Below are 72,089 nucleotides of genomic sequence, written 5' to 3' on the forward strand. Positions count from 1 at the left end.
CCGGAGAACATCCTGGAGTCAGCCTTGGGGGTGACCCTCACAGTAAGATATCATTCCTTAGTGAATTTCTTCTTTTCATTTTGCCCAAGCATGCATCTAACTTGTCCCTTTATTTTGTAGTCGGCCCTGACTCAGCACCGCAGTATGGCCCGAGCTAGGGCTAGGAATGATGAACTCTAGACTGAGCTCCAAGCCGCCAAGACCGCCCTGGCTGTTGTTCAAGAAGGCGAGCAGGCCACCAAGGCTGCCTTTGTAGCTGCTCAAAAGGGCGAGTATGATGCCAAGTTCGCCCTTGCATTGTCTCAAGAAAGCGAGCAGGCCGCAAAGATAGCCTTGGCAGCCCTTCAGGTTGAGGTTGTTGAGGCCAAAGAAAAGCATGTAGAGGCAGAGGCTGTGGTTAAAGAAGAGAATGCGACCTCACTGTCTACCATGAAAGACATGTTGTATCATTGCTGGGCATTTAACCAGGACGGAAACTTCTCTTTCATGGCTCCTGAGCTATGGGATCCATACCTCGAGAAATTCAAAGCCCGAATCTTACAAGAGCCGTCGGAGACAGGGGATGCTTCCACTGCGGGCGAGCAGGAGATTGAGGAGGTCACGTCCTCAGAACACCCTGGAGGGGCTTGATGAAGCCTTCTTTATTTCTCTTTTCTTTCCCCCTTTTTTTTATGTGTTTGTAAACAATTTCCCTTGGGCTTAGTTCGAGGTTTTTCTCCTCGGGACAGCTTGAATTTTAATTCATATATCTAACTTTTAATCTATTTGTCTTTTCCTTGACTATCCCTCATGTTTATGCTTTCTTATACTTGCACATTTGGGATTTTAGGAATCGATCATTAGATCGGGATAGATATTTCGAATTTGGTTTTTTCCAAATTTAATGTGTTGATTTATATCGTACCTGTTATGTGTCAGGCCTTGGACCCGGTTATATTCAGGAGTTTAAATTTTCAAACTTAGTTCGCGTTAGGTTTATTGACATCTCAAGCTTTTAGGAAAGCCATCGAATATTCAATTTTTGTTAACTTCTGAGTTGTGGGCCTAGTTGTATCCATGGTTTTAAGTAATTTGAGCTTAGTTCGTGCTAGGTTTATTGATACCTCGTGCTCTTAAAAAGCCGTCGGATAATCAATTTTCCAAGCTTCTAAGTTTCCGACCTGGTTATATCGAGGATATTTTTGTACCTGGTTGTATCCAAGATTTTAAATTTTAAATCTGCAACCTTGCTCTGATTCACCTCAGGTTATATGCCCCCCAAGTAACCAGAATGTGAAGACTTTCTTGGTTTATTTTACAAATATTAATACACGAACTAATTTATAAATTACCTTATAAAGGGAAAATATTTAAAACCATACGAACAGAAAAAACTATATAACAATCTGTCATTATTTAATTAAATGACTTTTATAACTAAGCCTTACATAGATGGTTGGTAATACTATTGATAATACTTTTTTAAGTGCATTGCGTTCCAGATCCGTGGGACTGTTTCTCCACTAAGCCGAGCTAACTTGAAAGTTGCATACCACGATCTGATAGGGTCCTTCCCAGTTCGGACCTAAAGCGATGTCTTTAGGTTCCTTGTTCGCCAAAAAGACCCTTCAGAGAACTAGATCGCCCAAACCAAAACTACGTCTTTTGACCTTGGAATTAAAATAACGAATGATTTTTTGTTGGTAATGTGCGAGTTGTAGTTATGAATCCTCTCATTTCTCATCAATCAGGTTGAGAGACGCGTTAAGCAACTCATCATTCCGCTCCTGGCTGAATGTCCTTAGCCTGTGCTTGGCTACCTTTGCTTCAACGGGAAGGACGACCTCACTTCCAAAAGTCAAGGAGAAAGGAGTGTGTCCTGTGGAAGTCCTATGGGAAGATCGGTATGCCCAAAGTACTTGCGGGAGCTGCTTGGGCCATACTCCTTTGGCCTCATCTAACATTTTCTTAAGGCTCGCCTTTAGAGTCTTATTCATAGCCTCGACCTGTCCATTGGCCTGTGGATATGCAACTGAAGAAAAACTTTTAATAACTCCGTGCTTTTCATAGAAATCGGTGAAGAGATCACTGTCAAACTGGGTTCCATTATTTGACACGATCTTTTTAGGGAGCCCAAATCGGCATACAATGTTTTTCACCACAAATTCTAGGACTCTCTTTGAAGTGATGGTTGCCAAAGGCTCGGCTTCTACCCACTTCGTAAAATAATCAATTGCCACCGCCGCATAGCGAACTACTCTCTTTCCCATAGGCAAGGATCCTATTAAGTCAATGCCCCATACTGCAAATGGCCACGGGGATGAGATCATTGTCAGCTCGACTGGAGTAGCTCGGGTGACTGTGGCGAATTTGTCGCATTTATGAACATGGGAGATGGAATCTTTTATTAAAGTGGGCCAAAAATAACCCTGCCTTAATATTTTCAAGGCTAGGTTTTGCTCCCCAGCATGATCTCCACAAAAGCCTTCATGCACCTCTTGCAGAATGGTTTTAGCCTCTTCAGGCATAAAACACCGTAGAAGAGGGAGTGAATGACTACGTCGATATAACGTTCATCTATTATCACATATCTCGGAGCTTGATAGAGTATCTTTCTCGCATCCTTTCTTTCTTCAGGTAGCCTTCCTGCTGTAAGGTACTCCATTATGGGGGTCATTCAGGTCGGCCTTGTGTCAATCATCTCGACCTCTATCACTTTTTATGCCACTCTTAGACTCTCCAAAAATTCCACTGGTACTACGTTCAAAGTCTTAGCTTCCTTGGTGGTGGCAAGCCTTGCCAAAGTGTCAGCATTAGTGTTCTGCTCGCGAAGGATCTGTTCGACGGTATCATACTCAAATTCTGATAGCCCTCTCTTCACCTTAGCTAGGTAAGCTGCCATCTTGGCACCACACGCTTGATATTCCCCCAACATTTGATTGACCATGAGCTGGGAATCGCTATAACACTGGACGGACCTTGTTTTCAATTCCTTTGCCACTCTAAGCCCGGATAACAAAGCCTCATACTCAGGTTCGTTGTTTGATGCTTCGAATCCAAATCTCAGCGTTGTATGGAATTGATGCCCCTCTGGAGAGATCAATATGATCCTAGATCCGGATCCATTCTCATTAGATGAGCCGTCCACAAATATTCTCCATAACTCCTGCACCGACTCCTTCAAAAGCTCCTCTTGAAATCCGGTGCATTAAACCACAAAATTAGCAAGGGCCTGAATTTTGATCGAGGTCCGTGGTGTGTACAGTATCTCGAATTGGCTAAGTTCTACTGCCCATTTTAAAAGATGTCCCGATGCTTCAGGTGTTTGCAAAACCTGCCTTAGAGGTTGGTCGGTCATGACGTGGATTGAATGGGACTGGAAGTATGGTCTAAGCTTCTTGGAAGCTAATATCAAGTAGAATGCTATCTTTTCTATCAGCGGATACCGTGATTCAGCCCCAAGAAGTCTTTTGCTTATATAGTACCTAGTTTTTGAGCACGATCTTCTTCCCAAACTAACACGGCGCTGACTGAATTTTCTGTCACGACCAAATATAGGAACAGGGGCTCTCCAGATTAGGCTTAGACAATACTTGGGGTTCGATCAAATGTGTCTTTAGGGCGAGGAATGCCAGCTCGCACTCCTCAGTCCATTCAAATTTCTTATTTCCATTGAGCAAGTTGTAAAAGGGCAAACATTTTTCAGTGGACTTTGAAATAAATTGGTTTAACGCTGCCACTTTTCTAATCAAGCTCTGAACTTCTTTACGCGAGCTGGGCGAAGGCATCTCATGACTTGATTTTTTCTGGGTTCGCCTCTATCCCCATTGTATTGACTATGAATCCCAGAAACTTTCCCGACACTACTCCAAAAGTACATTTATGGGGATTTAGCCTCATATTGTATTTCCTAAAGATTTCAAAACATTCTTTTAGATCGAAAACATGGTTATCGGCAGTCTTGGATTTGACTAGCATATTGTTGACATACACTTCCATATTTTTCCAGATCTGATCAACCAACATTCTGTTAACTAACCGTTGGTAGGTAGCCCGGACATTCTTCAGCCCGAAGGGCATAACTTTATAATAGTATACATTCGTCGGAGTCATAAAGCTAGTATGCTTCTGGTCCGCATGATTCATCGCGATCTGGTTATATCCAGAGTACGCATCCATAAAAGACATGAGTTCGTGTCCCGCGGTGGCGTCTACCAACTGATCAATTCTCGGCAATGGGAAACAATCCTTAGGACAAGCTTTGTTCAGGTCGGAGAAATAAATGCAAGTTTGCCACTTTCCATTCGGCTTTGGTACCAGGACAGGATTCGCAACCCAGATCGGATATTTTGCTTCACGAATGAAATCACACTTTAATAACCGAGCTACTTCTTCTTCCAATGCTTTAACTCAAACTGTTCCGAAATGTCTCTATTTTTGGGATTTCGCAGGCACGCTTTTATCAAAGTTTAGGGTGTGCATGATCACACTCAGGCTTATTCCCACCATGTCTTCATGACACCAGGTGAAAACATCTAGATTCCCTTGCAAAAATTTAACCAACTCCTTTTTCCTATCATCGCCAAGGTTTTTTCCATTCTTAACGACTCTTGAAGCATCTGCGGGATCTATTTTTACCTCCTCGAGCTCCTTAATAGCTTGGAGCTCTGACCTATCCTCGCCTATTCATGGATTGATGTCATCATTTGGGGTGACGTCTTTATCGTTTGTTCCTTGAGGTTCTTCCGTCCCGGAGGCAACTTCAACTTCCGGGGACTCCTCACCTCCATCACTTATGGCCATTGCTTGCTGCCCGGGTTGTGATTTTCCCTTCATGGAAATGCTATAGCATTCCCTGGCAGCGAGCTGATCGCCTCTAATAGTGCATATTCCTGCGGATGAAGGGAATTTGATTGCCAGGTGGTGGATAAAGGTTATGGCTTCAAACGCCATCAACACAGGTCAGCCCAAAATTGCATCGTATGCGGCTGGACAATCGATGACCACGAACTCGAGAAGCTTGGAGATAGTTCATGGACCTTCACCCAATGTTACCACTAACTAGATTGTTCCAATAGCTACCGACCCTTCACTAGAAAACCCATATAGAATCATGGAGGTGGCCTTTAGCTCGGTTACAGACAATCCTATTTTTTCTAAGGTGGACCTAATGAGTAGATTCACGGAACTTCCATTATCTACTAGCGTCCTCCTAACTCTCCGGTTGGCGAGCTGAATGGTTATCACTAGAGGATCATTATGTGCAAACTGGACATGGCTGGCATCTTCCTCTGTAAAACTGATTGGTTGTTTCTCCAATCGCTACTGCTTTGACAACCGTTGCTCCGGGACAAACTCGACTTCGTTATGGGATTTTAGCTTGTTGATATACCTCTTCTGGGCACCTTTGCTCGTTCCTGCCAGATGAGGTCCTCCCAAAATGGTGGCTATATCTCCTCTTGTTATCGGAGGAGGATTGTCCTGATTCACTTGAGCTCCGGTCTGATTCACTGGAATTTCCGGAGCTGAAAGAGCGTTTTGTCCAACAAGCTGACTGGAAGTTGCCCGATTCTGGGTGCACTAAGCCAAAGGTCCTGCCCTGATGAGAGTCTCGATCTCATCCTTTAGGTGTCTACAGTCATCAATATTATGACCGATATCATTGTGGAATCGACAGAATTTTGAAGAATCTCTCTTCGCCCTTTGATTCTTTAACGATTCTGGTTTCTTCTGTGGAAGGCGAACATAATTTGCCAAGAAGATGCGTTCTCTAGTACCTGTGAGACCGGTATACACAGACTTGTTTTTCTTTGTTCCATTCTGGTCGCCCTCACCATTTCCCTTTCTCTTATTATTTCCCCCTTGGTTATTCTGGGCAACGGTTTGAGCCATAGCTGCTACATCCGTTACCACTCCAACGGGCTGGACAGGGACTTGGCTAGTTCCTGCGATGGAAGCTCGCGCCTCTTCTAAGTTGACCCACCTTTGAGCTTGGTTCAAGAACTCATCAACAGTACTAACTCCTTTCCTCTGTAGCTCCTGCCATAGGTCGCCTCCAACAAGGATTCCCATTCTCATTTCCATGAGCTTAGAACTCTCGTCGGCATCTCTAGCTCGCGCAACAACATTGGCAAACCTACTTAGGTATGCTTTCAATGGTTCACTGGGCTGTTGCTTTACGTTTGCTAGAGAGTTAGCTTTAATCCTAGCTGCTTGAAAAGCCCTGAATGCTCTCTTGAAATCAGCGGGAAAGCTCTTCCACGAGTTGATTGAATGCCTCTTGTACTGTTTGAACCATTGCCTAGCTGGCCCAATCAGAGTCGAGGGAATATTAAGCATCTTAGCTCGGGCCCGACGTTGTGGGCCATCATCATGGTGTTGAACATCCCCAAGTGGTCAGACGGATCTCCATCTCCATCAAACTTTGACAAATGTGGCATCTTGAAACCATGCGGATATGCAGTCGTCGCAATATTCGGGGCCAAAAGGTCGAGCTCATCCTATGAATCACACTCATCTTTCTCTTTTTCCGATAGGAGCTTTTCATCAGATCCTCCATCTGGGCTAACCTTTTGAGGGTTTGGACCCTGTTTCCTTGGTTATTCTGGGGCTGTACAACAGCTCCCGTCCTATCATATGCGTTCGGCGGGTTGTTGTCCCTCCAAGTTCGGACTTGGTTTTGTGGGACATTTCCATTATCACGTACCTCAGAAGGACCTCCCCCTTGACGAGTGTAACTAATTCCTTCATTTCGAGCTGAATTTCTTCTCTGCGAGTTTAAACGATCTCGCAGATCAGGCTGTGGATCGAATCGGGGACTTTGAGCCGAACTCTGGTGATTTCTCAGATCGCCTTCGGACCTGCCACTTCGATGGCTCTCAGTCCAATAACTTCCATTAGCGAAGCTCACTGCTCGCGGTTAAGGCTAAGGATTCAGACTATTGACATGGGTCCGCGGGACATAAGTAGGGGCAGACAGAGGAGGATTTCTCCTGTTGTCCCCATAAGCAGGAATTTCCCGCATAGACGGAGGAGGATTTCTCCTGTTGTTTCCATGAACAGGAATGTCCTGTGCAGAACGAGGCGGTGTCAGATGTCTTATGGGTGATGGGGGATGCCTGACTGGCGAGGCAATTCTTGTCTCATCAGGGCGAACTAAATTAGCCAGTGGTCGCTCCGCCCCGCCATTTCTAGCTCTTTGCGCCTGGCGATCTGATCGTGACGCATGAGGGTTGGTTGGAACATTTTGCCTCTGTGAGCTTGCTCCGGCTCCTCCTCGTGGGTTGCCATGGGTATTCCCATGCACATGCGGCGGTGGTACCAAACTTGGGATCGCGGTTCTAACCGATCGACTGACCTACCGATGACCCCTGGAAGGGCCACTAGGCTGAGCATTTTGGCGATCTCGCGCTGTGGGCATAGAACTTGGGGTGGCAGTTCTGATTGACCGACTTGGTTTGGATCGGTTATTCCTGTGGGACTTATGAGACCACCTTTGCCTCTTTCCGACATTAACGTCGGTTGCAAGAGGGGGTAACCGGGCCAAAACCTCCTCAATTTGCCTGTTTGCCTTAGCAAGATGGCTCCTTAACTGCATGTTTTCCAGTTCTACTACAGTTAAGTAGTTTGGGTTTGGATTCGGCGGCAATGACGCCGAACTCCCAGTATCGTTGTGGCCCACTGGTTGCTTTCCCGGTAGTTGCTGAACTTCAGGACCGTGCTCATTTGAAACAACGGTATGGTGGGCCCCCTGCCAACCAGGCTGTTCCATCTCATTGTCGTGCATCAAGCGAGTGACCACCAAGATGAGATTTGATTGGGATTTTGATGAAAGAACTAATTTTCCTCCCAATGAAAGCACCAAACTGTTGACGCGGTTTTTCGCCAATAGTGAATTAAGAAAATTACAAGGTTGAATTAGTGCTTGATGGTAAACCGAAATAAGAAAATAACTCTCAAGAACACTGGTCTTTTTACGTGGTTCAGTGGTTAAAATCCACCTAGTCCACGAGTCTATATTATTACTGCTTTTCTCTCTCTATTTTGACAGAGTTTCGGTATTACAGAATAATCGTCCCATTTCCTGTCCAATATTCTCAGTATTTATAGAGGAATTCCTTGGACAGATTTGGGTAACCTTGTGAGTCAATCACGGATTTGCGTATTTATTACATTTATTATGGAATATTCCCATTTATACTAGGATATGATATGATCATGAAATAAACAGACTCCTAATATCTGGGGCATTAACTATCACAGGCTGGCCATAAACTATCGTATAAAGTATCCGGGTCTTCGGGGATCCGCAGACATGCAATAAAATTCAATTCACCTCGAGCTGAACAGACCACCGATCTCGTATCATGGAGGCCATGCCTTATAAATACTATAAGCTCGCGCTTATCAATTTATGCATCCCTAGCTCGTACAACCATCATGAAAATCGTGCTGTCTATATGGAAAGTACATGGACTCCTTGGCTATTTCTTCCATGCATTTATTTGCCAGCTGCATACGATCTGAGGGAAAGACCCGTGCTGAAATTAGGATACACAGTTCGCAATATCTTCAGGGTGTAGAGACTAAATTTAATCGTCCGGAAAGAAATGTGGATATTGTTATTCCTAAAAGATAGTTGTCAGTTTTTGAATCACAATGTCATCCAAGTAGCAAAAAGAAAATCATATCCCTTGACTATCTTCATCGAAAAGAAGCGGAGTGATTGTACTCAACAATTGCCCTGAAATCCAACTATATATGGAGTAAGTAGCTCAACATATATATGAATTCATTAAATTTAATTCATAGCAAACTGTTATCTTACCTTAATCCTTGTGCTATACAGTGAATGCCTTTGAGAAAATTCAAACATAAATCTTCAAAAAGATTTCCCTAGCTGGTTTAAATTGAAGGTAAATTATAGAAACTGTAGAATTCTTACGAAATTCGTATCGAATAATACCCATCTCATTGTGTTTTCTTTTTTTGTGTCATACTCTATAGATTGGTCGTCTGCGACAAGTACAATAATTTAGTGTACTGATGAATTATTTGCTTTAGCAAACGGGTCCAATCAGAATGCATACTCCTACACTGCTTGCATTGTTAACAGTGTGAAGTTTTTGGTACATAGTCGTGACGAAAGACGTACTACTCAAAATAGTGGAATTTCGGTGCCAGGAACCGATGATTTCACTTTCTATGGCCAACTTGAGGAGATTTTAGAGTTATGCTATTCCCATGATTACTCGGTAGTATTGTTTTGATGCAAATGGTTCAACATCGATGCAAGCAAGGGTCGAAATGTGACTGAGAATAACATAACTAATATCATGATTAATTCTGAATGGTACAAGAATGAGCAGCTTATTCTCGCCACTCATGCAAAACAAGTTTTCTACTTGGAAGATCCTTAAAGAAACAAAAATTGGAAGGTAGTAGAAGTCAATCATCGAAAGATCTGGGATCATCCAAGTATCGATGATGATAACGAGGTTGATGTCGTGCATGATAGTACTTCATCTAATTTTGTACTCATTGTGAAATTTAGAGAGTTGGAGATTATGCATTTGGATCGACTTAGTCACACCAGCATAATTGGGGAAACGTCTCGATCTGTTTCGGATGTGGATGACGATTTCATCAATGATGATGGTGATGATGAAATTAGTGAAGATGATTTAGAAAGTACAGATGATGATGTAGGAATAGACAATGATGAGGAATAATATTTTTTTATGCATATTCTTATTGTATGTTTAATGTGTATGTTTTAATTTCAAGACTTTTCAATCAATATATGACTTTTCTCAACAATGTTTGTTTTTCAATAGTTTCAAATTCATTACCGAAATTATTTAAGTTATGTAATTAACCTCCAACTATAACTGATTTTAAGTTAATAATTATTTAAACTACAAAGATATGTCTGTTGTTGTTGCTCGTTTTCATGGCGGTGATGGAGCGGGTGATCCTCCTCCAGATCCTACGCAAGTTCCTACTTCTCGCGAGACAGGTAATATACTATAATTAGTCTATGTTTTATCAATAAATGACAAATTTTTATTATTTTATTCAATTTAATTTTATTGTTTAATTAACAAATGCAGCGGTTGCCACAAAAAGAAGAGCTCGGTCTCGATCCACAAATTTGCAGCAGCTCTTCAATGACAATAAATGTCTGTTGGTTCTACAATTTGATCTGAAGGAGGGAACCTACAAAGAAGTTGGTGATTTTGGCACATTGTTCACGAGACTTATTGGTAACCTTATTAGTCACCATTTATATTATGAATCGTGGTAGAGTGTTTCAGATGAGCACAAGATAGGATTGATGCAAAAGATTGAGGTAAATTTATCAACTTATTCACATGTAATGTTTTTTTAATAATTTAAAAATTCTAACAATTTTTTTTAAGGAAATTTTCATTCTTCCCCGAGCTCTCCCTGAGTGGCGATTGATAGAGACTGGGATTGAGCGAGAGTTTTAGGATTGCTACAAGGATAGAAAAGGTCGCAAGAAAAAACACTTCGATGAACATGGAGGGTATGATGATATCGAGACATCCAGAAAGAATCCACCGAAGGACATGGTAATCGTGAAAATATGATACGCAAGTATACGTAATCGATTCAAGTAATATAGATAGTAAATAAAGTATCGTTCCCACAATGACTATCAACCAATTACCAATAAATACTTTTAAATTTCAATTTGACTGTCGAAAATAGAGTGATTTTTAAACTAAGACTTAAAATTAATTATTCATAAACATTAAATTGAAAGACTTGAAGAAGAAATAAAAAATATGAAAGTGCAGAAAAACTAATCTCAAAATCAAATTTTATCTCTAAACTTGTAATTAAAATCTGACCTAACCCTAATTTAAACATATAGTCTAAATTTATAGTCAAGAAAACACGAATTCCTCTTCTTTTTTTTTACAGGCAGGCCACGACTTGGCCTTTCCTAGGTCGCGGTCCGTGTCATTTTTAAGGCCCTTCAAATTCTGATTTAGGTCTTCAGGCGCCGCGACTCTCTAAACCCCAGTTGCGGCCCATGTGTTGATGCCTACCTGGGTTCGCCTCTGACTTCCACTAGCGCCATGACTTATAAGAGCAAGTCGTGGCTCTAATTTCCTTCAGCAACCTTGAGCTTCTGAATTGACTAGAGTTTTAAGCCTATGTCGTGACTCTAATTCCATTATTTTCAAATTTAAGCCTTTCAACATCCTTTTTTCATCAAAAACGTATTATAACTCGTTCTTAGTGCCATTTTGATTAAAACGACCACTAAAAGCTCATTTTTTTCACCATTTCCTCTTCTTTTCACATTTATCTCATGATTCAACGCACCAACCTGCAACAAAGGCAAAAAAAAAGCGTAATCTTGCACAAAACAAACATAAATACTCAAGATTACCAAAAAAACACATCCTAAAACAACACTAAAATGGAGTTATCAAACTCCCCCAAACTTACTCTTTATTCGCCCTCGAGCAAAGGACTCAAAACAAACCTAGACTCTAACAACAAAGACAATGTCGGACAACACCCACAATATGAATTATACCAACAAAAACACTTATGCCTCAAAATCATGAATGCTAATCATATAATTCTCAAAAACTACTCAATAGTTTATGCAATCTAGAATTTCGATCAAAACACTCCATCAACACACTTTAGTATACTAACATTTTGGATTACCAAGTCATGATCATTAAATAAATGTATTTGAAATCAATTATGCTAACCAAATTCTTTCCAATCAATCCATTCAAACCAATTAATTCTGTAAGCTCACTTACTTGCTATTCTCCACTAATATAAATCATGATAGGCATAAGATTCAATAGGATTTGTATAAGCTTGTAATGATGGCTTGGGTAAAGGTAGATGAGAAAATAAATTTTAAGATCACTCTACTATAAGCACACAACCAAAAATCACCGACTTTACTCCCATAGTTAATATAATCCCATAATTCCCTTTCTTGATTTTATTTAGAGAGATATAAAATATATTTTTTTCTTAGATGATAACTACACTCCCCACAAACTTGATTCTTTTATATATTCATATTGGGAGTGTAGTTTTTATTGAATCTTTTTTTTTTAATATATATACTCTCTCTAATCATTTGCACTTTTCATTTTCTAATCCCACTATATTCACAAATGAACCCCATTACACATCAATCCCCATAACTTTTTTCAATCATGTGCTCATAGTATATTAGGAATGGATATATAACCAAGTTTCAAGTATTAGGATTAAATGGTGGCTTAGAACAAAAAGATATAATGTTAGGCTCAAAAAGGGTAAACAAATGATCAATTAATTTCAGGTTGGCACGAAAAGCTCAAACGGTCCAAATGATAGCCTAAATCATATTCCTAAGCATACATGATATATTATTTCGCCTCAAATAACATATAAGAAGTTCTAGAATTATAGAAAATAATTTTCACTTTCCATTCATCAATCCACTAACCAATTTCAGCAAGCATAATCAATATCAAAAACATCAATTTAAACATCATGACAAGATATTCAACAAATGTTGTCTATACTAAAATGAATTAACAGAGTGTTCAATCAAGGACGCAGATTTTTTTCAAATTTCATTTTCTTTGGAATATACGCATGACATTCACTTTGTTCTCATTGACACTTGTTGTCAACCATCATTCATGTTGGTACTAAACACACACTAAAGCAAAACTCTACACCAAACACTAACACAAACTAAACGAACAACACAAACAAAATGAATGGAAAAATAAGCTCCCTCCCCCAAACATAAGCTAAACATGGTCCCCAATGTTTAAAAATAATTAAAGAAAGAAAACTTACCTGGTGCGAATCACGTCAAAAGGGTGGTTGTTGCGTAAATTTAAGCAATTAAAATGTGCAAGTATACACAGTCGGCAACGAGTAATATAGTAGTAAGTGAGTATCGTCTTTACAGGGATTTCAAATTAAGCAAATGCAAAACCAACTAAATAACAATTTAAAAGTAAAAGAAAAAGGAATTATGAGAATGAATGTAATATGGATCTGAAATTAAATGGTTGCAATTAATTCTAATTAAAATTTAGCTAAGATGTCAGCAAAATTTAATTCGAGAAAAGTGTCTATGGACTAATGGATCTGAATGGCTATTTCCCCCTATGTTGATCTGCCCAGTTGTTATAGCAATCGTTCAGCAATTATGCACAGAGTTAACAGATTTCTAAATAAGCCAGTGAGATTTTTCCAAAACCCATTGAAGTAATTCCACAACGTAATTCAATACATTCCTATATTAAACCAGGTTGTAAAACAAGCAATTACACACCAAATCTCAGGTTATACAAGGTAGCAAAATATTCCTATTTCACTCACTAAGAACTACCTAAACATGGTATTCCTCTTGTATCATTCAAGTTAACTCCACTAGATAGATTCTTTCCAAAATAAGATCTAGCTAAGCAAATTGTTAGTCATGGCCAGTAATTAACAATCATTTAACATTCATCTCACTTGAATGAACAAAGGAAAATTACTAAACTCATGCATTTCATTAATAAGTCATAACATAGGGTTCACAGCCATCCAAATCTCAAAATGATTAGTTCATGTCTAAACTGAAAATTACAATCCCATGTAAAAATAGTTCATCCATGGTAACAACAGTTCACAGATTAATCTAAATAAGAGTATACACTACAAAGGAGGGAATGTAGAAGAAAGAGAGAATAGTAAAGTCTTGTGCTAAAACCCTCTTCCTTCCTAGCCGTGAGCTTCTTTGATCTTTCCCTTCTGTGTATCTCTCCGTTTTTCTCTTTTTTTTTTCTCTGTACTCTTCTTGCTGAAAATGATAGTCATCCACGTACTGTGTCCTCTACCCTTCTATTTCGACTGTACTCTTCTTCTTAGGGTACTTTCCTTTTCACCTTACCCTAATTAGAAAGCCCATTTCCATCTTTGGTCCATTACTCTTTGCCACCTCAGCCAGCTGACTTAATTCTTTAAATGGGTGCCACATAGGCGCTGAGATCAGTAAATAAATGCATCTGGCTTTTGTCCACGTTAGTCTTCATTTTCCAGATTTGCTAACATTTTGGTCTACAGCATTCAAGCAACAATTCCAACTTTCTGTCCCCTTTTTCTTTTGATTCCCTTGGCGAGTTTAAGGTTCCTTTCCTAGATAACAAAACACACATATTTACATAAATATTTACAATTACTACCAACAAATCACAATACTCTTGAATTGGCACACTAATTATAAAATAAAGGTAAAAACTAAACAAACTTACAATTAACAACACCCTCATCACTCTTTTCAACCAAAAACAAGTTCAAAGTTCATAAAAATAACTCTAAATCATAGAGTTATCAGTGGTGGATCGGGAAAAGGATGCCAAGGTGGTGGATAAGGAAAATAATGTCTGTCCTCCTCCTGATTTGACCACCGGTAAACCAACTCATTTTTGTCTGGGTGCCTAAGCTCGATGATAATCATGAAGCTCCCCCAAATAATTATGAGTGTGTTGGTTTTGTCGGATGATATAATCCAATCTGGCCAATTGCAGATTTGGTGGAGCCTCAAGCGCCATAAATTGAGGATAAGCTCCTCTCCTCCTTAGCGACCCTTGATTCTTCTGGTTGAGCATTGGTATGGACGTGTTCATCGGCTACATCTTCTTCTTCAACTCTCATAGGTCGGGGCTATGGTGCAGGTGGCTCCAAAGATGGGGCATTGAATTTAAACACAGAAGCACGATAAATGGGCTCCATTTCCTTCCTATAAATATCACTAGGATACTTAGGTACCTCCCTCACCATACATAAGTCAGTAATCATCGATCCACGCCCCAAACCAACAGTGGTAGTCATTCGACATACATCTCAGATACTAGTTCGGATAACTCGTACAATATCTACAAAGAGTCCCGTCATGATAGCATAGACACGAAGACACCGATCAGTTCCCACTTCAGATAAGTGAGTGTTGGGCATAAGCCTTGCACTCACATAGAGAGTCCAGGCTTTGCCACCTGATTCATTTGAAACCGTCTGAAATGCTTTGGTTCTCCATTTTGCATTACAAAAGTAGCACTGGGAATGCCTAACGTTTCCGCCACTTCAACCCAATCAATCTCATTTTGATAAGCTAGTTGATAATATTCATCCTCCTCTTCCGAAAACATCGGTAGTCGATATAGTGCATCAATAATATCAATATTACATTCCACCAAAATCCCTCGCACAAAAACCTTCCTATTAACTGCTCCTGGAAAATTGACATAAAATTCGTAGACCATAGAACAATTGGCCTTTGACATTTTATGATCCACAAAAATTTTCCAACAGCGACGTTTAATTTCAGCCTGAATTATGTCATAAGTTTCCTGGAGATAAGCTTCATCTTGATATTCCATGCCTCGTTCTTGAATTATTTGACGTTGAGATAACCTTTGATAACGATCAAATGAATCTTTATAATGAAACAAGTAGGATCATGTTCCTGAGGAGGTGGTGGTGGTGGCAGGGTTTGTTGTGGTTGGGGAGGTTGGGTGCGGGAAGTGGAAGGGCAATTAGTATTTTTAGTAGAAGCAGCCCTAGCAGCTTGTTTTCATGGTCCCATAATCACACAATGCACAAAATATTGTAACAAAAATTCGGCAGCACTTTCGCTAATTTATCTTATTTCCCCAATTGAATAACACCCCAATAATCCCAACTCAAAGCACACAAAATGTACTAACAATGTATTCCAAAATTCCAAATCAATCTCTTGTCACAGAATTACTTCAATCAAAATCTTCAAGATCATTAAAAAGGAAAAACTTACGTGCTTTTGAGTCTTTGAGATTGCCCAATCTTCAATGTCACAAATAGAACAATTTAGGGTTAGATTAAAAGAAAGAAAGAAGGAAAATATGTATGTAGGAAGGAATGGGTGTGGCTTTATGGTTGTTTTAAGAAGAAGGGAAATATAAAAAGGAGAGAGATTTTGCAAAAAAAAATAAAAAATTGTGTTGGAAGAAAGAAAAAAGTGAAATGAGGGCTGTAGGCTGAGAAAAAATGAATTTAAACAAGTTTCCCCTTTCTGACGGAAGCGCACCGCGACCCAGCCATAGCAAGTCGCGACCCGCCTCAATTTTTTTCTTTCAATTTTCATATGCATGCGCCGCAACCCAGCCGAATCAAGTCGCGACCTGCTTCTGCTACAAAACCCCAAATGCTCTCTGACTTGTCTTGGGGCCGCGACTTATAAGCTCAAGTCGCGACTTGACCTTTAGAGTAATTTCAAAATAGCGTTTTCATGAATTGCACGATTTTTACGTACATTTTTACTAAAAATAATAAAAAAAATCTTTACAAATCCAAAAATAAATTAAATAAAACTGTTCAAATAATTAAGAATTAAAACAAAAACAACACAAAAACTAAAATAAAGTATAGGAATGCCTCCTATAGCGTTGTCATTAACGTCATTTAGGTGGACACTGTATACCCAATTCAAAGGGGTTCCAAAAGCAACACAGACTTGCATTTTTCCACCGGTCCTTTCAAATAGTGCTTTAATCTCTGACCATTCACTTTAAAGTGTCTCTTCTTCTCCCTATGAATCTGCACTGCTCCATAAGGCAATGAAACAACAACTGTGAATGGACCCGACCATTTCGACTTTAATTTTCCTGGAAAAAGCTTCAATTGAGAATTAAATAATAGCTTCTTGGCTCCCAGTTGGAAATCCTTTCTAATTATTCGTTTATCATGAAAATCCTTAGACTTTTCTTTATAAATCTTTGCATTCTCATAAGCTTCATTTCGAAATTCATTGAGCTCATTCAAATCTAGAAGCCTATTCTGTCCTGTCATAAATAGATCAACGTTTAGCTTTTTTACCGCCCCATAAGCTTGGTGCTCAAGTTCCACTGGTAGATGACATGCCTTTCCAAACACCAGTCGATATGGAGACATACCAATCGGTGTCTTGAAGGTTGTGCGATATGCCCACAGTGAATCATCAAGCTTTTTCGACCAATCTTTCCTTGATGTGTTTATAGTCTTCTCCAAAATACTTTTAATCTCCTCGTTTGACACTTCTGCTTGACCATTAGCAAGTGGATGATTGAACAAGGCCATTCTATGATGAATTCCATAACGAGCGCATATAGCTGTAAATGACTTGTTACAGAAATGACTTCCTCTGTCACTAATAATTTCACTTGGAGTACCGAATCAGGTAAAAATATTTTTATGAAGGAATTTAAGTACCTCCTTACCATCATAAGTAGGAGTTGCTGCAGCTTCCACCCATTTAGAAACATAATCTACTGCCAGCAAAATATACTTGTTATTACAAGATGATGGGAAAGGCCCCATAAAATCTATTCCCCAAACATCAAACAACTCAACTTCCAAAATTCCAGTCATTGGCATTTGATCTCTTCTTGATATATTACCGGTCTGTTGGAAACGATCACAACTCTTAACAAATGCACTAGCATCTTTAAATAAAGTATGCCAATAAAACCCACATTGTAAAACTTTTGCTGCTGTCCTCGTTCCTCCATAGTGACCACCACAATGTAAAGTGTGACAATGAGTAAGTATGGAAATCATCTCCTCTTCTAGGACACATCTTCTAATTACTTGATCAGCACAATGACGAAAGAGAATGAGCTCATCCCAATAATAATGCTTGACTTCCGAATAGAACTTTTTGAGTCGTTGCCTTGACATGTCTGGAGGCACAACTTTAGCTACCAAATAATTGATATAATCCACAAACCAAGGTAGCTTTTCTTCACTTTCAATCGAAAATAACTGTTCATCAGGAAAGTTTTCATCAATTTGTTACTCTTTGTCATTATGCTCTTCTCCTTTTTCCAATCTAGAGAAATGATCTGCAACTAGATTTTCTGCCCCCTTTTTGTCACGAATTTCCATATCAAACTCTTGCAATGATAGGACCCATCGAATCAAGTGAGGTTTAGCATCCTTCTTGATAATAAGGTACTTAATAGCGGAATGATCTGTATAAAAAATCACCTTATTACCAATTAAATATGGCATGAACTTGTCAAATGCAAAGAAAATTGCAAGTAATTCCTTCTCAGTAGTTGCATAATTTATTTGAGCGTCATTCAAGGTTCGACTAGCATAATAAATCGTTCGGAATACCTTGTCAACTCGCTGTCCCAAAACCACTCCTACTGCATAATCACTAGCATCGCACATTAATTCAAAAGGAAGTTCCCTATTCGATGATACCACAATCGGAGTAGACACCAATTTCTCCTTCAACATTTTAAACGCCCTTAAATAGTCAGCATCAAAGTCAAACACCACACCATTCATAAGTAGAGTAGATAAGGGCTTTGAAGATTTTGAAACTTCCTTTATAAACCTCCTGTAAAATCCATCATGGCCCAAAAAATAAAAACCCCCTTAATAGACACCGGTGGAGGTAAATTTTCTATTGTCGATATCTTGGCCCTATCTACCTCAATACCATGGCTTGAAATCTTATGGACCAAGGTTATGCCTTCTGTCACCATAAAGTGACATTTCTCCCAGTTTAATATTAAATCTGACTCCTCACATATATTCAAAACCCTTTTCAAATTAGACAAACATCCATCAAAAGAGGGCCCAAACACTGAAAAGTAATCCATAAAGATCTCTATACCTTTTTCCACCATGCTTGAAAAGATAGACATCATACATCTCTGAAAGGTTGCTGGAGCATTACATAAACCAAATGGCATTCTGTGAAATGCAAATGTTCCATAAGGGCACGTGAAGGTGGTCTTTTCTTGATCCTCTGGTGCTATAGGAATTTGATGGTATTCCGAATATCCATCCAAGAAACAGTAATAAGGATGGCCTGCCAATCTGTCTAACATCTGATCTACAAAATGCAAAGGGAAATGGTCTTTCCTGGTGGCCTTATTCAGTTTACGGTAGTCTATACAAATTCTCCACCCCGTCACCATGCGAGTTGGAATTAGTTCATTATTATTGTTTTTAACCATCGTCATGCCATCCTTCTTTGGAACTACCTGAACAGGACTAACCCAAGCACTGACATATATTGGGTAAATTACCCCTGCATCGAACCATTTAAGAATTTCCTTCCTTACCACCTCTTTCATTGAAGGATTGAGCCTCCTTTGAGCATCGATACTAGGCTTACTATCCTCCTCCATTAATAAACGGTGCATCACCGTTGAAGGGCTTATACCCTTGATGTCTGCCAAGGTCCACCCAATTTCTAGCTTATGTGCCCTCAACACCCTAAGTATCTTCTCTTCTTCAATTTGAGACAATGAAGCTGAAATAATAATTGGGAGAGTGTCATTCTTACCCAAATAAACATACTTAAGATGATCCGGTAAAGTTTTTAACTCAAGAACTGATGGCTTCTCTATAGATGGGAGACGTCTCTCAGACACTTGCCCCAATTCCTCATATTCCTTTTTATAAATTTTCCCTGATGAGTTTAGCCACTTAACATATGCACTAGCTTCAGTACCATTACACTCTTCAGGACTTGCAACCAAACTCAACTCAAGTGGATCCTCAATAGACTTAACCCCTTTACCTTGTTCCTCCAATACACTAACACTAAAACAACTGTCATTAGCTGAAGGACATTTCAAGGCTTTAAAAACATTAAAAACGACCTCATCACCTTGTACTCTGAGCCTTAACTCACCCTTCTGGAGATCTATCAATGTTTTCCCCGTGGCTAAAAATGGTCGTCCCAATATAATAGGCATGTCCTCATCTTTCTCCATATCTAATACAATGAAATCTGCTGGGAAACTGAACTTATCTACCTTCACTAGAACGTCCTCTATAATACCTCGGGGGTGTGTTAATGAACGGTCAGCCAGTTGAAGAGTAACAGGAGTGGGTCTAGCTTCCCCTAAACCAAGTCTTTTAAATATGGACAACGACATTAAATTAATGCTTGCACCCATATCACATAAAGCCCTCTCACAATGAAAATTCCCAATGGTGCAAGGTATAGTGAAACTGCCCAGATCTCTTAACTTTTGAGGAATATTCTTTTGAATAATTGCACTACACTCTTCAGTTAATGCCACAATTTCATAATCCTCCATTTTTCTCTTATTAGACAATATCTCTTTCATAAACTTCACATAACTAGACATTTGTTCTAGAGCCTCTACAAAAGGAATGTTAATGTGAAGTTTCTTAAATATCTCAAGAAATTTGGAGAATTATTTATCAAGATTGGCCTTTCGGAACCATTGAGGATACGAAATCTTTGGTCTAGTATAGGTGTATTTCAGTTTCTCTATCTTTGAAAGGTCTGTAGTAACCTCTTCTTGTGCTGGACTAGTAAAATGTTGTTCCTCTGTCTTCTTTCTCTTGTCATCCACTGTAGTTCCATCATACTTAGTCCCAATCCTCAAAGTTACAGCTTGACATTGCTCTTTAGGATTTACCTATCTGGAACTAGGAAAATTCCCTTGCTATCTACTACAAAGTAGTTTAACCAACTGACCCATTTGTGTCTCCAAATTCCTGATTGAAGACCTTGTCTCTGTCATGAATTGATTTAATTGGTCTGGCTGAGCTGTTGGTGAGTTCATTGGAGGATGTGGTGGTGGATGAGATGGGCATGGGTTTGGATATCATAATAGGCCTAGAATGTAGTCCATAAGTCGATTGATGAGGTGGATACTATGGTTGTAAACCTTGGTTATTTTTCCAAGACAGGTTAGGGTGATTTTTCCACGCATGAGTATATGAATTTGAGTAAGTGTTGGCTGCAGGTCTTGAAAAGTTACCAATAACCTGTGCCTGTTCCAAAGGCATACTATTTACGTCTGTTGAGAAACTAGCTGTGCTCGGGCATTGTTCATAAGAATGCATTCCCCCACAAATCTCACAACTCATGACATTCTGCACTTGCATTGCTTGTGCGGCAAGGTTATTCTGCTGCAATTGCTTGGTTAGAGATGCCACTTGAGTGGTCAATAAAGCAATAGGATCGACCTCTAAGACTCCTGCCACCTTATTATTCTCACACTCAGTAGGCCAATTATAGTGTTATTCATGGAAATCTCTTCCAGTAATTCATAAGCTTCATTAGTGCTTTTTCTCATAAACGCTCCTCCCGATGCTGCATCAATTATTGTCCTTGTATTTCCCCCCAGGCCATTGTAAAATGTATGCACAAGCAGCAACTTCTCTATTCCATGGTGTGGGAACTTCCTTTGCAACTCTTTAAAACGTTCCCTCGCATCATATAAAGACTCCCCATCCAACTGATGGAAGTTATTAATCTCTCCTCTATATCGGGCTGACATCGCAGAAGGAAAGTATTTACCAAGGAATTTCTAAGCCAAGTCTTCCCAAGTAACTATAGAGTTGGCTTGTAATGAATTCAACCAACTCTTAGCTCTGTCTCTTAACGAAAATGAGAATAATCTTAATCTGACATCATCGTTACTCACCCCATTCATTTTGAATGTCGCACACAGCTCTAAAAAATTGGTGATATGGAGATTTGGATCCTCGTTTGGTAATCCCCACTACTAGAAAACTATACTTAGGCAACACACGAGAGACAACAGTTTTCATAGAACAGTCGTCTTGTGTCAAAAATAGACATGACACGACATTATCTCTTGAACTGTTGTGTCATGCAAATTAAAACTTGCATGAGACAATAGTTTTAGTGAGACTGTCATAACATGTCTACTTTTAACATGAGACAACATTTCTACGAAAACTGTCGTCTCATCCAAATACAATTTTTTTTAATCAAGTATTCATAAATTTGTATTTTGTTAATATAATTTAATATATTAAATAAATATATTCATAAAAAATGTTAAATTAATAATTTGAAACATAGAATAGCTATTAGTTATATAAATAAATTATTCAAATAATTTTCTATTTTTTAATAATTTATAATATTAATTGCAAATTCAATTGGTTATTATATTTTTATGTCCAATTTGTCATAAGGTAGGTCAACAAAACGTATATATAGTATTTAGGAATTGTTAGTGATAATAGTATAAGTAAAATTATTTTTTATTTTAATTGAAAATTTATATAAATTAAAATATTTGAAATATTTATCATCACAAAAACAAATTATTTCTAGTCACAATACATTTTGCGACTAAAAAATATAAACATTGTAACTAAAAAAACTTCATCAAAATTATGTTATTACTAAAAAAATCTATGACGAAGAGTATTAGTAACACAAACTGTAATTTATTGTGATTAAAAATATATTTAGTCATAATAAATTCTATCATTATATTATAAGTTTTAAGAGAATTTTTAGAGTTGTGATATGTAAAATTATTTTTTATAATAGGAGTGCAAAATTGTAACATCCCACAAATTCTACATTAAGAATTTTACGGAAAAAAATAATATTTTATTGAAAAAATAATTTAATTGGGGAAGTTATGAAAATTAAATCACTTTTGATTTAATTATATATTGGGATGATAAATAGATTTTTATGTCCCAAGTTGTGCATTATTTTGTGGAATAATTAATAAATGATATTAAAATTTAAAAATAAAAAATAATTAGAATTTAAAGAGTTTTATTTTTTTTAATTCATATTATTTATTGAGAAATAAATAATAAGAACTCTTTTTAATTTTTTTTAAATAGAGTTTATTATGATTTGAATATTTTACATTTTAAATTGTGAGATTTAAAATAAAAAAATGATTGCTCAATTATTATATCATTTATGATATAAAATGTTTTAATTTCAATAAAAATATTATTTTATTAACTAATTATGATAAATTGGTTTAAAATGTCATCTAATTATTTTTTGGGATTTAAAAATGATTTAGATAAATATTTTTTGTGACAGATTTAGATAAATATTTGTTTAACTTAAAAAAAATACTCTAGTAATTAAGTGCTAAATTAACAAAATAGAGTAATTAATAAAATAATTGATAAATAAATGAATTAATATATTAAATATCAGATTTTATTTAATTGAATAAGAAAAAGGAGTTAAAAATTATAATACTAGAATCCTAAAATTGTATTAGCCCCTTCTCTCTCCTCTTCTTCCCAGCCCGATACCACCACTCTTTCTTTTCTTCTCTCGCATCTCAGTCGGCCAGACCAAATGAGCCATCTCCAGCAACCACCCAATGACACGCACCCCATCACAAGCTTCCTTGGCCCCCAAAACCCCCAACCCGTGAAGCTTGCCTCCCCACTCGTCGGCATCCGTCGCAACTGGCCCCCCGAAGTTCTGTCGCCGATGTGAGTTTGGAGGATTTTTCTGGCCTCCACCGTCTTCGAAACAAGAATTCAAGGGAATGGTTGGGTTTGTGAGCTCAAGATAAGCAAAACCCCTATGGAAATTGGACTGAAATGTCGCTGGAGGTGCTCACCAATGTCAAGAACGACTTTCTTCTTCTTCTTGTAAGTTCTTTCTTTTGTTTCCTTTTCTTCTTTAGTATATATTACTGTCACTGAATCTTGTGGAGCCAGAATTGCATATATTAACTCTTTTTAAAGCTACAAATCTAGGACCCTATTTATTTTGATATATATATATTCAGCTTGAGAAAGAATGTGAGATATTTGGTTTTGGCTTATTATTTTAGACAAATTTATGCTTACTAGCCATTTGGGTATTCTCTTCTTTCTCTGCGTAGTAGCTCTATTTTTTTTCTCATTCTCTATCTATATTTCTATATGTATACATTGTGAATCCTTCTCAATAATTTGTGAAATAAGGGATATCTGACTTCACCTGTGCTGGCCTCTTCGCTCCTAATAGCTTCTTCTTCAAAACCAGGGCACTTCTGAGAGAATTGCTTCCTTTTATGAGCTTTGATGTGTATATTATTTGGTGTAAAGTATATATAGAAGCATTGGCTTATGCTTAGAGGGCATATCTATTTGTTATATTCATTGATTTCAGATCTATTCCATGGATATACATACACGGTATGCTCTCTCGTCAACCCTTATTGGTGGTGTAATGGGTGCACATGCTCAATTATGGGAGGTATATTTGCTATATTTAATCTTCTATGCTCTTCTCCTTTTGTAGCATTCCCTTTCATAATGTGTTTGAGTAGTTATCTTGATGCTCATAATATTATTTTTCTGTGTTTTGTCTGTTGCACATAAATTGTTTGTTAAAATGCCTTAGTGAAATGGATTGTAGTGTGCAATCTTATATTTTCATATACTGATGACTTGTATAGCTATAACCAGGTTAATAGAAACAAAATGATACTAGTTTTACACGTACAATTGATTTTTTCATTATCATTGTACTAATTTTTTTTATCTTGTAGTCATTCTTTCATGTATATGATATGGGATTTGATCTAGTTAGCGCTGCACATTTAATATTAATGAAGCATTTATATTGAAAAGGGAATTTAAATACATGTGCTCCTATTTTGTTTTCTTCTCAATATTGAAGTGTTATTTTAGAACTTTACATTTTTAGGCAGAGACATCAAAACTTAGTTCTATATTTTTATTTGGAAGGAATTGAAATTTGGTAACTGTAGATAAAATTGGCTTGTGGAAGAGGAAAGAATCATATTAAAAATATCTCTACTTTAGTCATGTATCTTTTCAAGATTAAGCAAACCAGATAACAACTTTGCTCAAGTAGTTGTTTGAATCAAAGCTGAGCTACCACTTATTTACTTTGTTGAATTATGACTTGTCAAGTTTATATTAATTACTATTATGGAGGAAAAGAAAATATACATTTCAGTTGCATTTTTGTGTTGTATATTTGTTGAAACTAGGCATTGATTGCCATTTGTTAGCAAATGCATACGACAAATTCATGCCCATCAAGAACATTCTAACTTATGATTGCTTTGGTTCTTAAATTTTGTTCAATTTTCATTTGCCTTCCATATTAAAGGTATATAGTGGTCTGTCTAGTTGTTGTGGCATTCCTCAGCTATCAAGGAAGCTGAATCAGGTTGGTTAACTCCTTTCTTTGCATCATTAATACTGCTTGATTCCTATAAATGGATTAAGTAAATTTCAAGTTTTACGTGCTTTTGTGTCTCATTTCAGTACAATTCACTTACTCCTATTTTCTTTTTAATTGTTGCCAATGATGTTCACATGCCAGATTTTGGAACAACATATTAGAATGGCTCTCCCAAGTTTGAAGTCTGAGCTGAACTCAGAAATGAATGCTATTGTTAAAGAACTTCAGACATACGGAAATGTTGTAGAGGCTAATGTAAGTTGTACTGTAATCATATGAATTATATTCTGTTATGCTATTGGGTGATAAGACTAGGTGTTTCTGGCTTTCTGCATATGGTTGGCATGTCATATTTGTTTGGATCTTGAATAATGCTTGCTTTTAAATATGCAATTGTAATATGGAATTATACATGTCTAAATTCTGAAAACTATCATTTGAACTTCAAATTGAGAAACATTGGCAAATTTTTTTTCTTAGATGCGTGTAAAAGTTTGTCCATCATCTATTTGTTGATTATTATTTATTTGTTTGCTCCTGAAAACTCGTTGCTTTGCTTGTCTCACTACCGTGACAATTATTTATTTGAGTTTATATTGCTACCTTGTCCTGTATATCAACCAGGTGGAAAAAGGAGTAGTTTTGTTGAACATTTTGTCAAAATATTGTGAAGGTGAATTTCAATATCCCGTTATCTTGCTCAAAATTTAGGTTTTTTTTTGTTAAGTCATTTTTGTAATCTGTAGAATTTGCACTGGACTCCAAGTACGATCTTTTATGTTATTTTTTAAATGAAAAACTTAATGATTTGGTGGTCTCTATTAGTTCATTACTATTTTTCACTGGACTCTTTTAGTCATTTCTGATCCTGTTTTATTCATTTAACAGATTTTTATGCTATGGTGGATGGAAGTAGTCAGGAAATATCAACTAAAAAATTGTCAGGTGGAGCCAGGATCCATTATATATTTCAGTCAATTTTTGTAAAGAGCTTGGAGGTACACCTTCAACTTTAAAACAACTTTGTCTTTTGTTTTTATGTTGCTTGTTATATATGCTGCATACATTTTAATTTTAGAACTAATAAGTTTGAACCACAATCTCATTAAGGTAGTCATTGTTTCTTTTACTTCAGTTAATGGGCCCCTGCCATGAAAGCATCTCTTATTATGTTTATGGTACTGATTTATATGGTGCGAAGATAAATTATTAAAAATAAGGTGTTACTGTATTAACAAGCAGTTTGGCTATAAGTAATTGCAGGAAGTCGATCCTTGTGAGGGTCTAAATGATGATGATATTCGGATAGCTATTCAAAATGCTGCTGGTGCTAGAAATGCATTAATCGTTCCAGAGGTGAGATGATGATAATGGCATATGCTGTATTGTTGTCCCTATCATGCATCATCCTTTATGAAAAATATGTTGGGATGGTAACTTCTTAGTTTTTCCGCCTTCCAAAGACATGGAGGACAAAAAATAACTTCCTACTTTTTCCACATCTCAGGTCCCATTTAGAGTTTTGGTTAGAAGGCAGATTGCTCAGTTGTTGGACCCTAGTCTTCAGTGTGTCTGTTATGTTTATGATGAACTGATGAAGGTGAGATACTTTTTATAATGTAATGCTATCGAAGATTTAGATATGAACATGAAGCTAATTTTTTTGTTACAGATTAGTCGTGCTTGTGAAGTAACTGACTTGCAAAGGTTTCCAAAATTGAGAAGGCGCATGGATGAAATTGTGGTAAAGTTTTTACGTGAAGGTGTAAAGCCTGCTGAGAGAATGATAGGACATCTTATAGAGATGGAGGTAGTTCTCTCATTTCATAGGCAATCTAGTGTATATTTTAGTATTGAGATTAAGATGTTTTGGTGTTACTATTTTTCTAAAAAATTTAGAACTATTAGAAAGAAAGTTGATGGTTCCTTTGGTTTTTGCGCATTACATAAGTAACAATTCTTCATTGGTTTCATTCTGATTTATCTATTTGGAACATGTCATAGATGCAGGATTCTTAATATTGTATATCATTACAGATCCAACTGCTTTTCTGGTTTTAAGCTGATTGACCAACCCTTTTTTTTCAGATGGATTATATAAATTCTTCGCATCCAAATTTCCTAGGTGGCAGCAAAGCTGTTGAGCTTGCTTTGGAGCAATTGAGATCACAACAGGTTCCCCTGCCCTACCACTTTAGTGAAAATTATATAATTTTCATAGCTTATCAAATAAGTTTCCTTTGGCCACAAATGGGGGGGATTAGTTGAATTCTGAAGACTGGTCTTATTACAATAACAAAGAGAGGTTTACAGGCTTTGTTAAAAAAATCTCACATTATCAAAACAAACAATTTTTATCTGAACCCCAAACTGTGTCATATCATATTGTTGTGGAAGGTGAGAGATATTACCTCACATGAGAATTATCTTTCATTAGAAATAACCAAGTCATTTGGAAACAATCATCAATAAAAGAAATGAACCAATTTGCCTCAGATATGTAGAGAGTATAGACACGAGATGCACCCCACTTAGCGTGAATCTGATCGAAATGACAAGAATATTTTCTATTGCTGAATGGAAAGGAAGCTCTGTTTTTTTTTTTTTTTGGCAACTTCACAATGTAAGGCATTAGATTTACATTTTTAAAAAGTACAGTTTTTTTTTTAAGATGATGGAATTAGATTTGATCAGTGTGTGATGAGAGCTTTTATGAAAGGAGAGATAGAGGTCAGATAGAGATAGTTGGTCGACATTGTCACTACAAGTCTCAAAATAGTAGGGTTCATCATTGTCCTTAGCACATTTTATCACCTTCTGTAATATGGTCCAGAAACACACAATAAAAAAAGAAAATGACAACTCAAGTTTTTGGTGAGTTGATGAATAGATAATAGATTGATAGATTATCTTGGGACATGTAACATTGTTTTCAAGGGTAGAGAAGGGGTTAGGGATACTGTGCCCTTCCAGCTATGGAGGCTATTGGACATATGTGTAGAAATAATTTGAGGTTGTTTTCAACCTTGATATTTTGGTTTCTTGGACATATGTGTAGAAATAATTTGAGGTTGGTCATGAGATCATTAGCTCTGGAATCAATCACTCAAGCATAAGAGACATTTGTTTGAGATGCTCAAGACATGGATATATGATACTCACCTCAGTGAGGAAGGAAGCAAGAGGCACGAGGTTTCTTTAAAGATCAAATCAAGTTCTTGAGCTTTTCAACCTCTTCCTTGGGACTAGCAATCTCTGATATAACGATTCAAAGTCATAGTCTCTTGTTGTGTGTATGTGTGTCTGTGTGTTTTTTTTTCAATAGGATTTGCTGAATCTGGTATCTGTATTAGCTGCAAGGTTCTTGTTTCCGTGTTTATCCCTTGTTGTAAGGGATTTTCTGAATCTTATAATGAGATTCAATAGCAGAATTGTTCCCCTTATACTATCTTTGGGAGTCAGCTCTAAAAATTCATCTCTAGATTTGAATTGATATAATTTTTTTAATAAGGATGTTTGCTGCATGCTTAACAGCTTTTTGACACACTTAATTTTATTTCTACAACACTTGTTTCTACTTGTATTGTTTTTGTTTTTCTGGCACGATGTGATTAGTCAGAATTGAACGTTAATCTCATCTAACTCTGAAATATGTTGAGCTCTTTGAACTCATACCAGAAGATTTAGGCTGATTGCATCTTGAATACCCCAATTATACATTAACTTTTTAAATTTGACTAGATAATCAAAAGCTGCACTGAATACATTTTACTGTGCTTTATATGTATCAGGGCATTGCAGATGTTGAAAAGCCAATAGAGAAAAGCCAGAATTCTCGAGCTGTTATTCCTAGGTCTCTTATGAATGGAGCTTTACTAACCCAGGTGCGTTCTCCAACTCTGTAGAAAATGGAAACGACCTAGAAACTGGCAATGATAGAGAAAAGAGGGAAACAAAGGAGTGGTATTGTAATACTGTCTGGCTGGGTCTTATTTTCTAGTTGCTATTTGTGAATCACTGTATAGCCACTTTTACCCTATGTTTGGAACTTGAATTGTAGCAGGAAAATAAATTTTTTGTTTGGATTCAAAAAACAATTAGAGAATATTTTTTATAGGAAAAGTGAGAATGGAATTGATGTAATTTATAGTGTTGAAAACTTTTGTTAATCTATTAGAAAAGAGAAAAATTGCAAAAAAAAAGCTATAAAACTTTAGGAAAACTTTTCTCTCTTTCTTTTTACTAGACTTCTCCCTCACAAAATTTTTCCTTGCCAGAATCCAAGTTCTGAACAAAGTCTTAAAATTCAATTATATCTTAATATTTAATCAAATTTAAGAATTTTAGTTTGGTTGGAAGGGAGAAGGAAATACGGAATTAGGCATCGTTAACAGTTCTAAGATTGAATTATGTTAGCTCCCGAGTTTTCTTTTTATAAAAAATAATGACTTTATCTATTTATTTTAAACAATTTTGATGTGAGATTTAAATGGATGAATGAAGTATACATTTATTTATATGTCTCATAAAGTCATTAAGTATAAACTATCTAAAACTTATCTTAAAATATTCAGGGTCAACTATCTGTTTGACGTTTGTCATATAGAATGGATGGAGTTTAATGCTGAAGTGCTCTTAACTTTTTTCAAATGTAGTAATCCTGCCTATTTTGTTTGAAGATATGCTCTGAAGATTGTGAATTTTTGTTTGGCAGGGAAGTCGGTCTTCAGTGAACAATGAGAAACCTACATCATCTGGTAAATTCTAATGTTCCATCAACAAGAACTCCAGTGTCACTAGTTAAATGAGCTTTAAATTTCGTATGTTGCAATATAGGAGTAAACACATCAACAAGGACTTGGGGTATTTCATCTATATTTGGGACTAGGGGATCGTCTGGAGGGAATCCATCTAACAGCAGAACCTTAGGCGAGCCTGATGATTCTGGTCAGATGCCTTCTACAATCCAATTGATAGAGGTAACTATATATGCCTTACAACAGTTAATTTTGTATATGTGATTTGTTACTAGTCTTATATCTGTATCATTTTCTAACAGCAGTCATTTTCCTTCTTATTGTCTTATTTGGTATCAGCCCCCATCCATGTTAAGGCCACTTGAAGCTACAGAGAATGAAACACTCGAAATTTTTGTAACCAAATTACTCATCCAATCATACTATGACATTGTCAGAAAGAATATTCAAGATCTAGTGCCAAAAGCTATAATGCATTTTCTGGTAAGCGTAATTCCCTCCTTTGTCTTCTTTCGTATCTTACCCTTCATTGACACTATTTGGTTTGTGCTTGATGTGCTTTAGGTGAACCACTCAAAACGGAAACTTCAGAGCACCTTTATACAAAAACTTTACAGGTACCTAAACGGATGAGTCATAGCTAGAGTAACTTTTGAAATCATAATTAAAAAATATATTAATTGTAGTTTTTAGTTATCCTTACATAGTTATTACAAGTGTATATTTTGTTCTTGTAATTTTTAAATCTGGAACATACGGAGTTTTATTGATTATTTTGTTTGCCTATTGATTCTGTCTGAACCATGTTGTAATTACACAAGAAATTATGAATGAATATAGTAGTTGAAAATAAAGAAATGAAAAAATTCCCATATTCTACATGGGACGTCGGTCTCCACAAAATTGTTGTCTTATGTATTACAGGGACGATGCTTGTACATAAATTGTCATCTCATGTATTGCAGAAAGATGACGCTTGAGTAGGAACTGTCGTCTCATTTACTGCAGTGGATGATGCTTGCACAGAAACTGTTGTCTCATGTACCACAAGAGACAACGTTTGTATAGGAACCATCGTCTCATGTATGGTAGGAGATGATGCTTTTATTTAAACCGTCGTTTCATGCATTACATGGCATGACATTGCATGGGACGACGGTACTAGAACCGACGTAGAGAGTCCATACGACGATTTAAAACCATCGTCTCATGTCAATTTTGTAGTAGTGCCCCCAAATTGTACACAATCCTGTACCATCTAGATGATCGAGGGTTTGATCTCAAAATTATTCGCCTCAACAATAGTAGGATGAATACTTGAATGTATCCCTGTAACAGTAGGGAGTACATAGTTTCTCAATGGTGAAACGACTTCAGCTGCATTACCCATATTTGCATTGTTGTTCACACCGTTATTAGCGTTCTCAGCCATGATAAAATCCAACCTTTTCTTTATCTTTTGGTTTTGTCTGCATGTTCTCTCAATTTCAAGATCTATCGGAATGAGTTCCTTTTGTCTACTTCACCACATATACCAATAATTCCTGAAACACAATACAATCTCGATCCGAATGAGTGTAAAATATAAAAGCCAAATTAGAACAAAAATAATTAATTTTGATATTGGAAATTAAGTCCCCGGAAATGGCGCCAAAAACTTGATCGTGAAAATATGATACGCAAGTATACATAATCGATTCAAGTAATATAGATAGTAAATAAAGTATCGTTCCCACAATGACTATCAACCAATTACCAATAAATGCTTTTAAATTTCTATTTGGCTGTCGAAAATAGAGTGGTTTTTAAACTAAGACTTAAAATTAAAATAAACTTTGCAAGAATAAAGATTGATTCAATAATTAAAAACCTAGGGTGTTAATTTCATTAACTTTTCATTCTATTAATTTTATTAATCAGTTCTAAATTTCTTTCTTCCTATTCTATTAGCAGGTTAATAAAAATCGATTCCTATTCTTTTTCAATATATAAGATCTTAACCTATATGTATGTTTTCTACATCTCTGTGATTAACTTAAACATACAGCAGACATTAAGCATATAAACTTAATTATTACACAAGCCATACAGGTACTTTCGTCCAATATGTAACCTATGTCTATATAAAGATAGCATATTCAATTCTCATCTTTCGAATTTTGAATCAAAATCATAACTCAAGCAAATATTGATCAGGTATTTACTGGCATTAAACAAACATTATATAGATTAGAATAAAGAAGAAGAATCAATAGAACATCATAATAAGATTAAATAGAAATCCAAGTGATTACATTAAACCCTAGATAGAAGTGTTTTGTTCATATCAAACATGACTAAAACAACAAAATAATTATTCAAAGACTTGAAGAAGAAATAAAAAATATGAAAGTGCAGAAAAACTAATCTCAGAATCAAATTTTATCTCTAAACTCGTAATTAAAATTTGACCTAACCCTAATTAAAACATAAAGTCTGAATTTATACTCAAGAAAACACGAATTCCTTTTTTTTTTATAGGCGGGTCGCGACTTGGCCTTTCCTAGGTCACGACCCGTGTCATTTTTAAGGCCCTTCAAATTCTGATTTAGGTCTTCAGGCACCGCGACTCTCTAAACCCCAGTCGCGGCTCGTGTGTTGATGCCTACTTGGATTCGCCTCTGACTTCCACTACTGCCACGCTTATAAGAGCAAGTCACAGCTCTAATTTCCTTCAGCAACCTTGAGCTTTTGACTTGACTAGAGTCGCGGACCTTAAGCCCATGCTGCTACTCTAATTCCATTATTTTCAAATTTAAGCCTTTCAACATCCTTCCTTCATAAAAAACGTATTATAACTCGTCCTTAGCGCCATTTTGATTAAAACGACCGCTGAAAGCTCTTTTTTTTCACCATTTCCTCTTCTTTTCACATTTATCTCATGATTCAACGTACCAACCTACAACAAAGACAAAATCAAGCGTAATCTTGCACAAAACAAGCATAAATACTCAAGATTACCACAAAAACACATCCTAAAAACAATGAGAGTTGGCAGAAGTTAGTTGACCTTTTTACCACTCCACAGTTCATGGCACGCTCAAAGGAAAATGCTGCCAATAGAGCAAAACAGAAGTATCCAAGTCTCTATGGATCGACCTCTTATACTTCTGCTCGATTTAAGAAGGTAAATAAAAATATATAAATAATTTGAAATATTTTAAGTTATCTTAATAATAATTTAAATATTTAACTGATATTTTGTTAAATTTTGTTTTCTAAAGATGAATCTTCAGACTAAGGAACTATCCAATATTATCGATACGTTCCATGACATGCACAATCATCTGATACGTGGATGGGTGAACACAAATACTAATGATGCATATGCAAGTAACTTTCTAAGTTTTGTATATATGTATATTATTCAATTATATTATGTATTAATTGTCTTGTTTCTAAAACGCAGGATGCCTTGCAGCAAGAGGTCCAGACACAATCCCAATCCCAATCTCAATCCCAATCTGAATCTTTAGCAGAAAGTGCCACTATCAATGAGACACAAGTCGTCTTAAAGATACTTGGTCAATGTCGTGGCCACAACCGAGGTATTGGACGCAAGTTGAAGGGCACTAGTACCTTTCCCTCAGGCGCCACCAGATCCTCTTCACAATCAGAGGCATCACTATTTTCGTCCACCACAGTGGACCCTCCAATGGTACCAGCTGAGGCTTTCCAGCCAATGGTTCAACACTTCACTCAAGCCATTATGACCTAGAACAACAACTTCAACCAAATGCAATAGTTTTTGCAAGATACAAATCTGAACATCCAAGCTCCACAATTTCATTCTGTCAACTTGGACATGAATATGATACAGTCCATGATGGTGAACTTTCAACCACAACAACCACAACAGCCACAATCACCACAACAACAACCATCACAACCACCACCACAACCACCACAACAGTCCGATGATGATGATGACTTTGGAATTGATTTAGATGACATTTAGTGTGATTATATTATTATTTTGTGTTGTTTTTATTTTATTTTGGAGACTATACTACTTATGTTTTGTTTTTTTACATTTTGGAGACTATGGATATTGTTAAATTTGTTTTATTATTTAATTAATAAATTGATTTTATTATTTAATTAAATAAATTGGTTTTATTTATTTAATTAATATTTAATATTTTATTAAATAAATTTTAATTAATATAATTAATTAATTTTTTAAAAAAATTATATACCTACAGCGACATGTCGTCACAGTAGGATGCTTGCTGAACAAGAAAATTTTAGATTTCGTGACCCTACTGCGACAACATGTTGTTGCTGAAGGCATATAAACCCACACTCTCTAGCGACGATATGTTGTCGCTGTAGATGTGGACAGTCGACAGACCTACAGCGGCGTCGCTATAGGAGTTTTTGAGATTCAAATTTTGTAACCACATACAGCGACGACATGTCGTCGCAATATCCCAGTCCACCGAAAAAATGGATTTCCTACTGCGACTCACATGTAGTCGCTGTAGTAAAATACAATTGCGACGACTGCATTTTGTCGTCGCTGTAGGTCACTACACATACGAACCTACAACAAGTTGTTTTGGCGATGACATGTCGTCGATCTATACCTACAGCGACGACAACAGCTTTTGTTGTCGCTGTAGAGGCTTTTCTTGTAGTGATTGCTATGGGTACATGGTGCCCAACAACATATGATGTGTCATAGCTAAATGCAATTTAATTTCAGTTCTTATATATTCTATTTTAACTTAAAATATTTGAGACTAAATATTAAATTGCATCAATTATTGTAACATCTTGTAGTGTATTGGGCACCATGCATATGGGTAATAACAATATTTGTAGAGACTCAGAAAAAGAAAAAGAAAAAGTATTATTTAAATTATTTTTTTGTGGGTGGGACCCACTTGAGTAAATGAGTCAGTACTCATTTTTTTCTTCTTTTCTTTCCTTCTTCTTTTCCCTTCTCTCTCCCCGAAACCCCTTCTTCTTCTCCCTTTTTCTTTTCTTTTCTTTCCTTTGTTTTCTCTCCAAACCAATCACGACCACAACCAGTTGGACCACCGTCGGAGTGCCATTTCTGACACGCGCCGGAGCTGCAGCTTCCCTGACCGGCGATGACGGAAACCCCAAAGTTTGGTGGCCATCGGAGCAAGGACGCGCCTATACAGCCACTCCGAAGTTTCGCCGTCGAAACTTTGAGGTGACTTTCCGGCGAACTCCGACCACCGTTCGGCGAGTGGGTGGTACCGTTGGAATCAACGTCGTGAGAGGATCGTCGCCCACTAAGTCATTCCGGTCAACTCACCATTTTTCTCCGGCGAGATTTTGGGTATCTTCGCCCCTTTGGAAGCATTTTCCGGCGACATCGGAGGTCATTTGGGCGAAGGAGTTGTACTTTCGTGATGTACTCATCGGGATGATCGTTTTGATATATGCCATGCATATATTCGTTGACGTTTCCGGTACCGCCACCAACCGCTATTGTGCACCGCTTGGGTGAGGTTCCGAAACTTGAAATTTTAAATATGGTCATATTATATGTCATTGGACACGATTTTGAATAAGGAATGCTATGATGATAATCGTTTTCTCATTTGGTGCACGTAGGAAAAACGTGATATTAAAATCAGACTAAATCATTCTAAGATCATCGATAAGCTTAGGAGCGTTGCTTTGGGCTCGGATTAAATTCTAATGAGGTATCTAAAGAGGTAGGGACTCAACTAGACTATTGGACTTATTTTACTCGTATTAAATTGCATTCAACATATTCCAATTTTGATATTTATAAAATGTTTGAAAAATTGAAAACTTAACCTGCATGTTTTCTGATCTGTTCTGAGGGCACCGAGTGCCAAATATATATTTTGTTCACTTATTTATGCAGGTTATGATTTTTGGGTTTATTCAAATGTAGCTGTTATGCTGCCCAATTTTCTAAAATATAAAGGGAATATGTTTCTTTCTTTTCATGTTTACCTGCATTTGGTTATACTGATGAGAACCATAGTGATCATGATTGGTGCACGTTGTTGTTTCACGACCTAGTCTCTGTGTCATCATAGGTAGATCAGGTGTCCACTCACCTGTAGGTGTAAAGACCTAGCATCTGTATACAGGAAGTGTTCTGAGCCTCCCCATTGTGGTGGTTATCAGGTCCGGCTACCCGGTTTAGGATGTCGGATTTTCTATGGTGGATAACGGGAACTAGGGGTCTAGTGGACGGTGTGATGTGCACTTGTAGCTATGCTCTTATGATTATTTGTGGTTTCTCTATTTTGGTTTATACATGATGATATATGTTTTGCTTTCAAAGCTAACTATGCAGGGGTTTTATTAAACTTTTGGGTCCATGATATTAGTTGTTTTCCTACTGGGCTTTATAAGCTCACCCCTATCTCTCCCATTCCAGGAGCCTAGTGACGCGAACGTGGAAATGATGAATTATCGATGGAGCCAATGTGTTTAGCCTATTTCTATTTCGGGTCATTGTCTTATCTTTTGAGCATTATATATGTATTCGACTTCGAATCTAATGATCGGTATATCTGAATGAGCTATGAAATAGTTAGGGATGAGGAATGGTGGATGCTAAGTATTATTTTGAGTGTTTATGACTTATTAAATTTAACTATTTGGTGATTACATAACTGTGAGAATATTATTGTTTTATGTATAATGATAAATGATCATACTTTTATTACTAATATTTTTCTATCTAATTATAGGAGTTATTTCATTATTTTAACTTATAATTATAGTATGATTTAATATAAAATAAATGATCATTTATAAATACTATTTTTCAACGAGGGTCAAAGTTTGACCTTTGACCACTCAAGTTATGGATATTACAAATCTGTCACGGCCTAGGGCTCGGGTCGTGACAATATTCATAATAATAAATAAGTATTTAAGCAAACTATATACCCTATATTTAAATTGAAATTTTATTACTTTTCCTGTGATACTTTTCCACAATAGCACCATTATAAATTTAATTAGTTTTTTAATTAATATAATATGTTTCCCTTTTTAATCAGCTTTCTATTTCAAATACTTAACGATTGAGTTATATTTGGCTTCAACATTTTATTGAAAGAAACCACACACATTATTATATATAGTTGTGTTTAGTTTTTGTGATCTACATATCCATATATAGTTTTGTAGTGCATCTTTAATTGATAGATATTACAATGTTTTGGATCGTATGGAGAATTTAAACACACTACTGATTAATGGCAATTAGACATATAGTAGTGCTATTTCAATGCCTAATCTAAACATAGAGTAGTTTGTTTAGAATGCAACCGTTGTCTAGAAGTGGTTCACCACTTTCTCCGCCTAACACATCTCCAGCCCAACAATTCGTATATTGATCATCATACGTACATGTATGTGTAGTCTTGTCCTGATCTAAAATCTTATATAAACAAAGCATTGTCCTTACCATTGAAGACCTCCCCAACAATAAACATAGTTGATATATGCATGCATGCATCTGCTGCCATATATAAGTGATCCTAATCAGGTTATTTTTATAATAACCTGTTGGATCGAACTGGGGTTGGCTAGCTAGGTCCCGCTTGTGGATTCAAAATCCATACCTGCGACCTAATTAGTCTTCCTCATTCACCAGAGCGCGGGGGTAAATATTCCATATATATATATATATTATATAAATATATAAAAACAACAATATGGTTAACACAATGAAATTCTATGTTTTGTTCATTTTCTTAACTTTTGCTACGATATTGGTTCAATCTAAAATCGCCGAGTACGACGATTATTGGAAAAGAAGAGCTGAGCAATCCCAGAAATATGCCATTGAAGCTTACGCTCCAAATCCAGAGGAAGTCACTGACCAATTGAACTCCCATGTCGAGCAGTGAGTCCCCCACGCCCCTATCCATATATACATATATATATATATATTGTTCTGTATTAATTTTTCATATTTCTATATATATTATTAACTTATCATATTAGATGATGTATCACAAAAATATAAAGATAGACATGACATGACACCAGGGCTAAAACTTGAGATCATGCATGTAAAATATATCTACACATACACGATTACTCAATATATATATATATATGTATCATAATTTATGAGTATATAATTGATCCAAAATATTTTACTCATGATAAACTTTCTCTATATGCATGCATGCGCAGGTCTCTAACGTCGAACAGTACGAGAAGAGAATTGAGAGGAAGGAGGAACAGGAAGACAGGTCCATGCAGGGCCACAAACCCAATAGACAGGTGTTGGAGATGTGACCCCAACTGGGCCAGTAACCGTAAGAAGCTTGCCGACTGTGTCCTCGGCTTCGGGCGCGACACAGTGGGTGGTAAGTACGGTTCGTACTACATAGTGACCGACCCTTCAGACAACAATCTCGTCGACCCCTTACCCGGTACACTCCGCCACGCCGTCACTCAAAAACAACCTCTTTGGATCATCTTTGCTCGGAGCATGATCATCAGGCTCTCCGAGGAGCTTATCATGACCGGAGACAAGACCATCGACGCTCGAGGAGCCAATGTCCGCATTGCCTTCGGTGCTGGCATTACTATCCAGTTCGTCAAGAACGTTATTATCCATAACCTTCACATACACGACATCGTTGCCAGTAATGGCGGCAACATCCGGGACTCGTTCGACCACGTAGGTTTTAGGACCAAGAGTGACGGCGATGGTATATCCATCTTTGGCTCCACAAACATTTGGATTGATCACGTGTCCATGTCTAATTGTCAAGATGGCCTCATCGACGCCATCATGGGCTCCACCGCCATCACCATCTCCAACTGCCACTTCACCCATCACAACGAGGTGATTATTTTGAATTTTAAAAGTGATTAATTGAGAATAATTATCTAAATCCATGACTCACTCGATCGTGTTGCTGTTGATTTTATTGATTAGGTGATGTTGTTCGGGGCGAGTGACAGTTACTCGGCGGACCAAATGATGCAAGTGACGGTTGCTTTCAACCATTTTGGGCAAGGATTGGTGCAAAGAATGCCGAGGTGCAGATGGGGATTCTTCCACGTGGTGAATAATGACTACACCCACTGGCTCATGTACGCCATTGGAGGTAGCCAGCACCCTACTATTATCAGTCAGGGAAATAGGTTCATTGCTCCCCCTAATGAGAATGCAAAACAGGTACGTACTCATTTCATATATATATATGTGTGTATAATATGACACATGCATGTATATATATATGTATATGCATGGAAACTTTATGATTCTAAACAATCATGAATTGTTGTAAACGTTTTGGATCATTTTTTATGTTTGGTTAATTTGTATATATGGTGATTTAGGTGACCAAGAGGGACTACGCAGACGAGAGCGAATGGAAGAAATGGCAATGGAAATCTCAGGGGGACCTAATGATGAATGGGGCTTTCTTTGTTGAGTCAGGAGGTCACTTCAATAAAAAACGGTTCACGAGGCACGAAATGATTAAGTACAAGCCTGGCACCTTTGTCACCAGACTTACTCGCAATGCTGGAACCCTCGTTTGCCGCTTCAGCAAACCATGCTAACATGCACATCAAATCAATTTAATCATATATCCTGTCGCTCAAATCTTCGCTTTTGATACATAGGTATGAAACAAGAAAAGGGTTTAGCAATGGTGAATTTCTTGATAAATTGTGGCCTGTATATTCATTTGTAAGCACTTTTATATTTTGTGTTTTTTTTAGTGTTTTTTGTTTTTAAATTTTATTTTTGGGTTCTTTGGCTTGTTTGGGGAAGAGGGAAAAGGGAAAGGAAAAAAGGGTAACTTTGGTGTCGGATATATATCACGAGAAAAGAATATGATGGAAAGGAAACAAGAAAGAAAAATTTCAGAAAACCAACTGTTTCTGTAATATGTGTTTCATTATAATGCGTTTCTTTAATCTTCTATATGTGTGTGTGTGTTTGTAAGGATACATATTATGGGTAGTCTCCACGTTATTATATATACCAATTTTAAACAAGGAGTGTATAAATAATTATTCGTGCATTCTTCAGTATTCTTTCAAGTTATACATTGCCACAAGAAAAAAGAAAAAAGAAAAAAGAATTATACATAACCAAACTCTCGTCATAGCAGGACAAATCACACAGAACGATATATGTGACTTTTGAGTTTAAAAATGATACTTTTAACGCTCCCAACATTTTAAAACCTCTAATACTTGTTAACTTTAAAATCTCAATACTTCATAACTTTGGAATAATATAACAGAATAATATTAAAACGGTATATTCCCTTGTAAATAACATTGTTATATAATTAGCTTCCCGGTCGAATAAAACTCTTTTTTTTTTCGCTGAAGAATAAAACTCATTAATAGAACTGCCTAATAGGATAATCAAAATTGACATACTTCTAAATAAGTGAAGCTCTTATTGGACGAAGAGTTCTATGGTTTGAGCTAGACGCTGGTAAATAATTGCGTTCCATGTTGTCGTGCAGGTGCACACAGGACAGGTTCCTTAGTTTAAAATTTTCCCACAAAACAAACACAACTCAAGTGTTGTGGTAACTATCTAAGAAAAGTTAAATTTAGTTTGTCCTGTTCTGTGCTTATTTGTCTACTTTGATCCTCCTTAAATATTACAGCACAGTTATAACAGTTTTATATTTGCTTTTCTCTGGTTATATATTGACATGTTACTAATATTTTAGGTTTTAAATTGAGATGGAATTTGAGATTAAGTCCACATTAAAAAAAAAACCTTTTGTCACAAAAATCATCAAATAGTTTAAGTTGTACCACTATTAAATACTAAAGTAAAAAATTTCATGTCAAGGTCATTACCGTTAAGTTTTGTTGCAGCCATAGGGTAGGTGTCGTTTTCAACTCTATCCAATCCAAGCATTCACATAATCGTTTTCTTAGTAAACAATAAATAAATGAAATTAAAATAAATACATATACATTAAAAAAATAAAGGAATTTAAAAAAAATGAATTTTTAAAATCTTAATTTTATTTTTTTACCTAAATTAAAACCAATCACCTCTAAGTGGTTGGTTGGGGTCTTGAGCTTGGTAACCCACATATGGGGGTTGATCAAAACCCCCAACCCCATGTGTAAATAATTATATATATATATAAATTTAATATTGTGTACGTATAATTTTTGTACTATATTGTATTTGTGATTGACTTTCTTTATGTTTGTTGTTCCCCTGTATTTATTAGTCTCCTTTTTTGGGAGTTGTTTAGTATTACTTTCTTCTCAGAGATGTAATATAAGAAGAGAAAAAAATTAAATGTGCAGTCACCAGAAGTACCTCTATTGGTGGGCAGTGCGCGAATTGGAGATTTTTTTTTTGTGGAATTGGGGTTCAACATATTATGTTCTATACTAAATTGTAATATATCTGATTGTAATCTAAAAAAACCTAAATTAAAAATACAATTTTAAATTGTTACAACTGATTATAAATTCAAATAATATTGGAAAAATACATTCAAATATCACTTACATAAATATCTTGGAATATGTTATAATATCTCACGAAACCCGGATCTTCAGGTTTAAATAAATTGTCCTTCAAGCAGGTCCATCTTCGAGCAACTTCATTTGATATTGCCAGCTATCAGTTTCCAACCCACAACAAGAATAAATGCTATTTAGCGGCAGGAAGGTACACCGCTAATAAGGCTTGGCTCCGTCGCTAATTAGTATTAGCGGCGGGATCTCGCCGCTAATACTCCGCCGCGAATTATTGGTCGCTAATAAAGATTATTAATGGCGGACTAACACACCTGCCGCTAATAACACATTATTACTGGTGAACAATAGCGACAGAACCCGCCGCTAATACCTGTGTTAGAGGCAACATTATTAGCCGCGAGGTCCGCCGCTAATAATATTTATATTATATATTTTAATAAATAATTTAAAATTAATTAATATTTATTAAATTTAAATATTTTTAAAAATAATTCATAATAAAGTTTAACAAAATAACCAATTAATTAATTTAAGCATAACTACCATTAAAATTAATAGATAATTTAATATTTATCAAACTAGCTAATATCGCTATTGTCATTAAAAATTAATACATTTTTAATTTAATCAAAATACTTAAATTATTAACTAAATAAAATCATTAAGGTTAAAATTGTAATTATCCTCATCTTCAACATTTTGCTGTGGTTGTGGCGGTGGCGGTGGAAGTGGCGTTGAGGGCGGCGACTGTGTTTATGGCGGTGAAGGAATATAAGGCAGTTGTGAAGATCGTCCAAGTGTGAGGTCCCCAAACTGATCCCGAGGCTGTGGCTGTATCAGGGTGGATAAGAAAAGTTGTTGCGACCCACCCCCAAAATCACCATATCTAACATATGGCTGTTGCGACGAACCTCCATCCTCCCCATACCTAACATTAGGTAGCGGATGCTGCATCGATCCTCCTTGAAAATCGGTAAAGTTAAGATATAGTGGAGGAAACTGGGAACAGCGTCCAAACATGTACTGATTTTGATACTGCGAAGGTTGTTGCGACAATACATGTGGCAGATACTGTGGAGGAGGCTGGTACTGCTGCTGTGGCGGGGTATGAAGGTCAGGATGGGCGGTGTTACTATGAGAAGACGTACCACCTTCAGATTGTGATGGCAAATACCTCTGCAGAAAACTGTCAAACTGTGGGCCATACAGATTACTGGGTTGCTGAGGTACCACCTTCTGAATCGTCTCACGCATTGCCTTCATCATCAGAGCTAGTCATATCTTCATTAGGCGTAGGAGCAGTATGTGCTTGGGACTGACTTTGATTTGTAGAGCTAGAGGTTGTCTTTCTCGCTTTCCTTTTCACCCTATAACCCACTGCTCTTTAGTAGTTAGATCTCTCCCCAAGTACTTTACCTAGTATCTCGTATTGATCGACCGGGGACGAATCGATGCCAGATACATTATTAGACCCCTGACTCTGCTGTTGAGACTTCCTATCAAGCTGTGACCTCTGAGGCTCCGCTGCCTTTTTTTCCTCTATAAAGAAAACATTAGAAACAAAAATTAGAAACATTAGAAACAAGAAAACAATAATATTCACTTTCATAATCTTGTTGAGCTGCCTCGTTGACAAAAGTTTTTGTCGATTTTTTCATATGAACATCCCTCCAAGTATCAACAACATGCGCATTTGGGTTCTCCTATACAAATGTAAATAAGATGTTTTAGAATGTGTTATTTTATAAAATTAAATTAACATCTTCACTTACATATTCGTGACGCTTACCTGCCAACGATTTTATGCCTTGTGTTGTTACATACTTCATTTGTTTTCTGTTTGCTTGGTTTTTAGCGGAGGGAGCCAAAAATCTTTCGCTAAAAAATAACTCACAAATATTCTTCCATGTCTCCTTAGTGCAATGGTCAGGTGGCTTAGAGAGGACATTCTCCCAATCTTCAAGTCCATCGTAATGATTTTTGAAGTGTTTATGTCTGATGTTCTTTCTCTCGCGATATCTTTCGTCCATCTCCTTATAGATAGTTGCTAGGACTAACTCATGTTGTGGATGACCGTCTATATTATAGTAATAATGCATTAAGAAATCTTTTTAGATGACTTTGTAAATAATTTAAAACATAAGATTTGTAATTTTTTACCCTCATACGATCAAGCACTTGATCCTTAAACAATTGAGGTAAATCAGCAAAATCCAAGTGATGTCCCGGATAGAAAATTATAACTTGAGTGCTCAACATGCGAATAAAAGCTTGGTCCTCCTGCCCAACCACTTTGTTCGTCACAGGATCAAGCTCTAGATCCAATGGTTTATCGAATTTTTTCCTTCGTTCTTCAAGAAAATTATTACTAGCAAGGTCACGACCTTTTTTTCTCGTCGACGGGGCTTCAAAATTTATTAACAATAACCAATATTAGTATTGTTGTTATATTTCTCTAACAATATAATTTCCAAAAATAATTTTGATATAAAGTATTTAACCTGACTCGCAGGATGACGGTACCCTATAAGGATCTGGCGGGTCTCGACCACCACCATCTCCGCCGTGATAGGTTGCTATATCAGCTAACATTATACTTCAATTTAAAATTTATTAGTTAGTAATTAGCATAAAATTAAATTAGAGGTATACTAGTTAATATCACATTCAATTTGTAGACATAACAATTACAAAAAAACTTTATTATATTTCAGTATATAATTCCGTTACAAAAATAGAAAAACTAAATAGAGTAATCCCTATCATTTCCATCAGTAATCGGAGACAAATTTTCATCTTCACAAAGCTCAACTAGCAATTCATCCTCTACATCTGCGACTTCCTCATGTTTTGGCATATGACCTTCGTCGTCACCCTCTTCATTAGCCCCAACATATGCAATGGGTTGACCTGCTTGCATAATCAACTCTCCGAGGTCTACAGTCAACACAAAATTTGATGAGCTTGTTTCATGTACAATATCAATAACATCATTAACCTCATCAGAATTGTCCTCAATGTCCCAAATTTGTCGATGATTCACATCTTCTACAACTTTCCAATCACGACCTCTAAGTAGATCATCGAGATAGAAAACTTGCTTAGCTTGGCTAGCAAGTATATACGACTCATCTTTATACCATTCACCATTGACATTTATACTGGTGATATTATTTTCAATGATTGTTTTCTTCCTTCTTGGATTTGTATTAAACCATTTGCATCGAAATAATGCCACTGAATATGCACCAGTGAAAGATAGTGTCACTACTTCTTCAAGCCTGCCGTAATAATTAAAACCTTCTGTTCCAGCAACAGACACTCCACTATTCTACGTGGCACGCTTTTTATCCTAGTCATGTGCAATAAATCGAACACCATGGACTATACAACCTTAGTAATAGGTTGCCAAATGATTTGACCCAGATACTAAAGCTAGCAATTCATCACCATTTTCCAAAGACCCAAGCTTGTGCAAGTCATATATCTAAATACATAAAAATGTATTAGATTCACAAAAGATATCATTAATAAAATGAAAGTTCAAAGCGACCTTCTTATGAAACCACAAACAAATTTTTTTCCTATGCAAACGATCATGATCACCATCAGGGTATTTTTGTCTAATCTCTTGTAGGTGTTCGCTGTTAATTAGAATAGTGTTACGATTCTTGATAATAAAAAACTTATAGTAACCACACATGTTCTAATTTAAAAGGAAATAAACTTACTCTAAATAAGGATCAATTTCAGGAGGATTCTCAAGAAAGAACCACTCAGCTATTTCACGAGTGTTATGATTGAGAGACTTCAAAGTTCCCTTTGTGAGTGGACGACATTGAGATTGGAAAACTGTAAGGTTTCGTGGGATATATGTCGCATCTTCATTTCGATTAAGACGATTAAATCTTGTTTCAATATCTTTGAAATACATTGAACAAAAGGTCAAAGCCTTGTATTCAACATAGCCTTCGGCGATCGACCCTTCAGGGTGAGCTTTATTTCCCACGTAATTCTTCAAATTTTTCATGTACCTTTCAAAAGGATACATCCACCTCATAAATACCAGGCCACCCAATATAGCTTCTTCTGGAAAATGTAAGACAAATGAATCATTATGCCAAAAAAAGCTGGAGGAAAAATCAACTCCATCTTGCATAATATCTGAATAAAGTCATTTAGTGCTTCCTTCATATCTTTAACATTTAAAGTCCTCGAACATATTTTCCTGAAGAAATTGCACAATTTTGTAACAGTGGTTGATATCGCCCAATAACTCCTAAGCGGTCGCAGTAGTAATCGGGCTATGTCGTATCCACAGAGAGGTAAAATACAAGTAAAAAGAAATATTAGTAAATCAGAAATAATAAAATTTGAAATGATGTAACTTTGAAAAAGAATATAAACGTTAAATAAACAAAATCGAGGAATTAGAATCAGAAAGAAAATATGGAAGGCATAAGTTTCATTCATGCAAACATATATATATTTTAATAAAATTGATTCATTATACTCAACTATAATTCTACACCATTAATTATAGTTGGAAAATATATATAATAAAGCTCACCTTAAATTATGTTATTTAATTAAATTATACTAACTTCTAATTTTAAAAACCTATCATATTATATACCTTAGAGCGAAAAAATACCAATGGCAGAATGCAATAAAAAGCATATAATATAACAAATATCCTAAATTAAATTAAGAGCCTAAATTACATAAGAAGAGCATGACTAGACTTATGTAAAAGACACTAATAAATTTAGAATAAAAATTAGAAGAAAATAAATTTAACTGTAACAAAGATATAGAAATGAAGAACAAAATAAAGAATCAATATATTAAAAATATAATGTAAAATATGAACTTCACTCTAGCCTTTCCACAAGAGAATTTAGCATAAAATAGGTATTTTCACTCAAAGTAATGTAAAACAAATGAAAGAAAAATAAGAAAAAAAATGCTTTTCTCTCTCACTATACTCTCCACTTTTAATTCCACAATCTGATGAGTTTTTACTCCATTTGGTTCTCTATTTATAGTGGAAAATAGGACCCAAAATGTGTAAAATCGTGAACAAAATAGTGGGGGAAATGGCTGCAAAATTGGAGCAAAGTGGGGAAAATGCTGTTGAGCCGTGGGAGACAAGGAGGCCACGTGGCGGAAGCAGATTGGCACGGCAGCTGGCGTGTTGCTGCGTGGGGGACAGCCGCCAGGCAGTGGGACAGGGGGTGTCTTCGGGTTGGCTCGGCTGTGCAGCATGGAAGAACGTGGCAGGATGTGGCAGGTGGCTTTGTTGGGTGCGTCAGGTGCGTGTCAGGTGGGTAGTGACGTCAGGCGGCTCGGTTGGAGGCGGCGGCGTGGCTCGGCTGAACGAATGGAAAGCTGCCACGTGGCAGCGTGGAGAACAACCACTGCTTGGGTCGAGGCTGTTTGGGCTTGGTTTTGGGCCTAGTTTTTGTCAAAAATGCCATTTTCTTGAGGAATTCTTCATTTTTATTTCTTTCTTTCTTCTTTCTTTTTGTTTGTGTCAAAATACATTTTATTTCCTGAAAATTAAACACAAATTAAATTAAAATTAATATTTTCAAACATAAAATATATAACAATAAATCCATGAAAATATTAATTAAAACTTAATTAATTTTAAACGTTTAAGACTAATAAAATGATATTTTTGAGCACTAATCAGTGGTCGATATAGATTTTGGGAGAAACTTGCGAACACCGAGAGAAAGTAATCGTTGCATTATCACATGACAATCATGAGACTTCAACCCAAGAATATTTGTATCATTATCGAACACTTTCTTCTTCAAATTTGAACAAAAGCCATCTAGAAATCTAACTCCTTTTATAAACTGACAAAACTGTTGCCTCTGCACCGGAGTTAACACGTAAGGAGCATGCGACTTCATCAACTTCTTGTTCTCAGCTTCATAAATCCACAACGATTCCCTCACACCCATATTTTTCAAATCACATCTTGCATTAGTGGTGTCCTTAGATTTATCATTGTCCAAGATGGTGCCAAGGAGACTATCACACACATTCTTCTCAACATGCATGACATCAATATTGTGTTTTAATTTGTTTGTACACGAATACTCAAGCTCATAAAAGATACTTTTTTTTTCCTCCAATTACCTTCATCTACACCTCTTTTATGTTTCACACCCCCAAACAGGACGTGTATTCTAGGAACTTGCGGTGCAAGAGCATTAACTTGTTCTAGTATATCCTCACAAGTAAACCATCTCGGAGGATGTCTTATCTCAACTACTCCATCGAACTCAGTGTCTCTTCTCATTCGATGAGTACTTGGCAAGAATTTTCAGTGACCAACATAAGATGTCTTACCGATCACTCGGATGGAAGTTGTGTCTTCATTACACGTAGGACATATCCTTGACCACTCCATCCAGACAAACTATTGCGAGCTAGAAATTGTTCACTGTCCACAAAAAGGTTGTCCGCATCTTGAACATCGTGTTGGTCATACTATCTCTTGTATCAACTCTGTTAACCCAAATTTCCTTCAACTCATCCACCAATGGTATTAGAAATACATCCATGTCCTTACATGTTGATTTTGGCTCGAAAATAAGGAGGGTCAACATGAAATAATTGTCTTTCATACACAACCAAGGCGGCAGATTATAGTTTGCCAACACCACAGGCCACATGCTGTATGCGAGGTTCATGTTGGCAAATGGATTAAATCCTTCGGCAGCTAAGCCCAAACGAACATTTCTAGGATCCCTTGAAAAATTAGGATGCTTGACATCAAAGTCCTTCCACGCAGAGCCATCCACTGGGTGTCGCATCACCCCATCATCTTTTGATTTCCTAGTGTTATGCCATATCATATGTTTCGCTATAATCCTTGAACTGTATAATCTTCTAAACCGAGGTGTCAACAGAAAGTAATGCATCACCTTGTGTGGCACTTTTTTTCCTTTCGTCATTTCAAAAGCAATTCATTTACTACTTCCACATACTAGGCATGTCTCTTTAGATGCATGCTCATTGTAAAATAAGCAGCAATCATACTGACACACATAAATGGACTCGTATCCCAACCCTAATTTTTTCAATCTCTTTTTCACCTCGTAGTATGATCCGAGAATTTTGTTTTCCTTAGGAAAGGCAAGCTTTAACAACTTCAGCAATTCATCAAATATGTTGTTAGACACCTTCCCTCAAACTTTTAGATGTAATAACTTTGTTAAAAAGTTCAGGGATGAAATCCAATCACAGCCAAGACACAACTCTGCATCAATCTCCTCAAATAACTCGTCATAATACTGACTCTCACCAGGATCCCTTTCTACTTCCTCAATTTTCGGTAAAGGAAGTCTTCCATAACGTGAATCATCTCATCATCTTCATTGTCATCAACTGTAACGCCCTGGATAGCCAAGACCGCTATACTGTGTGTTTGTAAAGTGCCAGACTTGCTAATCAAGTCGTTTAAGTAAAACCGTGCTACTGAAACTATAAAGGAACTAGGGTTAAAAACGTTTTGGTCTCAAAAGCCACATTTTCATTAAAAAGTATCATCTGTTACATGGGATCCCAAAAATATTAAGTTTAAAGACCGTTTACAAATGACACAAGGTTTATGTACAACAACCAGCCATACTAAGGCAAAATAAGCAGTTAGGTGATCCCTGTCCTGGTCCACTCCTCGACCGTGGCGGTCGAACGCTGGCTATGTACATTTCACCTCGGAGCTCTCCACCTCAGGTTTGGTCCAGCTTGCCCTTGCCTTTACCTGCACCACGTAGCACCCGTGAGCCAAGGCCCAGCAAGAAAACACAACAACAATAGAGCATAGGCATTAGACAGTCAAGTCAATATCTCACAGTGCATCACATAGCCTCAGCCAGGTAACCATTCAATATAGTCAAGTATTCCTCATACTAGGCATATCAATTAATAACATACACAGTTTATAACGATAACCAGGGCTAGCGCTCACAGGCTGCTCCCTCTGTTATCCCAGTGTTCACGGCTCCCAGTGGCCAAATCGCGCTCTACGCGCTATTAGTATGTACGACACCCTTAGGCCGCTTTTACATGTCCCATGGAGTGATACCAACATTGACACGATACAACTCACGGGAGCACTTAGTCCCTTCACAATCATATAGCTGGGTGCAGTTTTCTTACCTTTAGCTTTCAAATGAGGTAGTTACGGGCGACACTCCTTGAGCGCGATCCGATCCTCGAGTCCTAGCTAGACACCTAGTCACAACCATAAGGAAAGACACCATTACAACCTTAAATGAGTTTCTAAGCCAAGTTCTAGTACTCGGAACATTGAACTTCACCAAATATGGTAAAAGACTCAACCCCGAGCACCCTAGGTTAAATTTCCAAGCCTAAAATCTTAAAATCCCAAAATCCCTTAAGCGCCGCGGCATAGGCCACCCATGCCGCGACATGGCCCCCAAACAGAACCTCCAAAGGTACAAAAACAGGTAAGGGCCGCGGCATTGCTTGGGCCATGCCGCGGCCCGCCCTTCTTCTTCAGCATGCAACTACTTCGAAGGGCCGCGGCTCACCAAGAACCATGCCGCGGCCCGACCCTTCGAACCCAGAAAAAAACCACCATTTTCAATCTCTATACCTCACCTAAAACCATCCCAAAGCCCCCAACTCAAAACCAATTAATAATATCAACATTAGAATGATTTAAACAACACAATCCAACCAAAAATCCAGCCTAAGACTCACCAAAACCCCAATCCCAACTTCTGAAATTTCAAACTCACAGAACTCAAAACCAGCCATGAAAACTCTCAAATTCAACCATCAAACTTTAAATTAAACCTTACCTCAACTGTAGAATCGATTCTCCAAGAGTCCCCTGACCTATCTTCAAAGTTTCAAGCTTCAATTTCCACCTTGAATGTCAAAACCATAACCATTTAAAACCCAGCCATTTCTTTAAGTTCCTAACCCCAAGAACGAAAATTCAAAACTTACCTTAACACTAGCTCAGACCTTGATCAGTTCCTGAGCTAATCCTCCTAATTATTCCCTTCAATTCCCAAAGGCACAGCTCAATTCCAGCTATTTCCTCTCAAATTCCAGTAGTTTTCCTTTGCTAAGAGAGAGAAGAAGGAGAAATAGAGATAGGGTCGGTTTACATTTTTCTGTCTAGTATTTTCCTAAGTCTTCCAAGTATACCCTTAGATTATTAGACTAATCCCAAAGCTCGGGGTGCCGAAAACGTCCCCGAGGCCAAAACGGTAAAATTCCCCAATAATCCTGCCTAGACATCCTAACCTCAAATATATCTCCAATTATTTATTTTCATCACCCGATAGTCTAAATCACTACCTGATACCTAAAATACCCCTGACTTGTCCAAAGTCAATTATAATACCCCGTTGTGACTTTTCCCGCTATCTAGCCCTAGGATCGCCTCGAGTCGCCGGCTGCAGAATTATCCACATCATAATGTGGTTCTCGCATATATCTCAAACATATATATATATCACATCATCATATAATATCACTAATTATCATAAACACACTATTAATCATACATTTATGCATTTAAATCAATAACATTCATTCTAATCCCAGTTATGCCCTCCCGGCACACCAATCAAGGCCCTTAAGCCTTAATAGCAAATTTGGGTCGTTACATCAACCACCTCATCAGCAACAATTTCTTCCACCTCACCATGAAAAATGCACTTATCATAAGCTTGATGAAAACCCCTATCAAATACGTGTGCCCGAACAACATCCAAAGATTTGAATCTATTATTACTGCATCTCACACACGGGCACCTAATTCTTCCATCAGAATCTTTATGTTCTGACGCCATCCTAAAAAAAGCTTGTAGACCATTCCAATATTCTTGACAACCACGATTTCTCAATGTTGTCCAAGATTTATCAATCGCCATCTACGATGATTTAAGAGAGTATAAGAAAGGGTAGAAAAAAGAGCAACTGTCCTACTCCTTTCATTTTAAAAAGTTTATTATTTTAAATGTTTTATGATGTCTTATGAGAAGTGTTATTCCTGGACAAACTTGAGTTTTATGATCTCTTATTACTTAATTAATTAGTCTAAAATTAAAATATTTTTCTATTTATAATTACCAAAGTGGGGACTCATTGACTCGTGAAACATGTTCTATTTTTCTATTTGTTCTATTTTTGTGAAACATGTTCAATGCAAGAGAAAAAAAAGTGGGGACTCATTGACTCGTGACATGGTAGCACTAATTGGAAATATGTTTCATAGACAAGCAGCCAAAACAATAAAATGAACATATGTTCACGCAAAAAGGAGAAAAAAGAACAAAATAACATGATAATATGCACTTATTGTTGTTTTTTTTTTCTATACTCACTTTTTTTATTAAATAAACTATCATAAATTTGTTTAAAAAAATTTCGTGCACAATCTAAAAAAAATTAGTCCCCCTATTAAAAAATCAAGTTGCGATGAAAGTTAGTACTCTAAAAACTTTCACTTATTTGACTAAATACTTTTTTTTTGACAAAAAATTAATAAGTAGTTCAAAAAATTTGGTGTGACCGCTAATAATGGCAATGGAGGAACACGGACGTGATATAATTAGTTTGTCTCAATTTTAATTTAAAAAATAATTAATTTTTTTTAAATAAAAAATAATTTAAAATTTAGTAATAAAATCTAAAAATATTTCAAACATTAAAAAAACATTTTAAAATTTAAATTAAAAAAATATTAAATTTATTAAATTAAAAAAATATTAAATTTATTAAATTAATTTTAATTGAATTTGTATATTTTTCTAACACTTAGTTTAATTAATATTAAATAATTAAGAAAATAGTGATAAAGAAAATAGGGGTGCGAATAATCTGATTGGTCAAGTTTAAATCCTCTTTATTTAATAATAAAAAAACTATATTTTAATTGATACTAAACCATCCATTATTATATTTTATAAATTAATTTAAATTATCACTTAAATTTTGATTTTCACCAAAACTGTTCTATAATTATTTATATATTCCTATATATTTAATATATTTTCTTAATCTCATGCGAAACATGGGAACATTGTTCTAAGAATAAATACATTTTCCCCGAAACATGGTTTGTACACTCTGTAAAAATTAATTAATTAAGAAGCTAATCATGACTAAAAATTTATTAAATATGTAAAAATAATTTAAAATACATAAAATCGCCACATACCTTGTGCCAAGTTGAAGAATTTAGTCTTAGATATTTCTCTAAGGAGAAAATAGAGAGAGGTCGTGGTGGGTGGGTGGGTGCCGTTGCCTTGCGCCTGAGAGAGAAGAGAACGAAAGAGGGGCGGACGAGCATAAATTCAAACTAAAAATCATTATAATAAAAATTGGTAAAATACTACTAGAAAACATACCTAGATTGAAGAGAGGATAAGAGAACAAGGAGAAGAGAAGACCCGCCTGGTGGGTGCCGTTGCCTTACGTCTGAGAGAGAAGACCCGCCACGTTAAAATTTGAAGAGAGGAGAAGAGAACGAGAGAGGGGCGGACGAGGGGTTGTGATTAAATTTGAAACTACTCAAGAGCATTAGCGGCGGGACCTGTCGTTAATAATATTATTAGTGGCGGATATTCCGCCTCTACTAAAGGTGATTATCTGCAGCTAATAGTATTAGCGGCGAATAGTCCGCTTATAATAAAGGTGATTATCCACCGCTAACAAATTTTTAAAAAAATCCTCTTCATTTCCCGGGAATTTCATCTGGTGTATTAGCGGCGGACTACCCGCCACTAATAATGGTAAGTCTGCTGCTAATATATATTATTATATTTTTTTAAAATAATCACACATTATTAGCGGCGGACCTCCTAGTTCGCCGTTAATATTCTGTACAATACCGGAGAACTGCGTCCGCCGCTAATAGCTATGCTGCAAATGGAATTAATTCTTGTAGTGACCTATGGCAAAGTAGACTGCAACTCTTTACCTAAATGATGTCTACTCGAGCATCTATCTTATCTCGACCAACTCTTAGAATTTGATGTCGTCTACTACCACGTGTCATCTTCAAATGTCACGTCCACATGTCAAAATTTGGGTTGAACATTTTCCCTCCACGTTTATCTTGGTGCGACCAGCACTGGATAAACCTGCATGCTATGACTAGGTTGACGCTTCTTCATCATATTTTTTAAAGTCTTGTTAACATCTTCTACTTGTCCATTAGCTTGGGGATGAGGAATTACTGAAATAATTTTTGTGATACTATGCCATGCACAAAAGTCTGTAAATAAGTCACTCTCAAATTGAGTACCATTGTCTGAAACTATCTTTTTTGGTAGTCCATATCTGTAGAAGATATTTTTTTTACCACGAAGTCGAGCACTTTCTTCGAGGTAATAGTTGCTAACAGTTCTGCTTCAATCCATTTAGTAAAGTAGTCTACTGAACTCCTCCCTTTCTCGTAGGTAGTTGTCCGATCAAATTTATTCCCCACATAGCAAAAGGTTGGACTTTGCATTTGTTGAGCTCTTTAGGAGCTACTCAAGGTATCTTAGAGAATCTCTGCACCTATCACATTTTTGCATGTACTCCATTGCATCTTCATTCATAATTGGTGAGAAATACCCTTGTCTCAATATCTTTTTGGCTAGGCCTTACCCCTACATGATTGCCACAAAATCATTCGTACACTTCAATCATTAATAGCTCGACTTCTATTATGGTGACACATCGGAGTAGAGGCCTCGAGTACCCTCGTCTAACATTCCTCCATTAATGATTACATATCTAGCAGCCTGCCTTGATATTTTTTTGGCCTCGTTTTTGTCTTGGGACAAAGTTCCGTGCTCCAGATTAGCAGCAATTGGAGTCATCCAGGAAGGGGTATTGTTGAGCAGCAACACCGTCTTTATTTCATTAATAATTGTTTGGGCAAGATGCTCAACTAGTATTACGTTTAAGGTGTCTACATCCTTGGCGCTTGCTAGTTTGGCCAAGGCATCAGCATTGAAATTTTGGTCTCGTAGTACTTGTTGTATAGTAAATTTCTTGAACTGTGCCAGAAGATCTTTAGCTTTTCTTAGGTAGGAAGCCATTTTTATACCCCAAGCATGGTATTCGCCTAATATCTGGTTCATGACCAATTGTGAATCGTTGTAAATTTCTATTCATAGGGCTTTTACGGCCCTAGCAAGTCGTAATCTAGCGAGCAAGGCCTCATACTCTGCTTCATTGTTTAAGGCATTGAATCCAAACCTTAGGGCACAATGAATGCATTGTCCTTCAGGTGTGATCAAAATTATTCTAGCTCCAAAGTTGTTGTAACGACCCAAAATTGCTAATAGGGTTTAGCACCTTGATTAGCGTGCCGGGATGGCATAATTGGTTTATATATATGTTTAATTGGTTAAATGTGTGACTATGTGAAATGCATGATTAATATGACTATGTGAGTATGTTATATGCATGTGGGCCCTTTATAGCTTATCAGAGCATATTTGTAATTTTGGCCCGTTGAGGGCATAAATGTGATTATATGTGATAAATGGTTGAGACCACAATATTATGTGGATATATTTGCAGTATATGGCTTCAAACGGTCCTACTGAGCGGATTAGCGAAATAGTCACAGCGGGGTTTAATACCCGACTTGGGGGGAGCCTAGAGGTATTTTTGGGAATTTAGAGAACATGGTGGGATTTATTAGAGATTGAATAAGTATGTGGTAATTAATTGGACTTGATGGGGTTAATTGGTTAATAGTAGGAACACATGAAGAAGTAGCGGGAACTGGGAGCGGAATGACCATTTTACCCCTAGAGACAACTAGGGGACTAATAAGCTAGAAGGGGCAAAATAGTCTTTTGTGGGGTAGGATATACTCAGAAGGCTTAGGAAATAAACTAGAAAGTAGTAGAAACTCACAACTTTCTCACCCATGATTTCTCCGTCACTCCCTCTTGTGATTGAAGCTTGAGCTGCTGAAGAAAAGGGTTGGGACTTAGAGCTTGAGGGTTAAAGATTGAGGCTAGAAGGGGACAAGGAACAACTAAGGGATACAAGCCACAACTAAGGTAAGAACCATGTATTATTTTCTGGGAATTTTGATTGTTGGGGTGGAATTAAGCTGAATATTGGGTGATGAATTACTACTGAGTTGGGGTAGTGGTTTCAGTAGGATTGTTAAGGTTTTGTGTTTAAAATATGCGATTAAAAGTCCTAAACTCATAGCTGAGCTTGATTTTTGGTTGGGGGGCTTGTTAAGTTTGAATTGTGGGAATTTGGATGGGAAGTATGTTGAGGAAAACCCAGAAAATTCTGGGTCGGGGGAGGGGGGAGGGGGGGGGGGGGGGGGGGGGGCGGGGGCACTGCGACCCAGTTCATGGGTGCCGCGGTCCGCATGCCCAGAATGCCCTATGAGGGCTCTTTGTTTTGAGGGCGTGCCGTGACCCTAGGGGGCAAGTCGCGGCCTGCCTCCCCCAAATGCGTGGGGTTGTGTCTTTGTCTTGGGGGCGCGCCGCGACCCTTAGGGCATGGTCGCGGCCCACCTAGGGGATTTTGGCCTATGTTGGTTTTTAGAGTTAGCAAGACTTGGGGGTTCGAACCTAAGTGCTTGGGAAGATTTCTACTACCCGGTTTAGTAGAAATCAATGTCCTGGAGGCTAGCTTTTGTTACCTAAGTATTTATTTGGGTTTAAAATTGATGATTACCCATTGATTTTGTGACTAGGTTTATCGCCAAGGCTCAGGAATGAGGATCGTGCTCGGGACCATTCTTAATTCTCCGCTCGGGATTCGAGGTAAGAAAATTGCACCCTTGTGTGGTTGTGAACCGGACTGAGATTCCCAATTATTGAATGCTTTTACTACGTGTTTGTAAGAATGATATGATGTATGAGAATAAATGGCCTAAGAGAGTCGGGGCTGACGGTAAGCGTATTGAACGCAGCTCGGCCTAGGCGAGCCTGGGTCAGCGAGATCAATAGGGGGCTTGACATAAGTGTGCCAACCCTAAATATTTGTGAGCTCGAAATTATGTGTATATCATTGATTAGTTTAATATTCGTACTCTATTTTATGGTTGAATTGAATGAATTAAGCTTGATCGAACACCATTATAACTATACGTGTCTGCTGTTTTCTTTGGTTTTCTTGCTGAGCCTTGGCTCACAGGTGCTACATGGTGCAGGTAAAGGTAATGGGAAGCTGGACAAACCATGAGTTAGAGTGCTCTGGGGGCGAGGTGCATTGTCAGTTGCTTGTCCACCACGGTCGAGGGAAAGTACAGGGACAGAGCCTTAAAACTTGTATTTTTCCATTAGAGTGGTGTTTGGTTGTATAAAACTTTTGAGAGTTGTAAATTATCACTTATAGCCTATTTTTGGGATCCCATGTTTTAAACGCCTGTTTTTAATGAAAATTAACTGTTTATGTTCAAAATCTTTTAACCCTAACATGATGGTTGACCTTAGGAACACATTTTTATTCAAATGAATTGATTAGCAAGTCTTGCACCATTTCAAATTCACAGTGTAATGGTCTTGGTTATCCTGGGCATTACAACTTGGTATCAGAGTGGTCTAGGTTTATGGGTTCCTGAAGACTTGGTGGGCATGTACACTCGCCGCTAAAGACAAGCTCGACATAGGGTTTGGTAACTGTATATATGTGATTACATGCTTAAGTGCTTAAGTGAAATATAAATGTTTTAATCTGTATGAATGATAGGGAGCATGAGATACTAATAGGGCTTGACCCTTGACTGCTATGTGATTATAATGAGGGGTGCTTATTAGAATTGTTGCTGCATGTGAATGAAAATTTAAATGCTTGTTTGCATCTTGATTTCTTATGGTTGGTTTAGTTTCAATGGTGGACTATGGAAAGGTTGTTAACCTGTCATCATTGCTTGACCGCCGAGTCATTGATTGTAGATAAACTTGGATAGCTATTCGTATAAGGCGATCGATATGACTAGCCGGCACAGGGTCCGAGGCTAGAGGTGATGAACAGGTCCAGAACCCTCTGCCAGTCCCTAAGAACGGGCAGCAGATACTTGCTGATATGCAAGCCCGGTTACAGAGTCAAGAAGAGCAGATCCGTCTTTTGAGACAGTAGGTTCCGTCAGGGAGTGCTGTACCTATTATGCCACATGTTGTGGCACCAGTTTTACAACCACCTAAGATTGGGAATAGGTGGAAGCCACTTTATGAGTGGTTCAGGAGACATCATCCCCCATCTTTTGAGGGGGGACCAGATCCAATGAAGGCTGAATAGTGGATGCGTATGCCACTTCCATATTGGATTTCATGAGTGGAAGGTAATGACAGGGTGGCTTGTACCACCTATATGCTCAGAAATGATGTCCGTATTTGGTGAGAGGTGGCATCACAAACCAGGGATATTTCTACTTTGAGTTGGGATGGGTTCAGAGATCTGCTGAACCAGAAGTATTACAATGTTTCCATCAGGGCAGCGAAGGTGAATGAATTCACAGGGTTGGTACAGGGCAACATGTCAGTTACAGAGTATGCCGTGAAGTTTGATAGGCTAGTGAAGTTTGCATCAGACTTAGTGCCTACAGATGCGGCCAGACAGGATAGGTTCATCCGGGGGCTTAATCCCATGATAGCCTGAGATGTGAGGATTACATTAGTACGTGGGTAGACAACTTATGCTCAGGCTATTGAAAAGGCTTTTACAACAAAAGAGGCAGAAAATAAGATCTGGAGGGAGAACGCTGCGAGACGGGATGTTCGCAGGGCAGTGCCTCCATCAGGGTTTGGTAGGGGCGGAAGGCCCAGTGATCTGAAGAGGAAGATCCTTGACAATTCGACCACTGCTGGTTTTGATAGGAGGGGTCAGGGTGTTTAGGGTGGTCGCCAAGGAAGTGGTGAGACATGGAAAAGTTATTCAGAAAGCATGAGATGCAGGAAGCGCCATCTGGGAAAATGTCGAGCAAAGGCTTGCTACTTGTGCGGGGTGGTGGGACACCTCAATAAGGAGTGCCCAACATCGATGAAGGAGGAACCAGGGAACGTGGACAGCTTGACTCCAGCTCGAGTGTTCACCCTGACGCAGGCAGAGGCCGAGGCTAGTCCCTCGGAAGTGACAGGTCAGCTTTCTAGCGCTGGCTCTTCATATAATGTATTGATTGACTTCGGTGCTACACATTCATTTGTTTCTAGTAAGGTAATTGATAGATTGTGTAGACCTAGTGAGTATTATATTATGGGGTTGGGACTATACTGTCTACAGGAGAACTGGTAGTTTCTAGGAGATGGGTTAGAGCACTGCCAGTGATGGTAGATAGTAGGGAACTATCGATAGATTTGATCGAGTTGGGTATGGATGACTTTGATATGAACTTAGGGATGGATTGGCTGGTCAGATATGGGGCTACTATTGATTGTAGGAAGAAGATGATGACTTTTGAGCCAGAGGGAGAGGATCCCTTTTTTCTTTTTGTGGGTATCGTGGATGGACCCCGTATACCCATGATATCAGCATTAAGGGTTAGGGACGTACTGCAGGGAGGTTGTGTGGGTTTCCTAGCCAGTGTGGTGGATACCACCAAAGTTATGCCAGCAGGGCTGTGAAAGACCAGATTGGTATGCGAGTTCTTGGATGTGTTTCCTAAAGATTTACTAAGACTGCCGCATGGAGAGATTTAGTTTGTTATCGAGTTAGTGACGGGTACAAAGCCAGTGTCGAGGGCACCATATAGGATGGCTCCAGTGGAATTGAAAGAATTGAATATACAGTTGCAAGAACTTCTTGATTTGGGGTTTATCAGACCTAACTTCTTGCCATGGGGTGCTCCGGTTTTGTTTTTGAAGAAGAAGGATGGGATTCTGAGAATGTGTATAGATTACAGGGAGTTGAACAAGTTGACACTCAAGAATAAATACCCCTTACTAAGGATCGATGACTTGTTCGATCAGCTACAGGGAAAGACAGTGTTCTCAAAGAATGATCTTCGATTTGGTTATCACCAGCTGAGGATCAAGGACGATGATATTCCGAAGATGGCCTTCCGAACGAGGTATGGGCATTTTGAGTTTCTGGTCATGTCGTTTGGCCTGACCAATGCCCCAGTTGCATTCATGGACTTAATGAACAGGGTGTTCAAGGACTTCTTGGGTTAGTTTGTGATTGTATTCATCGAAGACATCTTGGTTTACTCTAGTTTAGAGGCAGAGCATGAGCAGCATCTTCGAAAGGTATTGCAGAGATTAAGAGAGCATTGGTTATATGCCAAGTTTAAGAAGTGTGAGTTCTGGTTACCAGAAGTGACATTCCTTGGACACATTGTTGGTGAAGATGGGATCAAGGTGGAGGCAGTGAGAGATTGGCCGAGGCCAAGGAATGCCTCAGAGGTTAGGAGCTTCCTTGGATTAGCGGGATATTATAGATGGTTCATAGAAGGGTTCTCGAAGATTGCTGCACCGATGATAAAATTGACACAGAAGAATCAGAAGTTTGCCTGGTCAGAAAAGTGTGAGAATAGCTTCCAGGAATTGAACCGACGACTGATTACTGCTCCGGTGTTGAGTCTTCCTTCGCAGGGAGCAAAATTTGTGGTATATTGTGACGCATCGAGATTGGGGTTAAGATGTGTGTTGATACAGAATGAGAAGGTTATTGCTTATGCGTCAGGGTAGTTGAAGGAGTATGAGCAGCGGTATCCTACCCATGATCTAGAGTTTGCAACGATGGTATTCGCACTGAAAATTTGGCGACATTACCTGTATGGGGAAAAGTGCGAGATATACACCGATCATAAGAGCTTGAAGTATTTCTTCACCCAGAAGCACCTGAATATGAGGCAGAGACGTTGGCTGGAGTTGTTAAAGGACTATGATTGTGATATCCTTTACATTCCAGGGAAAGCCAATATAGTGGCAGATACGTTAAGTCGGAGGGGCCCGAGATAATTGTTTAGCTTTGCACATATATCAAGGAGTTGGCAGAGGAAATGACTAAAGCGAGGATAGAGCTGGTTGTGGGCTCGTTGGCCAATATAACTTTACAGTCGACCCTTCTGGAGAGGGTCAGTTGGATGATGTAATGCCCTAAACTCCAGGGATCGTTACAGTGTCCAATTTGAACAGTGCTAAACTCGCTAATCATGTCATTTGGGCATAATCCTGTAACTAAGTATGATTAGCGGTTTAAGGTTATATTTTTTGGTTAAGATATAATATTTCACAAAAACGTTTACTGTATACATTGAGACCCCAAAAATATAATTTAAAGGTTAATTACAAGAAAATATTTACAACCAGCCGATCTAAGCGGCAAAATAGGGTTTAACCCTAGTTCCTCTTTCAACCCTCGGCCGTGGCGGTCGAGCAGCCGCATATGTACACATCGTCACCTAAGCTCTCCAACTCAAGGATGGTCCAACTTTCTTTTGCCTTTACCTGCACCACATAGCACCCGTCAGCTGAAGCCCAGCAAGAAAACTCAATATGCTCATGAACAATAATAACATGTCATCAAATCATAATGTGCATGCCTAGAAATAATAGCCTTAATCATGCATGCAAACAAATTCAGATAATGACAGGGGATTCATGATGAGGAATCCTGCCCTCCTGAATGGATGACTATCAAGTCAATCCTAATCAGAAGAGTGATTTAACACTTTGTGGTTCCATTAACCATAATGAGTGACTGATGAGCAAGTCACTACGGGGCTCAACACCCACAACCATGTGACAACGCAGTCACTTGAGCCTTCTGGCCCTGGCTCTAATCAGATGAGTGACTGATGAGTAGTCACTACGGGCTCAGCACCCATAGCCATGTGAAAAAGTAGTCACTTGGGCCTTCTGGATCGGGCTCTAAGTGACTAGCCATAGGCTAGACAAGCGCTTTTAGTTTTCATCAAACTTGATGTCGGTCTGGCATTAATGCTCACGATGAGACATTCAATGCAGATGTCGATTAGATCTAATCTTTGTCGGCTTGCGTTAAACATGCTAAGACTGTTCTTGACTTATTAGTCAATACCATGTGACCAATGCTTAGTACTACTGCCAAACTTAACTAATGAAAACACACAATTACGCCCTCAACGGGCCAAATTACCAAAATGCCCTTATAATTAAAAATGAACCCATAGGCATGCATTTATCATCATATTATAATATAATTCACATAAACATGCATATAATCATTTAATGGCATAATAAATCAATTATGGCCCTCCCGGCCTCCTAATCAAGGTCCTAAACCTTATTAGGGATTTTGGGGCATTACAACTATCCCCTCCTTACAAAAATTTCGTCATCGAAATTGATCTGAACTGCCCAGAATAAGAATTTTGCACAACTGATTCCAGTTTCCCAGGTCGCTCCCTCGACCTTACTGTTTCTACAGCATACCTTAACCCAGGTATTATTTTGTTCCTCATAACCTTATTCTTTCTGTCTCATATTTGAACTGGATATTCCTTACCAGATAATTTAGCCTCAATCTCCAGATTCTCATAACTCAACTCATGACTTTCCTTCCAACCCATGTCCTCAACATGGAAATATAAAAAACACCGTATACTGCTGACAGTTACAAAGATAAGGCCAATCCAAAGGCAACCTGACTGATCCTGTCTAGGATTCAAACGGTCATATTAATCTAGGGCTCAACTTGCCCTTATTTCCTCACCCTTTTTCCATGGTGATACTTGAAAGAAGATATAATCTTCTACTTGGAACTCCATGTTCCTACTTTTCAATTTAATAAAACTTTTCCATTTATTTTGAGAAGTGAGCATCCAAGCTCTAACCTCTAATAATCTCAATGGTCCCCTGAACTACCTCAGGATCCAAAATCCACACCTCACCCATCTCATTCCAATGAATGAGTGATAAACATTCTCTATCATACCTCATCTCATAAGGTACCTTTCCAACAACTGGATAACTCTCTCTTTGATTTATCATCAGTCTGAGGATAATTAACTGTTAGGAAAAAATAGATTGCCTCAATGGAAAAGGTAAGATAATACAACTCTATGCAATATATTACAAATAAATAATGATTGATTAAAAAGAGTGTTACAACTCTATAACTGAAAATACAAACAAACAAAGAAAGGAAGATTACAACTCTAAACAAAAGTTACAAGTAAATAGAAAATGAAAATAAGAAGAAAAGCAATAGAGAAAAAATGCAAGAAAAAAATAGTAAACTCTCACTTACACAACCTAAGTGAAGAAGGTTGGGGATTACCAACTTGAACAAGTTTTAAAACCTTTGTCCAAAAGCTTATTTCTCCCTAACTCAAGCATTAAGGGATCTCTCACAGATTTTTGGAAATACTTTTTGGAATAATCAAGTCTCAAGGTGTATTTTCCAGCCAAGTGCTTTGTGGATGGAAAATGGTGTGTCTTAAAAGTGAGCATTAGGCTCCTATTTATAGAGTTTGAGATACCCCTTTGAATTTCAAATTCCACCAACCCCCATGGTTGTTACCAATGTTTAATTGGATGTTTATAGAATTAAAATTGAGATTTGGGAGTTATTTGAGATGTTAGAACCGTTCAATTTGGAAAAAAACTGAAAAATCATATAGGTTGTCAGCCTCACTGGCCACGCCCAGGGAAAGACAGTGGTCGTGGCTACATCCTTGTTTCAACACAAAAAAATGCCATTTTCCAAATCGTTCCAAAACGTCCCAAATCCTTTCCCACATGATTTTGTAACCTCTAAACATCTATTGGGAGTTAAAACATGTCTCCAACAGCCATATTTCATTATGGCTTTATGAAATCCAATCTCAAATGTGTAACATATAATATACACATTATTGGGTAATATTTGGGAGTTACAAATTTGTAACTGATTTTGTAACTCCAAAATATGTCACATTTGGACACACACATGTGTCCAATTTTGTGACTCTCAATAATATGTTACAAGGTGTGACAAATCACATTTTGTCACATTATTTAATCTAATATTACATTAAATGAAATAATATAACATTAACTGTACTAAATTCCATCTATATATTCACGGCCTTCTGCAACCTTCCTCAAGACTTGGAAGTAAAAACTGAGTCCTCATTTGATAAGATAGACCTCAGATTCCATGTAGGCGCACTACCTCTTTCACATAAAGGTCTGAAAACTGATCAGCTGTATTACTCGTCCTTACTGACAGAAGTTAACTCACTTTAAATACTGGTCCATAATGACCCAATCCAAATCATGCAGACCCACTATCCTGGGCAGCCCCACCGCGAAACCCATCGCGATGTTTCCTTATTTCCAGTATAGAATACTCAAAGGCTGCAATGGCCTTACTAATTTCTAATGCTCTGATTTGACCTGCGAATAGATTAAGAAAATTTTCACATATTCTGATATGTTCCTCTCCATCCAAGGCCATCAATATAAAGCTTTCAAACGCTGGTACCTTTTCCTGACGCCAGGATGAAGAGAATAATAATAATAATAATAATAAAATAGCATGAGATTCATCCAGAATCTCCCATTTAATCTCAGTGTCCATCGAATTCCAAATCCGATCTCTATACCTCAATAAATTCATACCAAACACTATTTAATCCTTAGCTAATCCAGCTAAGGCTTTCCACTCAATCTTTCCTATCTGTGGTTCACTTAATTGTTTTTTTCTTCCTTTAATCCTCTCTAAAATAGTAATCTCAAACATAAAGCTGGCCACCTGGCCCACCAGAAACTCTACTCTAGTTCTGGTTAGATCCTTTAACCAACACGATGCATAGACAATCACTTTTCCCTGTCACTGAGGTGTTATAACAACCTGCAAACTGATTTTGATCTGCAAGAAGACTCAGAACTCTTTCCCAAAGCACATATATAATATCCTGCCCTCCAAGGAAACTTCTGCCTATGGCATTCCTTGACATTTGCAAATCTCCAGCTGAGGACGATCACAAATCCAATTCAGATAATCCTTTGAATACTCTGATCATCTAATCCATCCAGACATAACTTAGTGTTAACCAAATCCTCAAAATATACTCAGCACTCGCCCTTATCTGATACAAAAGAAATCTTCTGCATATCCTTCTCCCTGATCTCTAACTGGTACTAACTAGATCAAAGATCCACCTTGGAGAATACCACCTTATCCAATAACTGAGTCCTTTAGCTCTTACGATTTTGTTGAAGCCGTTCGATACAGTGCCCCAAACCTGATTCCATTCCTGGCACCAATCCAATCACCATTCTATCTCTTCATATGAAAGTAATCCTGACAAATCCCCTGGAAATACATCCAGAACTTCACAGATTAATCCAGCCTGTCTTGATCCCACTGGCACAACCTAAGTGGTATCCACCACACTAGCTAAGAGTTCTATGCATCCTCCTGCAATAGATCTCTAGCTCTAAATACAGATGTCATCAATATACAAGATCCATGCACAGTGCCTACTATCATAAGGGTCTCCCACTCTCAAATCCAAGAGTTACTATTCTTTTCTTGCAATCTAGCATTGCCCCACACTTGGTTAACCAATCCAAATCCAGGATCATACTGAAGTCAGTCATAACCAACTTTATCATACCAACTGATGAGTCCTTTCTCCACCATAATCTAACTCATCTCTTAAATCACCAATACAATTTAACATTCCCATCACAACATAACCATGTGATCTGCATAGCATATCTATGCTTATCTATATGCAACAAACAAAGAAACATCATGGCACCAAAACCAGTCAGCATAATACAAAAATCAGAACTAGAAAGCTGATCTGCCACCCCTGAGGGACTAGTCTCAATCTCAGTCTCAAACTCTGACTGCATCGGAACGAACACTCGAGCTGGAGTCAAGCTGTCCATCCCCTTTTTCTCATCCTTCCTTTGTCTTGGGCAATCCTTCTTGAAGTGCCTAACCATGTCACATAAGAAACATGCCTTTGCTCGGCATTCTACCAGATGACGCCTCTTGCACCGATCGCACATTGGATAAGTCTTCCAGTTTTCATTCTTGCTTGCTCCAATAAATGGAGGCATCACTGCTTGAGCTCCGTGCTCTCTAGCACTCTCCTTTTCAGTCTGATTACTTGTGCTCTCAACAGCAAGAGCCTTTCCTACTACTTGAGCGCAGGTAGAGATCTCATGCACTGGGGCAACTTTAATGCCCTGAGCTATCCTGAAATTCAATCCTTGGATAAACCTTTCTTTCTGAGCTACATCTGTGGGTACCATATCAAAAGAGAACATGGCCAACCCATCAAATTTATCAACATACTTTGTTACTGTTGCATTGCCCTGAACGAGATTAAGAAAATCATTTATCTTAGCAGTTTGGGCCGCATCACACTAATATCTCTCATTGAACAACTACCTAAATTCTTTCCAATCCATCACAGTTGTGTCTCGCGTCTGGGATACTACTTCCCACCACATCCGGGTGTAATGCCCTGGATTTCCTAATAAGGGTTAGGACCTTGATTAGGAGGCCGGGAGGGCCATAATTGAATTATGATGCTATTTAATGATTATATGCATGTTTATGTGAATTATATTATTATATGACGATGAATGCATGCATATGGGTGTATTTTAATTATAAGGGCATTTTGGTAATTTGGCCCGTTGAAGGCATAATTGTGTATTTTTGTGCATGTGGGTGAGTTATGAATGGTACCACATTATATGTGAATTTGTTCGAGCCTTTCGGCATGAGACGATCATGAAATGCAAGTGTTCGGTCTAGTCATAACGGGTTTAAGTTCGGGGCTCGGGGTGAGTCTCGGGGTGATTTTAATGATTAGAGCATTACCGAGAATTAAAGGGTAATGGGATATGGACTATTGGTGTTTGAGGTTATTGAGAATAGCAGGAATTGGAGGGTGTTAATCATGATTGATGAAATAGGTGCGAAAGGACGGTTTTTCCCTTGGTGGCTGTTAAGGTTTTATTTTAGACCTAAGGGCATTTAGGTCTTTTCACCCTTAGAGATTTATATAAGCCATTAAGGCTGTAGAAAGAAGAGGAAAACAGAGTGTTGCCTTCCTTCTCTCCCGATGGTCTTTTTCCTTCATTTTCTCTCTGGATTTTCAAGCTTTGTTTGAGGAATCAAGCCAAGGAACTAAGCTGGGATAAGCTAGGGTTATGCTCCACCATTGAAGAGGGTGTGTTTTTGAGATTGAGGTGAGTTTATAGCCACTAGAACTCTTGCTTTTTCTCTGTTTTATAAGTTAAGTTCCAGCTGGTTTTTGGGTTGGAGAGTTGGGAATTGATTGGAGTTTTGGCTAGGGTCCTTGGGGTTGTGGTGCCTAGGACATATGAGGATGGTTTTTGGGTTCATTTGGAACCAAAAATGGGATTTGGAAGCATTGGAATTGAGTTAGAATTGAAGGAGTCGAAGAAGAAAGTTTCAGGGGTGGCTCAGTCTGGGGGTAGCGCTACAATGCCCATCAGAGGGCGCTATAGCGCTACACAGAGCTTCAGTTAGGGCGGTTTGGTTTTGAGTATAGTGCTGGGGCGCTATTGAGTAGCGCTACTCTGTTTCTTCAGAACCCTGTTTTGGGTGTTTTTAAGGGTTTTTGGCTCGGGGTTTCAATCCTTAAGGCCAGGGATCGAATCTACTCACCGTGTGGGCATGTTTCGAGGTCCTGAGAGTGGGGTTTAGGTCAAGACCCTATCTTTGATGATTTTCATTAATCGGAGAATGTATTTGGTTATGACTAGGTGACCGCTAAAGGATTAAAGATCGATCATTCTCAAGGGTTGTTCTTGTTCTAATTCTCCCTCGAACCGGAGGCAAGAAAACTGCACTCTGTGTATATGTGACATGCATGGCTATTCTTGATGCACGTTGGATGTTAAAATGTATTGCACGAGAAACATGTGATTAGGACATGCTATGTATACTGAGTATGATATTGTTCAGAGATTGAGCCTCTGTGTTTATGCATGATCCTAATTGTGCTAGTATTTGCTAAGCAAGCATGTTGAATGCCCTGTATTCGGATATTGGATATGTGATATATGTTTGGTGGCATTGCTTACTTGTTTATGGCACTGACTAGTCAGGGATACTGACCTAAGAGTTAGAACGGCATGAGCATCCTGAACACAGGGCCGAATGAAGATTAGATCTAATCGATATCAGCATTGAATGACTCATATGGGGTACTAATGCTGGACCGACCCTAAGGTCGACGAAACTTATAAGCGCCTGGCTAGTCTAGGAGTAGTTACTTAGAGCCAAGGCCTAAGGCCTAGGTGACTGATTGTCACATGGCTAGGGAACGATGTTCCAGGGTTATGACTCTATGGTCATGAGGAAGGTTATGTTGGTGACTAGTCATCGTGCAGCTATCCTATCTAAGCTAGTGGAAGGATCATTTATCTACTCTACAGGTTTATGCTGGTGACTATTTCACCAGATACCTATCTTGTATAAGCTAGTGAAAGGATCACTTATCTATAAGCCCCGGTGACCCTATCGTCACATGACTATTGGGAACAGAACCCACCCAAGTGACTGTACCACTGTCACTCTTCTATTGGGGCTAAAAGTCCTGGATGACTATTATGGTCATTGGTTGATGTGTTATACTCAACACTACGTATCTATTTGTTTGGACTGAAAGTCCTGAATGATTATTATGATCATTGGTTGATGTGTTATACTCAACATTACATGGATCTGTTTGCCTGTTGGAATAAGGCTATATCTGCTAGGCGTGTGCCTTATGATTTGATGACATGCTAATACTGTTCATGAGCATATTAAGTTTTCTTGCTGGGCTTTGGCTCACAGGTGCTATGTGGTGCAGGTAAAGGCAAAAGAAAGATGGACCATCCTTGAGCTGGAGAGCTTAGGTGACGACGTGTACATATGCGGCTGCTCGACCGCCACGACCGAGGGTTGAAAGAGGAACTAGGGTTAAACCCTGTTTTGCCGCTTAGATCGGCCTGTTGTAAATATTTTCTTGTAGTAGACTCTGAAATTATATTTTTGGGATCCCAATGTATACAGTAAACGTTCTAATGAAACGTTACATCTTAACCAAAATTTCTAATCCTTAAACCGCTAATCATACTTTGTTACACGATTTTGGCCAAATGACTCGATTAGCGAGTTTAGCACTGTTTACAAGTGTGGACGCTCAATGTTCCGCGCCCATATAAGATTCCGTGAAGGCCCATCATCCTTTGACGGCAACTTCGGAGCAACTCGCGATGTGTGAGGTCCAGCCCCGTCACCATGGCCACGCTCGGCCATGCCCCAGGCGCGAGGCCCTCCTCGCGCGCGCACCCCCTGGCGTCGCTCGGCCACCGCGTGCACGTCTCCCTGGCGTCGCTCTGCCACGGCGCGCGCATCTCCATGGCGTCGCTCGGCCACCGCGCGCGCGTCTCCCTGGCATCGTTTGGCCACCTCGCGCGCATCTCCAAGGGCCCGAGTGGCCTCGCCCGTGGCCCCAATGTGGCCTCGCCACATAGGCCCGAATGGCCTCGCCCATGGCCCCAATGTGCCCTCGCCACATAGGCCCGAATGGCCTCGCCCATGGCCCCAAGGTGGCCTCGCCACATAGGCCCGAATGGCCTCGCCCATGGCCCCAAGGTGGCCTCGCCGAATAGGCCCAAAGTGGCCTCGCCCGTGGCCCCAATGTGGCCTCGCCACATAGGCCCGAATGGCCTCGCCAAATAGGCCCCATGGTGGCGGCCTCGCACATAGCCTCATGGGGGTCACATCCGCAACACATTTGGCCCCATGAATAGCCAAGAGAGCCGCGCCACCAATAAACCTTCCGAGGGGGCCTCGCGAAGGAATGAAAGCTTCGTCACCTAGTGGCCTCATGAGTAGAGCCATGCACCAAGGGTCCCATTCCTTACACCTAGAGACCCCTATGCTCAGAGGCTCCAGTATGAGTCGAATGGGACATACTTGTACGACCTAGTACTGAGTACGGACACTCGTACCAGTGGGACTGCTGGGATAAGAGTTATGGCCCGTACGTCTACGGCCAAGGGTCAGAGTCAACACCACAACCCCCTGCGCCACTACGCCTGCCGCCACTCATCAGACATGGGTACAGACAAGTAGTGGAGACATCCTCCTGACACCTGCTCCTGTACTGACGTACGACCACAACCTCTGAAGCCACTCCCCTGACATAGTACTTATGTACCCCTTGGTCTCCTGGACCACTATGTACCTAAGGCCATTAGAGCCTACTATAAAATGAACTCTAACACCACCTGAAAGGGGGTTGGGAGTTTAACTGTAGCAAAGGCTTGAGAGTTAATGAAAGATTGATGGATTCCTCCATTGTTATTCTGTCATAATTCTTGAGTTATTGTTTTGACTTCTATAGCTTTTTTATTGACGATCCTAACTTGATAATTTCTTCCAACTCAACTTAGTTGACGAGTTCTCACCGTCAACAACAAGGCACACTTTAACGGTCCCTGGAGTTTGGGGCGTTACACCGAGCATCATCCCGCGATACATATGTAGCACATATCACCCTATCGTGACCTACCAGCCCCATACTATCAAGAATCGAACTGATCATGCCCATCCATTGCTCATCTCTGAATGGATCTAGGCCTCCCTCAAAGACTGGAGGGTAAAAATCCTAGAATCTTCCACAAAGAAATTCCCATCTACTCTCAACTCTAGGCTGAGCCAAACTAGTGCCACTCCTGGCATAGCAAAGGAAGAAGTGTTCCCTAATAGATTCCGCTGTTGCTTCAAACACATAATCTCTTCCTCTTGCCTCTGCAATCTTATTTGCACATCTGTAAGCACTTGCTAGAAATTTTGAGGGGCAGATGAAGAACTCGACCCTTGGCTGAAACTCCCAGCCTCTGTATAACCACCACTAGGCCTCATTATCTACCTTGAATACACACCTTTTGATTGAATCTGCAGTCAAAAACTTGACCCATTAAATATGATGAGAATATCAAGAGCTTTTCCCCACGGAAACAATCTTACCACACCACATTCACAAACTATTGCAGTGCTAAAAACATGCCCATAGCATTCATACATCAATCATAATCCCTGCTCTTCCAACATACATACCATATCTCCAATTCTAGCATGAAAATATCACAATTATATATATTCATCGAGGAGGTAATCATATAGTCAAGAGACAGACTCTATCAGAATCTCATGCTCTCTAATACAATGTGCAAGTAAAGCATTTACATTCTATTTAAGCAGTTAAGCACATAACTACAGAAATAGTTACCATTCCTTGAGTGAAGCTATCTTTGATGTCGAGTGTACATGCCCAACTTGTCTTCAGGAACCCTTAACCTTGGCTCGCTCTGATACCAAGTTGTAACGCCCTAAACTCCAGGGACCGTTACGGTGTACAATTTGAACAGTGCTAAACTCGCTAATCAAGTCATTTGGCCATAATCTTGTAACTAAGTATGATTAGCGATTTAGGGTTAAATTTTTTGGTTAAGATATAACGTTTCACTAAAACGTTTACTGTACACATTGGGACCCCAAAAATATAATTTAAAGGTTAATTACAAGAAAATATTTACAACCAACCGATCTAACCGACAAAATAGGGTTTAACCCTAGTTCCTCTTTCAACCCTCAGCCGTGGCGGTCGAGCAGCCACATATGTACACATCGTCACCTAAGCTCTCCAACTCAAGGATGGTCCAGCTTTCTTTTGCCTTTACCTGCACTACATAGCACTCGTGAGCCAAAGCCCTGCAAGAAAACTCAATATGCTCATGAACAATAATAACATGTCACCAAATCATAATGTGCATGCCCAACAATAATAGCCTTAATCATGCATGCAAACAAATTCAGATAATGACGTGGGATTCATGATGAGGAATCCTGCCCTACTGAATGGATGACTATCAAGTCAATCCTAATCTGATGAGTGATTTAACACTTTGTGGTTTCATTAACCATAATGAGTGACTAACGAGCAAGTCATTATGGGGCTCAGCACCCATAGCCATGTGACGACGCAGTCACTTGGGCCTTCTGGCCCTAGCTCTAATCAGATGAGTGATTGATGGGTAGTCACTAACTTAAACATATGAGTGACTGATGAGTAGTCACTACGGGCTCAGCACCCATAGCCTGTGACAAAGCAATCACCTGGGCCTTCTGGCCCTGGCTCTAAGTGACTAGCCATAGGCTAGACAAGCGCTCTTAGATTTCATCGAAATTGAGGTCAGTCTGGGATTAATGCTCACGATGAGTCATTCAATGCAGATGTCAATTAGATCTAATCTTTGTCGGCTTGCGTTAAACACGCTAAGATCGTTCTTGATTTATTAGTCAATACCATGTGACCAGTGCTTAGTACTACTGGAACTTGATTAATGAGTCACAACTTCACAGTTAATACTGACACCATTTCCGATTCTGACTAATTAGTCAGTGCCACACACAAGTAAGCAATGCTACCAGGCATATATCATATGTCAAATATCCAAATGTAGGGCATTCATCATGCTTACTTAATAGTTGTTAGCATAATTATGATCATGCACAAACACAGAGACTCAAGCTTTGATCAATCTCATATTCAACATTTATGGCATGCCCTAATCACATGTTTCTCGTGCATGACATGCATCACATCCTGGGTGCAGTTTTCTTACCTCTGGTTCGAGCGAGAAATGACAATTGAACGACCCTTAAGAACAATCGATCCTTTGACCCCTTAGCGGTCACCTAGTCATAACCAATTATAACTTCCATTAATGAAAAACCTCACTCCCGAGACCCCGAATTATAACCAAACAGTGAGAAGATTCGATCCCGAGCCTTAGGAATTGAAACCCCGAGCCAAA

General features: G+C 38.2%; 2 protein-coding genes and 1 non-coding gene across 11 annotated transcripts; all 3 read left to right on the plus strand.

The window, feature by feature from the left end:
* The first annotated feature begins 21,216 nt into the window (after window positions 1-21,216).
* Window positions 21,217-21,322, plus strand: LOC133828294 (small nucleolar RNA R71). Its single transcript, XR_009890922.1, has one exon. It is a non-coding gene; the product is annotated as a small nucleolar RNA R71 (small nucleolar RNA).
* Window positions 21,323-23,036: 1,714 nt separating this feature from the next.
* On the plus strand, window positions 23,037-33,844 carry LOC133823109 (dynamin-related protein 3A-like). Of its 6 annotated transcripts, none has more exons than XM_062255700.1 (16): window positions 23,037-23,451; window positions 23,770-24,043; window positions 24,929-24,988; window positions 25,145-25,258; window positions 25,628-25,676; window positions 25,892-26,001; window positions 26,267-26,359; window positions 26,511-26,603; window positions 26,676-26,813; window positions 27,092-27,178; window positions 28,795-28,887; window positions 29,718-29,760; window positions 29,840-29,982; window positions 30,100-30,243; window positions 30,325-30,377; window positions 33,209-33,843. In XM_062255700.1, the coding sequence occupies exons 2-16, from the start codon at window positions 23,966-23,968 to the stop codon at window positions 33,273-33,275; spliced, it is 1,365 nt and encodes a 454-aa protein (XP_062111684.1). In that variant the 5' UTR covers window positions 23,037-23,451; window positions 23,770-23,965; the 3' UTR covers window positions 33,276-33,843. The 6 variants fall into 6 exon arrangements, with proteins under 6 accessions (XP_062111684.1, XP_062111685.1, XP_062111682.1 ...); XM_062255701.1 differs by having other exon boundaries at window positions 23,813-24,043; XM_062255698.1 differs by having other exon boundaries at window positions 23,957-24,043.
* Window positions 33,845-34,727: 883 nt separating this feature from the next.
* Window positions 34,728-39,573, plus strand: LOC133823110 (pectate lyase-like). 4 transcript variants are annotated; one of them, XM_062255705.1, is made up of 6 exons: window positions 34,728-35,280; window positions 35,392-35,495; window positions 36,197-37,678; window positions 37,975-38,635; window positions 38,729-38,971; window positions 39,136-39,573. In XM_062255705.1, the coding sequence occupies exons 3-6, from the start codon at window positions 37,488-37,490 to the stop codon at window positions 39,358-39,360; spliced, it is 1,320 nt and encodes a 439-aa protein (XP_062111689.1). In that variant the 5' UTR covers window positions 34,728-35,280; window positions 35,392-35,495; window positions 36,197-37,487; the 3' UTR covers window positions 39,361-39,573. The 4 variants fall into 4 exon arrangements, with proteins under 4 accessions (XP_062111689.1, XP_062111690.1, XP_062111688.1 ...); XM_062255706.1 differs by having other exon boundaries at window positions 35,392-35,483; XM_062255704.1 differs by having other exon boundaries at window positions 35,392-37,678.
* The last annotated feature ends 32,516 nt before the right edge of the window (window positions 39,574-72,089 follow it).

Source organism: Humulus lupulus, chromosome 3 (assembly GCF_963169125.1).
Source record: "Humulus lupulus chromosome 3, drHumLupu1.1, whole genome shotgun sequence".
NCBI lineage: Eukaryota > Viridiplantae > Streptophyta > Magnoliopsida > Rosales > Cannabaceae > Humulus > Humulus lupulus.

Bases quoted from the DNA above. Each gene is read 5' to 3' on its own strand.
- LOC133823109 (XM_062255698.1), top strand. From the start codon at position 23,401: ATGTCGCTGGAGGTGCTCACCAATGTCAAGAACGACTTTCTTCTTCTT. The intron at 26,002-26,266 runs GTACACCTTCAA...AAGTAATTGCAG, and splicing joins TTTTTGTAAAGAGCTTGGAG to GAAGTCGATCCTTGTGAGGG. The intron at 29,983-30,099 runs GTAACTATATAT...ATTTGGTATCAG, and splicing joins CTACAATCCAATTGATAGAG to CCCCCATCCATGTTAAGGCC.
- LOC133823110 (XM_062255704.1), top strand. From the start codon at position 37,488: ATGGTTAACACAATGAAATTCTATGTTTTGTTCATTTTCTTAACTTTT. The intron at 37,679-37,974 runs GTGAGTCCCCCA...ATGCATGCGCAG, and splicing joins TTGAACTCCCATGTCGAGCA to GTCTCTAACGTCGAACAGTA. The intron at 38,636-38,728 runs GTGATTATTTTG...TTTATTGATTAG, and splicing joins ACTTCACCCATCACAACGAG to GTGATGTTGTTCGGGGCGAG.